Here is a 72,089-nt window from a genome sequence, read left to right on the forward strand (position 1 = left end):
GTGTATACACACACACACATGCACACACACATTATCTGTATATTTATCTACTATTTAATTTGTTTGGCCATCAACAGGACTACCTTGAACAGCTAGGACAGATATATGTAAAACTTGTACTTAAAAGACTATTTTTTTCTTTCTATTTCTAAAATTATTCTGTCTTTTTTTTAAAAAAAGCTTATTCTCTGTAACTCATTTAATTCATTTTATATAATATGAAAGATTTTTTTCCTTTCCTCCAAACTCCTAAAAGAATATGATTGGCCTGTACAGTGGGATCAACACTAATCTTACAGTTTTCTGCAAGCATAAAAAAGTGCCAATACAGAAAATCTGTCTCAACCTGTATTATTATCCTTGCTTTACAGTTGGGGAAATAGAGTCAGAGAGGTTATATGTAAAGAATTATTATTCTGTAGTTAAAGGAGAGAATAAGAAGATAATATCTGAACTACTTCTGGTTTTTCCTTTTGGATGGGGGACATGAAAAAGGAAATAAAATAACATAAAAGTCTAAAACTGCAATCCTATACTCACTTACCTGGGAGCAAATCCCACTGAACTCAATGGGGCTCACTTCTGGTAGGAATATATAGGATTGCACATCACACCTCTCTGTCCTTGATTCCCCCATCTATAAAAGGAGAATAATAATGCTTACCTATCTCACAGAGGATCTGCAGTTCTTTAATCACTATTCTTTTATAATCCACTTTGTGATCCACAAATGGCAAGGCCTAGAGAGGTGGAAAGCATTACGGTCAGTATAAGAATTCATGTAAGAATCAGGAATTCTAAGGTCTCTTATGAAGAGCTTTATAATCTTTTCATTATGGGAACAAAATCAAATTAATAGATTTATGTTGATCTTCAGGCCGATGGCTTATTATTTTTTTTAATTGTAATAATTAAAAAAATTAAATAAAATTGACATGTTTATATAACATAAATATCTTATATATGATTTGGTAATAATGTCTAGAGGTGAGAAAGAAAAACAATTAGCACACGGAAAGGGAAAAAAAATCTACCTAATATAGGCTTAAAAACAAAGAAAAACCTGCATTTCTTTCAAGGATAACACAGACAGCTTTTTAAACGAACGAAAAATTCTACAGTAATCTGTCCCAAAATGCTGTTATATTCAAGATAGTTTTTAAGAACATCATATAATGCAACCCTACATTTTTGTTTGAATGCCAATACATGGTACAATATCTAATAAAAGCTTTATTCCCATTAAGATTTAAATGTATTTAGTAAATATGCTTAATACCTACACAAAATGGTAGGAAGAGGTCATCCATCAGTGTGGGGGTGAGATATCAATATGCTGATGATACCAATTAGACATTTCCACCCCACAACACCAAATGAGCGATATGGTCAAAATCCTGACCCACTTCCTAGAGACTATCTTGGCCTCCATAGGGAGAAACATGGCTCGTACTCAACCCAAGAAAGATAGAGTGGCTGTTGATTCAAAAGCTGTCAGCCCTTTGAAGTAGACTAGACTTGAACACCAAAGTTATGAATACTAAAACTACTTTTATTATACGGTTATTGTAAGAGAATCTTGCAACTCTGAATGTGCCTCCCCCGTCCCTGCCTGCATCTTAAAGAGAAATGGGAGATCAAGTCTGAGATGTTTTCTCAAATTACATTCCTGCTTTGGACCCAGATTTCTATTATCTGACCATTGCCTTGGCTGTGGATCTTTCCCCTGTTCCTTAAGGTTATTCTCACAGCCCATTACAAAAATGATCTGCGGTGAGGTGATACCAACTTTGGCTTTTAATGGGGATCTGCTCTATTTGAAAGTGCAGACTCACAGTATGGATCTCTGGACTTATACCCCCTGCTGGACACCATGGCCAGGAAGGTTGTATGAAAACTGTAAACTTTTCTAGAAGAGGAGATGCTGATGACAGTCACTTATGCCCTTATTGCCTTACCTTTGGATGACTGCAATTTGCTGTATGTGGGGCTGCCTTTGAAGTCCATCAGTAAACTTCAGCTGATACAAAAAGGCCACATGTACTTACTATTATACTGTCATATAGGAGTCTGAAGACCTGGTTCTGCCGCCTCGCTTGGGGTGGAGAGGGGAATAGATCTACATGGGGATGGTTGCTATAGACCACTCCTCCCACACTTGGACTGTTTTAGATACTTTACCACCTGGATTCTTCATTTTTACCTTTATTTATATTATTTATTATTGTATTGTTATACTGTGTATTTTATGGTTGTTGTTTTTAATCGATTGTTGTAAACCACCCAGAGTCCCCTGATGTGAGGAGATGGATGGGGACAAATTAGATAGATTAATATAATATAATATAATATAATATAATATAATATAATATAATATAATATAATATAATATAATATAATATAATATAATATAATATAATATAATATAATATAATATAATATAATATAATATAATATAATATAATAATATAATATCACTGCTATGGAGCTTCACTGATTACTCTTTGTTTATGAGTACAGTTCAGGATGCTGGTATTACCTATAAAGTCCCATACAGTTCAAACCTTGGGTATGTTAGAGATATTTATCTCACATAAATTGTTCCCAGAAAACTGGATAAATAGACAGTGCCTGCTGAATGTCTTTTCCTACTCACAAGTATGAGGCCCGTGGAAACAGGCATTCTCTGTGGTGGATCTCTTTTGGAACAGCTTACACCCCACTCAAAGTCAAGAATGACTGTTAGCTGTTAGAGAACTAGTTAAGACCTGTTTTTTCCAGAGGATTTTTGAAGATTAAATAGCTGAAGTTAAATTTGAGCCAAACATGGAAATATTGCTATTGCTGTTGTGTTGTGGTTTATTATATTCCACTGTATTATGACATTATTGTACTGTTAAATACTATTTTAACAGTACAAAACTCTTTGAGTGGGGTGTAAGCTGTTCCAAAGGAGATCCACCACAGAGAATGCCTGTCTCCACGGGCATCATACATTGTCTAGAACCCTTATATTAAAGCAATTTATGAATATAGTAAATAAAAAACACTTTAAAAATGCTGAACTTATACAGTATAAAGAAAAAAGACAGCTTTTTCATTTGTTTCCAATCAAAATATCAGTGTCAATATCATGGCAAATCAGTATCAATGGCTTTTGACATTGTTTCTCTGAAAAGAAAGCACTGAGGATTTTAAAAATCAGTAGCAAGAAACTCCAGAGTCAAATACCACTAGACTTGTACTATCTTTCAGACAACTGTACAACTATGTGCTAAGGATGGGAGTTTTGTCAATGTGAAGTCAAGGAACCTTTTTAGACTCATCTAAGAATATGAAGGAAAAAATAATGGGATAAGCTGATTTCATTAGAAAGAAAATGAAACCTGGTTGAGAGTCTTATAATGAGTTTAGACCATGTAGACAGCTTGTTGACCCCAAATAGCCCAAAGCTGTACTCTGAAACATTTTTGTTACTACACCACTGAAACAAGGCAGCACAACTGTCAAAATCAGTAGCATGGTTTATTTTTATTCTGATGCAGGAAAACTTTTTAAAAAAGTGTAGTGTAAGGCCTAGAAAATATTTAAAAAAAAAAAAAAATCAATTACTTGTATCATCACCACCCCAAATGAAAATCCAAACAAAACTGAGAAATAATGGAAACCAATTCTTGTCATCACCCCTTAATACTTAATAATTAAGTATAGCTTTCAGTTACTATCAAGCATAGCCTTCCCTGAAAATTAGAACTGTATCTTCAGGCCATACTTACAAAATAATGAATAAAATCCTCATTTCATCTATAAGTGTCACCAAATACAGTATATCCCTCTATTTCTAGAGCAAATTGAGAATGTTCAGTATTTTATCTCTGTGAATCTATGCCACACCAAGTGTTCCTCAGGACAATTTACTCCTAAATCACAGTGTGTTTTTACAAACTACTGCTACCCTTCAACATTAAAACAGGTCTTACTGTATCCTTCAGACATTAGTTCCTATCTTGAGTGATCTTTGCAGACTGCTAAATATTACTGCCATTCTGTGGTTCGTTAATTGGCTGTCCCAGTGAAACTTTCTTAGTTTTCTTAAGAGAGGAACAGTAAGAGGGAATGTTAAGTAAACAAATGTAAATATGATTGTTCATAATGTGTATATGTCACTAAGATGAAACTGTTAAGTTTCCATCCAAGTAAAAACCGTAATAGCATTCTTTATCTGATTTGATAACTGCTATATCCATTATAGTTTCTTTTCTTTTCTAGACCCCCCCCCCTAGCTACCAACAAGTCCATTAGGAGGAAAAAAAGAAAGAGCCTAAGGAGGTTTTCAAAACAACTATCTCCAACATCTTGGGAGACTGAGAGAGAGATTCCTGTATGTCTTACAAAGTGACAAAGGAAAAAAAGGTATAATTTTTATCTGTAAGGTATGCCATAAGAAAAAAGGTTGTATATATAGAAGACACATACGCTAGGTGAAAATTGCAATTTTCTGACAAAGTTCAAGGATCTGCTCTTATCTTGAGCAGCACGTTTCCAAGATTTTATTTTATTTTTTAATGTCTGCATGGCAAATAAGTTATCAGGTATGGCATACAGCAGTTTGAATAAGCATTTCTCTCTCTCTCTCTCTCTCCCTCCCCCCACCCCTCCCTCCCTCTCTCATACACATTCACCTCCCATCCCCAAATTATTGTGTGTTGAATCAAAATTGCATCTTTCCTTTTGTGGTACTACTTGTCTTTGGGAACATATATTGTATGTTGCATGCATGACTGTAAGTAAAATCTTTCTTCTTCTAAGGGATGAATAAGGTGGGAAAATTCTTTTTTGAGGGGAGGATATTGGATATTACTTCAGTTCAGTTTACATGTATGACAATGTTTCCTTAGAACAGTAGCATTTTTTTTTAAATTTTGATACACAACGAGCATTATTCCCACAGCATTATTGCAGGAAGGAAGCAGAAGGGAAGGAGAAAAAAATTCCAAAACTAAAGAATTTATCTCCAGCCTATTCCAAAGTAAAGACTTTACCTACTTCTTCATCCCCTGTTATAAACAGTATTTTCTGTTTCACTCTTTCTTTACAAAATTGTCCTTTAAAAAAAAAAAAAAAGATTGGGCTGAAAGTTTTGGCACATTTTAAAAATGAACAGAAAATGAACAATGTACTGAATGATGCAGAAACCAAGGAAGAACCTTGTAAAGCTGAGGGGGATTGCCCGATGGCATGCATTATAGATGGTTAGTCATCAAAACCACATGGTAATTAGAGTGCCATATTAGAGCTGGAGAATCTCAAATTGAAATATGCACTAGGTGACCTGGGATCAACTGTTCATTCTCAGCCCAACTCCCTGTTTTAGAAGCTGTTGTGAACATTAACTCCACCCCCTCCACTTTCTGCAAAGTGTTTCTAATGTATAGAAATCTCCCTCTTCAGAAAGTGATCCTCTATTTCACAAGCAATTTAGAAAGGGAATAGATTGGGCAGAGCTAATATACCCCTGCTCACTGTTCCTTTAAGTGTCTACATAGCTGAATATACCTTAGCTGGTTTTTAAAGCAATGCTGTACAGTCCTGTGCTTCTGTTTCCAGCCACTTTTCATTTCACTTGAATATACCTTATCAGTGCCAGTGGAATTAATAACTGAACAGAATATCTGGGTTAAAAGTAACATTTCTAAACTATCACATGCTTCTCTCCCAACAAAACATCCTTCTCTTCTGCACTGGGCCACCTATCCCAATAAATTACATCACCAGGTATATAGAATTATCTCTGCATCTGCCACAAAACTTTTTATGTTATCAATCAATTGTGTCCCCCACAATATACTGCTTTACTTTTAAATCCATGCAATATATACTGCAGCAAAAAAAAAAAAAAAAAATATTCAGCAGGTAAATCATTATGTAATGAGATAAAATGGGAAAGGGCTCAAGAACATCTCTATTGACAACTTTAGGGATGAGGACAGGTTGTAGACAGAAAAGTAGAAAAATGGCCTCATGGAATGGTTCAGAGTGAACTTGCATTTTAAGGAGTATAAGAATGCTAATGCCTTTATCCTGTACTATATTAGTAACATGGTATTTCATGGCTCTGTATATTTCCAAGACAGTAAAATATTTTCATATTTCAATCATTCATAGACTGATAAACCTCTATACAGTAGATAAATAGTTCATTACTTAGACAAATGGCTACAGATTAGCAATCAAGCACATGCATTGTATATGGAAGATCCCAGCAGATTCACATTTCTAAACAGGGTTGAGAAAGAATCCGGTCTGAAATATTGGACAACCATGCTAATGGAAAGTAGTTCCTAAGCCTGAACCTTAAGAAAATTGGGAATGACAGAAGGTATGATTGTTTTTGTATATAGGATAATGATTTGACTGTTTTTGTGCTAGGCAATGATCTGTAATGAAAATATTTTCGTTTCTGTAACTATGATGCTTCATAAGTTTAACTGCAACACAAAATGAACACGGTGATATTCAAAAAGGACACTTTAATTCCTAGAAAAAAACCACATCAACTCTCTTAAAAAATACAACTATTACATCCTTAATTTTGTTCACTGTCAAGATCTTTTACTTAAAGGCACATTTGAAGGGAAGTATACACTGTTACAAAGACCATATTTTAAAACATACTCCATAATTTCAATTAAAAAATATCTGAGTTTCAATTTTGCTTTTAAACTTAATTTGTTTTCCTAAACAGGCTATTATTCTTTGTTTTATATGTTCTTATGTAATTGCTATATTGTTTCTAAAATTATTGCTTATATTGCTTATATAATTTTATTATATACACACTGGTATATAACACAGACATTTTATGTCTATGTGGTATGGATTTTTATTGTAAATTACACTGTTTGCTTTTGGGGATATTTTAGATCTAAGGTGGGGGAAATGAAAGAAACGATATGCAATGAAGTTAACTGAATATAAATGTGAATATAAAAATTGCTTTTATCATACATTTTTAGTATGCTTTATCACTTTTATGTTGTTATCCAGCTTTTAGTTATTTCCTTCTTAGATTAATCCCATGTGTTCTACAAAGCTTAAAGTACTAAACATATTACTTCTCTTCCAAATTTTCTCTACAATCACAATCCTGTGAGGTATGTTGGGCTGAGAGTGTGCTGGACCAAAGTGAACTGCTGAGTTTCTAGAGTTGAGAGTGAACTTGATCCTGGGTATCTCCATCCCTAGTACAAACCTGAACCACAGCACAACATCCCAAACAAGTTATTTTTGTTCAATTACTTACAGCTACTGAAAAACATCTGAAATGTTCATAATACTGTATGTAAAAGTAACATGATACTAATATGTTCACTACACTCCATAATTTAGGAAAACAAAACATTTCTGAATTATTTGGATCCAGACATTTACGATCATGATCATATGCACACAAACACACACACACACAAACCCCTAGAATTTGGAAATATCCAATTAAACTGAATTTGTTTGTATGTACTCACATCCATGAAGGCTTGAAATATTGCAGCTGACTTCAGCTTGGAATACAGAAACAATCAGATGTTCTTCCTAATTACCATACACAACTGAGTTTTATTATTTGGAGACATTGTAACTGCTAATGCCATGTTAATAACTGTCAGTAATATTATGCTTAGTGTTAGCTTTGGCCCATTATATCTAAATTCATTTCCATGTAAGCTGCTTTGAACCAAATCATTTACTTTTGTTTGTGTAAAGAAAATGCATTGCTTCCTCTTCCTATAGCTTATTTATTCATACACACATACACAGACCACCCATTATGGCTCAGGTGAGAACATGCTATCCTGGAAAAATGTCCAAAATGTTATCCCTGGTACCATCACAGGGGAGTGGTAGTGGGGGAATACACTCCCCTCCTCCACCATCTGAGGATCAGAGCTGGTCTTGGAGTGGCATGCTAGGGGATGCATGTCAAAGAGCAGGCTGAAACCAGGATTTTTTTTTTAAAAAAAAAGGTGTTAGCTGATTTTATTTAAATATAATAAAATGAATAAAATAAATATGTACTGTTTGGATAAGAATACAATTTGGCAATAACTTTTGTAAATATCTTGAAGAGGGACTTAATTACATATGGTCATCACACTTCAAATTGCACACTTCTAATGTATTGCCAGGAAATACTCCTGGTTGAGACCTCAGGCAGCCATTACAGGAAAACACTGACAATATAGTGCTTCACAGACCAATGGGTAATACTTCATGTTACAAATATAAGGACCTGAAGGTTTTAAATAACTATTGCTTAGTCTCCAAACTTCCCTTTTTCAGAAAGGTTGTTAACATGGTGGTGGTGGATCAACCATGGACCACCTTAGATAACATGGATTATCTGGACCCTTTTCAGGCTCAGCATCAATTGCTCTCATTGAAGACCTCAGTCTGTATCCCGATAAGTGGTCCTCTCAGATCTTTCAGTAGCTTTTGATACCAACAACCATGGTATCTTACTGGATTGCCTTACATTATTGAAGGTTGAATGCACTACCTTGTAGTAGTTATGCTCCTTCCTCACTGGGAAGGTTTAGTCAACTGGAATGGGGGAGGAGAAATCAGCTCAGTGGCCCCTACTTTGTAGAGTTTCACAGGGATCAGTCTTCTTTCTCCTCATCTTTAACATCTGTATGAAGCTGCTGGATGAGATCATCTGATAATTTGGGGTGTAATATCATCAGTATGCTGATGACACTCAACTTTATATCACTGTCCTGAGCTGTAGGGGAAAAGCTGTTGATGTCCATTCTTGGAGCTTAGAGGCTCTCAGAATCTGGATGGGACAGAACAGGATGAAGTTTAACCTGAATAAGATAGAAATAGCTTGTTCATTGAAGTTTTCCATCAGTACCAGTGTTATATTTGGACAGGTAGGCACTACCCTGAAACAGCAGGTTTGTGATTTTGGGATTCTTTTAACATGTGGCTCTTTCTAGTGTAACAGGTGAAATCTGTCACTAGAAAGGCCTTTTCTTCAGTTCTGCACCCACTGTGGCCTTACCCGGCACAGAAGGATCTCACCACAGTAACTCAGACCCTTATGACTCAGACTCCTGCAACGCTTTATGCAGAGCTACCTTTAAAAACCATTTGTAAGCTACAGTTATTCCAGAATGCAATTGTCCATGCGCTCATTGACACCTACCATTAGAAGCATATTATATTTTGCTAAGGCCCTGCACCGGCTACCAGTTAGCTTCCAGGTACAATTTAAAGTGTTGTATTTTACTTACAAAACTGTTTATGGCTTAGCACTTGGTCATCTTAAAAGGTCAGACCAATACTGGTTGGAGCAACTGATGAAGAAATCAGATTGCATTTAGAAATATGCTGAAAACGTTCTGGAGGGCATTATAATTACACTGGGGTGTCTCTGCTTTAATTTTTTTAGTTGTTTTATTCTTGTTATATTGGTATGATATTATGCTGATTTTATTCCTACTATGGATGTTCTAAACTTTTTTTCTATATTACGTTAAGTGCCAAGAGTTGATTGTAGTGGGATATAAATGTAATAAACAAACAAACAAATAAGATAGGAATACAGGTAGTCCTCACTTAGTGACCACAATTGAAACTGGCAACTCCAAGGAAGCACTGTGGTTACTAGGCATAAAATCACATGACGGGAATGGGCTTATGACCTCACTAAGCAAAGCATCGTGTAACCACACCTTAGGAATTTACTTCCACCTATTCTCTAACTCTGCTTGTCACAAGCCAGTTGCAAAGCACACAAATGGCAATCACATGACTGCAGGACGCTGCAACCATCCCTGTGACCATCGTAAATGTGTGCTGGTGAAGAACTTGAATGGTGATCATGTGACTGTGGGACACTGTGACAGTTGTAAATGCGAGGCTTGGTTGCAAAGCTTTTTTTGCACCATCATAACTTCAAATGGTAGCTAAATGATGCAGTCAGTAAGCAAGGAGTACCTGTATAGGAATCTCATTATTCCCTATTATCACCTAGGGTCAGTGTACAAAACAAATCCTTGTTCTTACACCATTGTGACAGCACAACTTCCAGCATAGCTAAGAATAAGGCATCTACTTACTTGTCAAAGCAATTCTTAAATTTTGTGAAACGAGGTTCCAATTATGGAGAAGCAGAAGGCTTCCTCCTACAAGACAAGTCTAAATTTGATCCAGTTTCTGAATACAAAGGAGCTGATGCTTGTTCATTCTAGATTTTGCAATATAAGAAACTCACACCTCTAAATTAAGAAGACAATGTTCACCCAAGCATGTACATTTATTTAAACATTTTCAAAATTAAATGAGGGCTGTGAGGCCATATACCTAGGCAATAAATAAAATAATGGCTATAATAATTGCTCTGTTTTCACCTTTTGTGACAAACAAAATAATTAAATCTCATTTTACTCTATTGATGATTTTGTTCCTACTTTGAGGCTGTGTAAAAAATAAGCATATCTAAAGGTTGTCTTGCCCACAGCAGGAATAAAAAAGCAACAAGCAATCAGCCTTTCATGGCGTTGCATGTAAGTGAATGTTGTTATATAACTATCTAAATAAATTCAAATGTTTTTGGTGACACTGACTCCAAGGCAACTACAGACAAAAGTGCACTTACGGATATAGCAGTAAGCATTCTCTGTTTTCTATCCATTCAGCATGACTCTGACACTGAAACTGTCACCATTACCATTAAAAGGGAACAGATGGCTCATCTAAATGCAAACAGGTCACTTTCTCTATCAAAGCATATTTGTGGATAGTGGACCAACAATCAAGGAAATTTGCTTCAGAGGTTTATGAACCAAATATCATAGACACACATACATGCTGCTTCATTAGTTTTAGCACCAAACAGAAATTATGTGTCAGACAACCCTAACTTGTCATTTTCAAAAGATCAATGTAAAATACACAGGCAATGGTTTTCTTTGTGTCAATATTTTCAAATTCTTGAGCTGCAATTCTATGTATTCTAGTTTAAGAGTACATCTAAAGACACACACTGAACAACTAATCAGTAAACTTGCATAGGATTGAAATGTCCATACAGTTTGTGTTTAACAAGTAAGACAAAACTACCTTTGGCTGTTCTAAGCTATATCTAATTTTTGAATATTAGTGTCTTCATATTCTAAAAGCAAGTAAAGCCTAGGTGTATTTAGAACCTAGAAAAAGACAAAATTGATTTATTATGTATTGTATTACATAATACAAGGCAGTGTATTGGAAAGAGCTATTTAATTTTTATTCTGCCTTTATTATTTTTATAAATAACTCAAGGGGGCGAACATACTTAATGCTCCTTCCTCCTCCTATTTTCCCCACAACAACAACTCTGTGAGGTGAGTTGGCCTGAGAAAGAGTGACTGGCCCAAAGTCACCTAGCCATCTTTCATGCCTAAGGCAGGACTAGAACTCACAGACTCCTGGTTTCTAGCCCAGCACCTTAACCACTAGACCAGACTGGCTCTGGTTTTATTTAGGACACTGAATCAACCGACTGCTCAATGCATGAATCCAAATTAAAATTAAAAGTTCTCTGGCCAGTCATTCCTTGAATGTATCTAATAAAAGGGAGCTCATCACCTCCTTTGGGAATTGGTTCCAATATTTCACTGTTTTTACTTGTTGTTATATTAGAAAGTCAACAGTTCTAATATGCAACATTTCCTAATCTTCCTTCTTGTCATTAATTATCATTATTCCATGTAATGGACATCTATAGGGAGAAGAGGGGTGGGATCAGACAGATGAAAGCAGCACTGCAGCATTCCTATGTCTGTCACAACATTGCACACATGTTCAAAAGGGACAGAACTTGTAGAACAATCCCACATCACTGTTTTTAGCATTTTGATGAGATTATGTAGATGGCACTGCCCATGTCCTTGCACTCTCACAGAAGATCATGCCATTCTTCCATGACATCCCTTCAAGTACCTGAAAATGACTATCACAACCCTTCCGCTATCATATTTTTCATGGCTAAAAATATTTATTCCCTCAGTCTGTTCTCCAAATAGTTTTCTATCCCCTGTTCATTCTTGCTGCCCTTATTTGTACCTGTCACAGATTCTCTGAATCTTCCTTAGATTGGTGCCAGGAATAAGCATTCAATGTGTCAACACATCATTGCATAATACAGTGGAAAAATTTATTCAATTCACTTAGCAACTGTACTTCTACTGATGCAATATAAAACTGTATTTGCCTTTTTAGCAGCCTTATCACACTGCTAGCTAATATTCAGTTTGTGAACATCTAAAGTTCCAAGACTCTTTTTCACACATAAATTTGTCAGACTTGTCTCTTATCCTCTACTTGTTGACTTTTTTTTTTTCTTAAACAAATAACAGGGATACAAAGTATGTTGGCTTCAAAAACAAAGAAGTGCTTTGGAGCACATAGGGGTGCTAACATAGCACCAGTATGCAAGTCTTCAAATAAGCTGCATCTTTTTGTGAGATCACAGCACATCTCTCTGCAGCTGCATATGCAATCCTGGAAAAGATGCAACTGCTATACAGAGTTTCAGAAAGGTGCTATGTGAAAAGCATGCCTGCCTGCTTCAGAGTATTATTTTGTATTTGAATCTGAGGCAATCACAGCCTTAGTGAGTCTCCTATTTATCTCTATTAATATATATGTATTCTTTCAGATTATTTTGAATTCTTATTCTATCTTCTGGGGTATCCAGCTCTTTTTTTAATATCCACAAACTTAATAAGCATCTCCTCCAGCTGTTTATTCAAGTAATTCATTAAAATGTTTACCAGCAAAGAATTGAAACCTGTGGAACTACACTTGACAATTCACTTGAACTTTAGAGACAGGAAATGTTAAAGATATATTTCATCAGTTCAATATGCACAGTCTCAACTGCTTATTAATACTTATCCAGATTAGAAGCTACTCCTTTCTTTCAGAGTGCTAAGCCATTACTAGGCTTCTTCTCCAACTGTTGATATTCATATGTGAACTGCTTTTTAAGCATACTGTATCCTGATACTTATTCAGGAGTTCACTATCTAAAAGCAGAACTGTAATTTTAAAACAACAATAACTATTCATTCATAAGAGATCTTTCTAAAAGAGCAGTGTGACTTAAATTAACTAACACAAGCACTTTGTTTTCTTAGTCATCCAGTATCAGACCACTCGGAAATACCTAACACTTTGTCAATTACAGCACACATCACTCTATGTAAGTAGTAGGAAGGAAATTAGATTACCCAAGTTGGTGCTCTCAATTTTCATTATAATCAGCATATGTTGGGAGATTGGAAGGGCCTTTCAGACCCTTTCCCATGTTCTACCTTGGATGTCTTCTTTAAGAATTTTCTGAGGTCAAGATTTTGAACTGACAGAGAGAGAACCAAGTAAGGCTATGATTCTGAGATGCTGTCCCACCACTGAATTCTACACTGCCTCCACTACAGCCTCCCAACCTGTCCATCTTTTCCAAACCTACCTCATATTGTCTCAGTTGCTGGTCTAATTTCTAAATCCATATTTATTTATAACTTTTATCATTTTTGGATTTTCTGTTACTACTGAATCACTGGATCAGAAAACTGCATCCCAAATTAGTCAAGGACACATAACTGTTTTCCACTGTTTTAGCAGCAATATAGTAGGAAGGGTGGTTAGATCCACTTAAACCTTGGGAAAAATAGCCTTCACAATTATTACAGTTCTTACATTTATTGCCAATAAGATCACTTAAATTATTTACTTTCCTTCTGTATGTACCCCATCACCTGTTAGACTGAAAAGCATGATGGTAAGGCAGGCTATAGGTAAGACAGGCTGAAAATGGAGAAAAAAATGAACACCAATGAAGCAGTTTGGGAAAAAAAATGAAGAGAAGGATTTAAATCATAAACTTGCATTGAAAGGCCAATGTATTTGTGTGTGTGTGTGTGTGTGTGTGTGTGTATAAGCATCCATTGATAGACAGATGTGTATTTTTTATATATGAGTGATTTGCTTGATAGCCCATTCCTCTCCCAAGTCATGGGTATTAATTTTCTTTTAACTGAGAACTACCATTGATGCCAAAAAGAGGTCAGATTTGAGCTGATTACTCCCTATAGCTGCATTATTGTTCCATGGGATCCTCTAATACTCAAGATCAGTACACAACTATTTCCAAGTCATTTGATGGCATATTCACAGCTTTATCCACTAAACACTGTTTCTGTAATAATCAACATTCTTGTAAATAAGTTTGTTTGTTTAAAAAAGATCACATCTACATTTTAAGACAACCTGACTGTAATTGTAGAACAGCAATTCTTAGAAATTTAAGTAATAGAGGGCTTTACAGATTTAATGCAGTTATAACTATTCTTGCTTATTAAAAGCTAGCACCTCCATGAAAGAACACCTTAGTTTTCTACATGAATCCTATTGTAAAGAGGATTTTTTTTTTCCTTTTTAATGTGAGGGAAACATTAAACCCTGCAATATTCTATGCATTTTTAAAGTGCTACCGATGCAGGAGATTATACAGTACCATGCTTCTCTCAGTGTGAACAATGTGTGATCCTTTTAAGGTGTGAACATACAAAATAAAAGAAAAAACTGCATTCTAGCCACGTGACTACTCTGTTAATTGAAGCTTCATTTAAAGTCTATTTTGCGATCACGTATTGTAGCAGATTATTAGATACTATGCTTTTTTCAATGCGATTTATTCCTCCTCATTGTCCACAATTCCCCATATTTATTGGCTTTAGTCTTTTGTTTAGCATTCAAGAGCAAAGCAATTATGTCTTGATTTGAAGTGCTATCTTACCACATTTCAGTCCATCCTTCCAATTTATCAAGATTATAGAGTACTTAATTGCATTTGGCAAAAAGATCTGCAATCCTTTCCAAGCTTGTATTGTTTAAATACTGTATGTGATTAGCATACTGTTCACAGCAAAGTCTAAGTCACTGATGAGTCATGTTATATCATAAATAGGCCACTTGTTATCCTCTTCATCACTAACACCAGGATCTCAACAACAATTAACTTGTTTTGTTATCAAAATGTTTCATTTTGGGCTTTTGATATATGTATCTATAAAAAGAGACTGACATAATAGCTTATATTTTGAACTGGAGACACCTACAATTCTACAGAACTGTAGAAAATATGTCCTTAGCTTAAAAACAAGGAATAACCCAAACAGAACAAATACTTGTTCACTTAAAAAACTTGCCAGGCTAAAAAAAAGTGTTTAAAAGATTTTGCACTCTGTTCCCCTATGTTCATTCACAATTTCTGTGAAGATATATAGGCCTCACTGCTATATAACTTATTGCAGTAAGATGCAATAACATGTTCTTAGTATGAATACGTTTTGAATAAACCTAACATAAAACTTACTTTATCTCTTTTTAAAAAAAAAATGCTCCTGGAAAGGGTCTTCCCTCCCAGTTAGCTACAAAATATATTAATCACTTGTAAGATTTATCCATATATTGTTTATTCTCAAACATAAAATCTCAGTGGCTACTTAGATTAACATGTCACACATTTCTATATGTGTGCCACCAAATGCAGAATTTTTTAAAGTCACATGTTATTGTTTGTTTGTTTGTTTATTTTTCAAATTTCTATCACTGCCCATCTCTCCCAAAAAGGGGATTCTGGACAGTTTACAATAAAATCAAAATTAAAAACATATAAATTACAATATAATAGACCAATAAATAAAGATAAAATGTCCTAACAGTCAGGAACCACGCTGAGACGAGGAATAGGTCTCTAGTGTTTTATTACTGCTACATTAGAAAGAAAATCCTAACAAACTGAAGAAGTGTGGGAAAACCCAGACAGATAAACCCCAAAAGTCAAGACGGGTCTGTTCTGTCTCTCTTTGAATGGCTGCTCAACTCCTCACTACTATGCATGCGTTTTCCCCCCTGGATAGGGCCCCCCTCCTGCTCACCATCAGTGCTCATGACATAAAATAGGTATAAAATCCAAGCAGTGAAGATCTTATTCATTGGGGAGAGATCTATGGTACTAGCCACCCCCAAGAAGAACTGGTGCCCCTTTCACCCCAAGCAAGGTGGCAGAACCAAGTTTTCAAGTTCTTCCGGAAGGCCGGGAACGAAGGAGCCTGTCTCACCTCCAGAGCCAGAATGTTCCAGAAGGCGGGTGCCACCGCAGAGAAGGCCCGCCTCCTGGACCCCACCAGGTGGAATTCTCTTACTGGCAGGGTTGGTAGCATGCCCTCCCTGCATGACTGGGTGGGGTCAATGTTAAGGGGTCCCATGCCATGTAGGGCTTTAAAGGTCATAACCAACACCTTGAATTGGACCCGGAAGCAAACTGGTACCCAGTGCAGCTCATGCAGCAGTGGCGTCACATGTGCTGATCTTGGGGCACCAATAACTGCTCACACAGCCACATTCTGGACCAGTTGAAGCTTCCAGATACTCTTCAGGGGTAGCCCCATGTAGAGTGCATTGTCCCCTTTTAAGTGAAAATTTTAATAGTACCTGTTGTTGTTAAGAGTTTTACTGGAACTAAATTTATTCTGTTATATTTCATTGCTACTGTGTTAGTGTTTTACTGCAACTTGGTTTTGTTATATTCAATGCAATTTTAAAAATAAAAATATATTTGATTTTACTTTATTTCCAACAAAGTTGTGTTATATTTACCTGTAAAAAGATAATGACATAACTTCCAGTATGCTGTTTATGAAATAAACATCTTTAGGAAGGCTATAGATATGAAAGTTGGCAAAAAAATGGATTAATTTGATAAACAGATCCACACTCTGCTAGACTTTGCAATGTAACCCACAAGTTATATGTATGCAGAAAGGTTAATGTTTTAATGTTCATAACCTTATATCAAGAAAAAATGATGAGAAAATGTGTTAATGAAAGTGTGTAGAAAATGTGCATATTGGAAGAAATAAATACGAAAAGTATAGTTCAGTTTGTGTGTACACACACACTGCAAACAGATGTGGATACAGGTCAAACTGAAGTTAAGGTAAAAACTGTTAACAAGTGAAATTTGCATGTCTGTCCTTTCTCACCAGTATCTTCTGTGCGGTTGAAAGGTAATTGGAAGTAAAATAGGTCCAGGATGTGGCATCTGTTGGAAACCATGCAAAAGGGGACTGCAGAAATTATTGAACTAGCACATAGCCTGTTTCTGGTCACAATGTGAGAAGATGGTTGTTACATAAAGTCCTAAAAATCATAGAAACAAGAGTGCCTTAATTTGCCATATACTGTAAGTCTATTGGAGAAAATCTTCTCTGTATACTGGGATTAGTGAAAGCAAAATTTCAGGGAAAATTGGGAACACTTCACATTCTCAGCAGTTTTTCCTAGGCTCTAGAACTCCCTAACTGAACAGTTTTACGCTGCATGTGAACTCTGTCTCTCTCTCTCTCTGTATGTGTATATGTGTTTATGACTGCCATTTGCAAATTACGAAGTTGGAAAGGGATTAAAAAATTCCAGTCCAACGTCCATCTTCATTTTATCCCTAACAATGAAGATATCATCACTCTCTTTGGCTGCTTGATACCATTGTTTTGCTGCTCTTATGGTTCAGAGATTTTTGCTAAGATACAACCATATTCTACTAGGATTATGTAGCACTTCAGATTCTAATGGTAATCCAGACCATGCAGGGTGTTCACACAGCCCCTATCAACAGTTCTTTAAAGCAGTTGCATCTTTCACCTGGATTCTGTGGCTGCCCTCCACAGCTGCAGTGTGATCCCAGGAAAATCTGGATTTAGTTTGGTTGCCAGCAGGTGTTGTTCGCATACCTACACATGCCCTGAAACATTTTTTTTTTTCCATTTGAATCTGAAGTACTGCCTTACATTACACCTTCCTGTGAGTAAGGAACTAAGTGGTTTCTGAAGTGGAAATATGGATGGGCATTAGATCTAGATATGCACACTGCAATAACAGAAAATATTTTTTGCTCCTCTGTACAAAATCATCCAGGTATCTGAAAAATGCTATAATGTCCATTTTACCACTCCTTTTTATACCTCTCTTTTTCTGACAAAATCATATCCATCCAGTTCCCTAAAAGTCCTCAAATAAACATCTAAATATTGAAAGGATGGACGGATTGATGGTAAGATACATAATAATAGTGGAGCTAAGATGCACTTTTTTTTTTTTTATTGCAAGTCATAGGAAGGACTTGCATTTCCCAAAGCACATGCTACTGAAAACAATATATTTGGATTGGAGAAATTGTTTAGGAATAACCAAAATTTATAATTTATTTGGAAAATACGGAGCATATGATCAAGCCATACACATTTGTTACACAGATGGAGGTATGGTAACAATGTTAGTAACCTTTAAGTCAAAACGAAACTAAAAGATAACAAATACATGATAAATGAATGCTAAATATAATGAAATCTAACACCTTTGGTTTATTCATGCTTTTATTACATAATGCAAGTTTAATTGTCATTAAAAGTGCTTTAGTTGCTAATGATTTACTTCTTTCTACTTCAGTATAGCTTATTTTGCTTACTTCTACATATCTTCAACAGGTGGCAGTGCTTGCCAAGCATAACTGATTAGAAATGCTAACCAGAGTTAGTGCTTGGATGGAAAATCACCAGGAAATCCATGGCTAAACTAGGAAGTTAAAAAGAAAACATCCTGGGAAGAAAGCAATAGCAAATCACTTTCCCGCTGTTGCCAAGAAGACTACATGGATGAGTTTTTGAATTCATCATAATATTTATTCACTTCTTTTTCAAATTAAGCTCCTACGTCTATTCATATTTAGTGGGTGCTGGGCAGGAATAAATGAGCTTCTCAGAGACCTAGTTAAATTTTCTCCTCTTCATACAATTACTTCTTCTGAAGACTGAAGGTACTTGAAAGGAAGTCTTCTTAAGTCAAGAAAGATGGTTTGGATCCATGGACCTTGGGATAGTAGTGTCAAAGTAGAAGCAAAAGTGTAAGCAAACTGAAATATAATACCAAGGCAGATATTGCTATGCAACAGATTAACAAGGAACTAGAGATAGAAGGACAATAGAAAGTGATACTACATCTTCTATTTTCAACAAGGGTGAAAGACCAGAGACAGATGATATTCAGAGGAATTGGTGAAATCAAGCAACAGTGCTAACAATTAAATACAGTATTTATGTCACCTATCCTATTAAATGACATGAAAGTCTCACAGATTTACAAATATTCCATTTTTTTAAATTTATTTAAGATTTCTGCTACTCCATGAAATTGATAAATTGAGAAAATACACTATCTACATTTATTGGTGACTGGAAGCTTCTTATGGACTTTCTGTGTAAAAAAATGAAAAAAATGAACTTGTGATTTATAGTTTTGATGATTAGACAGGACAGATTATAGTAAAGAAGGGTAATATAATGTATTGTTAGATCGTGACTTTAAAATATATTGTACTTATAACTGCTGTGAAGAATACTGGAAGCTACCTCCTTATATATTTCTTTTCTTTTCTATTCTTTAACTTTTTTTCTTTTCTTGCACTTTCTGCTTTTTCTTTGATTTCCTTTTCCCCTTTCTTTCTGACTTTCTATTAGTTTGTGTTAATTTTTAATCTTGTTTAAAAACTTTAATAAAAATTATTTTTAAAAAGATTTCTGCTACTTCAGAATTTAGGAGTTGGTACTCTCATAAGACAAGAGCAATGGCAGAACCTACACGACGTTGGCTGATGTTGAAAAATCTAAGCAGCATTCAGTATTTGGATGGAAGGTTACCAGGAATCATCAGGAGACTGGAATATGGGGGGGGGGGAATATCCCAGAGGAAGAAAATAGCAAACCATGTCCATATTGTGAAGAAAACTATATGAACGTGTGCTCATAGTCATTAGAACTACATATTTATTTGAAGAAGACTACCCTTGTACTTCTGATACGGGTCTGATCATTCCAATATTATTATTTGTAAAAATGAAATAATATATTTCAATAACATAAACCTAAGAGTCTGACAAGCTGAGACAGAAAATTCCCTCATGCATTAAAATCATTCTTGTAAACTTATCTGGATAAAGCCAGACTGTTAATTTTCAGTTCCCTGTGCAACCCAAACATTGCCCTAAGCTATTTGCATGTCTGTGCAAGATTTTTCTGACTCCCTTTGGTTGATGAGTTAATATTGCCTATTCTTGATTTTGTCAGGTTTTATGGTGATTCAGACTAAAAGATACTACTGGGATGTGCATCAGTCACACTGAGTTATCTGTGTTCTTTTTTGTTTATTGCTGAAACATTCTGCCAAGTTCTCTTCAATGTCTTTACAATACAAAGAATCACAATTACCATATGCAATTATCTATCATTTTATAAATTACCTATCATGGGTAATTTTTTAAAATGGTTTTTCATGATTAATTACTTATTAATAAGGAAGACTTCTGAATGTTGTCAAGCTACATATGATTGATTGTAATTAAGTAGTCTCTTTCAGAATTTTATCATGTATAATTCTTCCATTTTTCCAATAGTTAAGAGGAGTTTCCTCCTTGAAACTAATGATGGTCTTGCAGATTAGATTCAGTAACTTCATTCTAAAAACAAAATTTGATTTTCAGTACAAATGTTAGTATTCACTAAAAATTTCATATTGATTAAACTTTAGTATTGATTTAAAACTTACATTTTTATTTGGTGAATAAAGTATTATGAAGTATTATTCTTTCATAAGAGTGGACTAGTGCCATAGATCCATAAAAGTACTAGTAAGAAGCAAAAATGAGGTAAATATGAAATGAATAACATAACTTCTGCAAGATCATATTACCTTCCATAAAAATCATGGAAGATTTTTAATATTATATCCTTGTACTATATCCAACTGTTATTTCATTTTATTGAAAAGGGTTCCTTTTTGAAGGATATGATTTTAATAATATTAGAGTATAATCCCCTACATGTCTGCTAAAATGTCAGTGTTGCTTCTTTCCAGGCAACAGACTGTCAGTACAATTCTGTAAGTTTAATCAATCCTAATGAATCTAATGATATTTATTTACAAATAGTCTTAGACTACAACTCCATGCAGAGTTCCTTGAGTACAACCTTCATTGATCTTTGTTTCAGGATAATCTAAATAATATATTGACAATGTCTCCAAATATACAAGTGGATTTATTGTGGGTAATTCTGCAAATTGTTTCTTTAGCAGAGGTACCAAGGCTACAAATGTATACCACAGTTAGGTCAGCTGCTAATGTGACAGGTCTCAAGAGTTTCCGTATACAGGTAGTCCACATTTAGCAACTGCCTGGGACAGTGACCATTCGCAGTTACGATCATGATGAAAAAGTAACTTTGCAATCAATCCTTGCATTTACAAACGTCACAGGTCTGTAAAGCAAAGGAAAGCTGAAGTAAGATCATAAACACAGTTGTGGTTTCACCTAGTGACTGCTTTGCTTAACGACTGAGTTACTGGCCCCAACTGTGGTTGCTAAATGAGGACTATCTGTATGTCCTATTTTTCTGCAAGCAATTTTTTATTACCAAATCACAAAACTTGGTTATAAGATTTGAGTGATTCATTTGGTTTGTGCAGCATCATTGTTTACTGAGATCGGCAAGGGTGTAGATGTTTATACTATTAAAGCAGATGTTGGGAGACCCCCTCCCCATTTTCACTTTTAAATGTTGCTTCCTCCATTGCACTAGATGTTACTTTGGAAGGTTACATGCCTTTACTATTTTAATTGTACTTAGTCTGTCTTACTAAAATATGGTAAGGTGCTGAGGGAGGCATGGCTTAAAGAGTTCTAGTATATGAACTCATTATGTGAGGGGCAAAAGAAAAAAAATGAACAGTTCAGAGACAGCCTCATATTATCAACTTGTCTTCAGACTAAGTGGACATGGATGGAGTGTTTTGGTTTGTTTGTTTTTACAGGAATATCAAGGTTTTTTGTCATTGCTTTCTTCTAAGTTCTCCCCCCACCCAAATTCTCAGTCTTATCTATAGATCTGGTTTTCTTAGTGGTCTCACTTCCAAATACTTGTCAGATTTGACCCTGTTTAGCTTTTCAAACATGTTGCCACCTTAGGCTCAGTTGTCATATAATTTTTATATTTATTTTTTATATTTATTCCTGACCAGAAATGCATTGGCAAATTGTCTCAATGGTTAGCCTACATAATAATATGTTGTGGGTTTCTTTTGTTTTTGTTTTAGTCTTAGTTACTATGGTTTCAGAATTTGGTAATGATTTATAACTGGACTAGTTTAATAATGTAAAAAAAAAATCCCTACTTACTTCTACTGTATGTAGATATCTTAGAACTGAGCTATTGTTTTCACTGTCCAAAATCAGCAGAATTCAACTACTTAGCTTCTACAAAGTCTTTTAATAACTTTAACAAAGCAAATGGTCATACTTATTCAAAAATCATATCAGACTGCTTTTAATATTGCAGTGTGTATTTACTATTTATAACTTTTCCTTGAGAGAGAAAATGATAGTTAATATTCTGCAATAAAATCCTTTCTGTGGACTACTGTCTTGCCATTTATTGCATCCACTATCATCCGCTGACATCCCTTTGACATCATCAATTATTAGGAAGACAACTAACCCTTTCTTCCTGCTTTCCATTCAGATATGATTTAAAGCTACTGCATACCTGATTCTGTGCAACAGATTTTCATTTGGGCAAGAGACTTCCCTTCCTGCTACTCCCTCTTCACTTCCACTCCCTCTTCACTTCCACCATCTCTCACAAAAAAGTAGCAGGGTTTATGAGAAGGAAAGGGGAATCTGTTGCAGTGACACATGCTATTCAGCCAGCAAAGTGATAACTTCTGATACAAATCCAAAATCATGGCATAGAAGTTGTATTCTGATACTGCAATATGCCTCCATGCATATTTGTTTTAACATGCCCAGAAGGAGAAAAATATACTCTGTTCTTACTGATTTAAAAACTCTCAATACTTGTAACTTCTCCAATGCTCTAAGGAAATCTTTCTAAATAGATTACACCTGCTATGGATTTTAAACGATTTTGAACTGCAGTATTTTCTAAGTTTAATTTAATTTAAAACATGAACATTGCCTAGTGATTTTTTTTATTTTTCAAGTTGCAAATTGAGTCAGCTTTTTCCTGAAATTTATTTGCAACTGTTGGATGAATACCATCTGGACTATGGTATTATTTTTATTTACTGCATCAGTTTATTCCAACACTCTGTCACTTGACTTCTTATTCTCAGATATGTCTTTTTAATTATTACCTATCACAAACTTATAAAATGTACGCATATTAGCTACTTTTATTATTCAATAAAATTATTTTAATTTAATTTAATTATACACTTGTTAACACACCATTTTTTCAGCATTAAAAAAATCCCAAAGCAAATGTTTAATGTATAGCTTACTGCTAACCCAAATAGTTTTCCTCTATTTCCCCAATTCTTTAAATACTCCTAAAAAGGTACCTCAAACATTATTTTTATATAATGACTAGCTCTACTTCTTTCACCTAGACATCACTTTAATGTCCATTTTATTTCATTCGTTTACACCACCTTACAAAGCTGTATGTGTTTTGGCATCCAGGAATATTGCAACACACACACACACACACACACACAAAGTATTCTGCCCATAATCCATAGTTTAGTATACATTCTCCAGTTACCATGATGGGATTAAAGCCATAGCCAAGTACTTTCCATAACAGACCACTGAGAAGAGGAGAAAGAAAGTTATTTGTTGTTTGCTTCCAACACTGAAGCCAGATAAAACAATCACTTTTAAACCTATCCAAACTTGTAGAGGGCTCTCTGGGTTTTTAACTGGAAGCTCTGAGACTGATTGCTCAGTATAGCACAAAAGGGATTCCCTAATCAGATCTAAGCCTTAACCATATACAGATCATGTACATCAAAATTATTATCATCAGCACCATTTTAATGAAATAAATTCAGTAATTCCAGATCTTGTGGACAATTAAATATTTATTAAGACAAATTAAATGTATTTTATTTCCCTCCTTATATCCTTCTCCTTAAATAAAGAAATAACACATTAAGTAATTGATGCTTCTTCAGCTTTATCAATTCAGCTAGTATGGCTAGTGTGCTGCTTAGCCAGCAGATTCTATTCTTTTGGGCTTTTCTTATTTAGCCTTTTTATTTAATTCAAAATGTAAATTTTAATGTTTTCTTAATCCTTTTTTGTGTAAACTGACCCAAGAGAATGATAAACTTAATTACGCTATGGACGTTATTAGCCACTCTGCTATAGTTATCTCTTGCATAAAATCTCGCTATTACCCCTATAAGTGAATTGATGATAGTTTCTTCCCTTATTTTTCATACATATCTATACATATCCTCAACCCTTTCTCCACACTGCACCCATAAAGCATGATTTCTTCTCTAAATAAATAAACAGAATGCTGTATAAAATTATATTAAATAAAGTATGAATTACATGGAAGAAAGATCCAGCTATGTAATTATGCATGTGCAGGTTTAGTACTGAGTATAGCACAGAGTTCAAGAATTAAAGCCATTCTCCATCCTGCAAATATGTATAGGATGCTACTAACTTGCAACATAGGGTTTACTTCAGTTCATAAGAAAAATAAATGATGAATTCTAATGAAACTCAAGGGTTTGTAAATTCAGATGCTAGCTTGTCATCTTGAAGAAGCACTTTGTAAACTAAACAAACCAAAGAAAGAAACAGTGATATGTATGAGTTCAGGTTGTGAATATTAGCAACATGAATCTAAAATAGTAGCTGTTGAGTAGAATACACTTGGGATGGATCTTGAGGTGAACAATAAGCTGTCAAACTCCATCTAAATCAGAAATTTCAAGTGTTTGCCAGATGGTTGTTCCTTCATGGGAATTTATGTTTTTTAGTATCAACTTCTAGTAACTAGATATCTAAATTATAACAGTGATATAAAAAATGTCCATTCTCTTTAGATTATTCAATCTAAAAGCAAAACTATAAGACTGAATCCCTATTTTACAATGGGCTACCTCCAAGACAGAAATAAGGATGACTAAAAGAGATAAAATGAAGTACTCCAGCAGCAAAAGTGTTGTTTGGAATGTTGATATCACCTTTGCTGTCTTTTAGGCTTTAATTTTCTTTCAAAAATCTCCCTGAAATAGTTGCAGTGGTTGTACTATTAAATCAAGTCAATGGTTTTGCTGGTGCAATGGTATTTTCTTCTGTTCCAATGACATAGATTTTAACAATCAATTAATACATTTCTAATGAAAGAAAAATCTCCAGTCTTGCAATATAAAATGGGCTCATAAGGATAGCAATGTAGCATCTTCATTCAATACATTTAGTTAGCCCATAATGTGAAGTATATAAAGAAATAACTCTAAAGCTACACAGCATCTTCTGTGTTGCCTATACAAACATTGCCACATTGATGAATGCCATAAGAATTCAAAAAACATCAAAACAGGATATTCTAGTTCATTCCTCGAAGGTCAAGGGACCAAAAAAGTAGTGAGGCAGCAGGAAAGTATAACTCCTGTAAGATGTCCTCTAAGCACTACTCCATGGTACAAACAGCATGATGCAGAAAGAATTATCAATGAAGAGGCACCACAGACTGCTACATAACACGCAGAAATAATGATGTTGCTAATTGCTTACTTAAGACCCTGTATAGTAGAGCAGAAGTTCTAAAAATCAGCAAGGCATTTTTTTTAAATAAATCCATCTTCAACAGTGTCCTAGAAGTGGAAAGCTTAAAATGCCACAGATGTGTTAAAAGATCAGTGCTATATGGAGAATAATTGAAGAGAGCAAAGAAATTCAGAGGAATGTTTTTCTTCCTCCAATTGGCTTTATCTATTCCTAGCAAGCACATTTGGAAATGGAGTTTACTCCTACAAAAGGAACAGTTTCTAGTATCCTTTTGAACAGTACTTACTCAAATATGGTGGTTTGTAAGGCGCTCGTGTATTAGACAGCAGTCCATCCAGTTCCTTCCTCTCCAGGGTGCTGTGAAGGGCCTTCTCTTTGCCAAAGGTGGAAAAAGATCTCTCTGCCCCTGGCTGGGCTTCTGGTGTTTCAAACACTTCGGTGTCTGGAACAGAGTCCATTCCAGGTACATGAAGATTGCTGCGGTAATCCGCAGCCTGCCGTCCATCAGAAGGGACAAAAGAGGGCATCCAACACCGATCCGAGTGGCCCAATGCTTTACATTCCTCTGTGCAATTAGAGAAGAGATCCATGCCTATAAGCAGGAAAGAGAAAAACTGCAGATATAACCTTCAGTGTCATCACCTGCTGAAGGCATGGTGATCAAAAAGATTTTTTTCTATTATCATCTTACCAGTAAAGAATTTGATTATTAAGTCTTTCAAAGACAGCTTTATTGTTCAAAAGAAAAAAAGAAAGAAAAAAGATAGGAAGTGCAAGAATGCTGCACAACTGGCCAAATAATCATGAGATGACAACTGGAATCACTGTTATTAAAAAGTTCTTGTGACCTGCTCTGTCAAGCCATCTAGGGACAAGTCCTTTCCTAGACTTTCTGAAGGTGAAGGTTTCAGCTTAATGAACATCAATAGACAAAATAGGCCTAATATATATGTAAAGGTGTGACATTATGTGAAAAATACTGATTGCGGTGGGGAAAATGCTGATAATGTCACTGAAAAATTCAACAGATAAATCTGCTGTATTTTTGAAGAAGGAACATGCTCCTCAGACTTTCTTCCACTTAATGCCACTACAGACACATTAGAGGCCTAAGAAGAAACTACTGTAATTAGTGGCAAGTCTAATATGACATAGATCCAGCTTGTACCGACAAATGTGTGAATGCTTACTGTATACCAATATTCAATGTTCCTGCCAACAGAAAAGAGTATGCTTATAAATCCTTTTAAATCTATTCACTTCTCAAATGATAAGCAAGCTTTTCACTCTGTACTTACGATGGATATTTCAGCAGTTTAGTTTTCTTGTGAAACTGAGCCACATTTCTTAAAGAAATAGCATTGTAGTTAAATGGAACAGCCAATGCTTAATTGGGATAACATTAAGATGCATGGAATAAAAGTTAAAGAAGTGAAAAGTTATTTCTTAGAGTGTTGCTCAGAAAAGGAGTGAAATGTTTTACAGCTGGTTATGCCTGTACAACAAATAAGGAAAAATTCTTGCTGATTTGGTTCAACAATTATCACATTAGAATACTTTCATATACATACACGCCACTCATTCCCTACACACTATAACTCATTAACATGACACATAATGTTGAATGTTGAACATTCTTTGGTCAAGCCACCATCAGTGTAAATGACAGATCACCAATTTCTAGAATTATTGGATTCACTGGAAATATATCATGGCAGGATTGCAGATAAATTGACAAGCTGCAGACCATAGAGATTAGGAATTATTTACTATAAAACAAGCATGTACCTCTTCTCTTTCATTCCCTGAGAATGGCAAATGGTGTCTTAAGATTATATTTTCCAGATGAATAATGCCTGCTTTTAGATAATGATCCATCTATATGGATACACAATCCATACCATAAAGAGTATCATTAACTAATCCCTCCAAACAAAGATAGGTTAGTATTCTCTTCCACTAATCTTCAGTTTTAATTGTACCCTTATTGGAAAAAGTCTTTTACAGAATGAATGAATGAATGAATGAATGAATGAATGAATGAATGAATGAATAACTTTATTGATCAGTTAAATGACCATATCAGAAAGTTGGGCATCAGACACTATAAGATATAAAATATGATACCATAAAACAGCTAAAATACAGTATAATTAACTAAAATATACTATCTATTTTTTACAGGAAACCCCACAAGTACCAATAAGGACTTACGAGCTCAGAAACAAACAAAAAGAAGGGAATTTGCCTTAATACTTTATAATGGAATTTTATTTAGCTTCGTCTGAAATCTTTCTACCGATAATTGCAATTGTGTAAGTCTGGAAATAAATTACTAATCAGTGAACTGTTGAAGAATGTACATGTGAACAGCAGCTGGAAATAATATTTCAAAGGAGCAATAGAAGATATATTATACACACACACACACAGTATATTCACACACACATACATATACTGTATCTTATAATGTAATATAAATACCTTGTGAAGTAAATGGCTAGTTTGCTGCTGGTAACAGAAAGGATATAATATGAAAAAAACATATTTTAAGTATTTTTTTTCCCAAGAAATGCCTATTTATATTGAATATGATTTATTAGTCCAGCTTTGTTCTACCTTGTGTCGTCTAGATGTGATGAGATCCCAGTTCATCTGGAGGACAGATGAAGGCTGTATTGCTCAGTTTTCCAGGAGATATGATCATAATAAAATCAGATTTGGAAATCAGTATGAAATTAATTATATCTTTAAAATGAGACAAAAGTAAATACTAATAGTAAATACTATTATCTAGCAGATTCTCAAATTTCATTTTGGTCACAATAACTAGATTTGTCAAAATATTCTCAGAAAAATGAAATTCACTGTAAAAAAATCAAATAAAGAAAAAAAGTTCTTTATTAATTTTCCTTTGACAATTTAGATTTCTACTAGAAATTATTTGCCATTTCAAAATTTCTAAGCAACAAATCCCTGTCATTGCTCATGCCAACTAAAGTGATTCAAACTTATTAAATTATGTATTTAAGGATATGATACAGTATATTAGTTTCCACAACCCAGGCCTTCTAGATCAGTTGAATTATGAGCCACTTCCGTAATTACTACTTGCTAGAAAATACCAACACATCTAGAAGCTGGGGAAGGAGGTAATCTGAAAATGTACCCTTACTGTCCTAATGTATGAGCATTCTCCAGTTTAACACTGCAGTCAGTGAATGTTTGAATGTTAAATATTGTCTGGATCATCTTCTAAACATTTAAAGTAATAAAATATATTATTTTTTTTATTTTATATACTCAATGATTTGCATTGAAATAAGAGACATGAAATAGCCAGAACACAAAGCAAAATGCAAATATTGAACAGAAATCCATAGATATTGCAAGAAAAAAAAAAAAGCTGGAAAATTATGGTAAACATTTCTAGAACCTGAGAAGATATTTGCAAAATGGCTTCAGCAACTGCTTCTAACCTTATTTAGAGATTAGTAACTGTAAAGGTTTTCAGAAGGGACAGCTCAAATTATAAAAGTTTTGCTGCCCACCATATCAGGGAAAGCAGACATTCTGAATAATCCTTAAAAATATTTTGATTTAACAGAAGCTCATGTCCAGTGCTTGTAGACTGAAACTATCAAACCATTTTACAGCCAAAACATTTAAGCCAAAACTCTGGTTTGAAATTATACTTATGTAAGCAGAGACATGTTTGTAAATAAATATGCAGACACCAATTCCTGTGTCTGAGCAGTGTTATTCCCTTTCATAAGATCAGTTATAAAGAAAGAAACAGGATCTTTTATTTTCTGTTGTTTACCACTTCAAATTGAGTAGTTTCATTCAAACAAGTGTTTTCAATCACTAAGCAGAAAATCTATTTATTTAAGTTTGCACAATAGGACAAAAAGATGTATATATGGTTTGATGTGATAAGTATGTTTTTTTTTGGTGGGGGGACAACACTGGTGTGCTAGGCTTGATTTTAAATACTGTTTCTTTGAATTTATGGTCTGCACCTTTCCAATGCTGATGCTAGGGAGAGTGGAAGGCAAAAGGAAGAGGGGCCGACCAAGGGCAAGATGGATGGATTATATTCTAGAGGTGACGGACTCGTCCCTGGGGGAGCTGGGGGTGTTGACGACCGACAGGAAGTTCTGGCGTGGGCTGGTCCATGAAGTCACGAAGAGTCGGAAGCGACTAAACGAATAAACAACAACAACCTTTCCAAAGGGTAAAAGTGAGTTTAAATAACAGTAAAAATATATCCATCCAGCCAAACTATTTGTTACACTTGATGAAATATTGTTAAATATGTTGTAGAGAGAAACAGATACTCATTAACTGATGTTCACTAACAGTTGTACCACTGACTTCTAACAAAAAATAGAGCTTGTTCCTGGCTAGAACAGATTCCTGGCACTGAGAAATGTGGCAACAACTATTCATTCCATAGTCTTGTATAAACCAAAACTCCCATTATATTTAAAAGAAATGTTCAGTCCATTCAAGCACTTCCATTCTCTCATGTCATTGTTTCAACACTCAAACAGCCTCTCAATGAATGCATTTATTACTGCAACCAATCTACAGAAGAGGAGTGGAGCGGAGTGTACAAACTGAATCTGGAAAGTATAGACATTTCTATTTCTTAAATTAGCATGTTATAAGTAAATTGTGAGTTATGGATTTTCAACACCTATACCAAGAGTTCTAATAACACAGCTTATGCTCTATATTCATTACTCTTCTTGAGTCAATGCCTGAAATAAAAGCAATCCCAGTAACTTGCAAACCATACTTTTCTCCAGAAGTCAGACATGAGAATTGGTTAAAATCATGTGAAAACACAGGATGCAGAGATCCTGCTGAGTTCACTGAGACCCACCCAACCAAGCACAAGACCAAAACCATTACAAAATATTAATGTTTACACAAATTAATTATTATTTAATTTCCTTATTTTGTTCTAAAAAGCTGATATTCTTTGCAATTTGTTTCTTCTCAACTACATTAAGGAGGAGGGGATGAGAGAAGTGATACACAAAAAGCCTCCAGAGATATTAAATAATCTTCAACATACCATACTCTAATGATCCAACTAGAAGTAATAGGTCTGCCAGGTTACATCCACTTTCTACATGTTACATTTTTCAATAGCAATAGTGTTTTCCCTTTCTTCAGTAAAAACGATGGTAATTGAAACCTTCCTTTTAACAATCTACATCTGTGAGTCTTCTGTTCTCCCTTGACCCACCATGCATTTGCCAAACATTAATCTCATAGCAGAATCCAGAGCATAGTTTAGCAACTAAAATGGGGGGAAATGATGTTAAGTATGCCCATTGTCAAAGAACTATCAAAAGCCATTTTAGCATATCCCTATACAGTATAATTTCATACACAGCAACTGAAATACCAGAATTATCTTTAAATAGGAACTGAAATAAAACTCTGCATGGATTGGAAAAAAAGGCAGCGATTTCTGTCCTTTTTGTCTTGTATTATCTTTTCCATCCAGAATTTGCAAAGTAATGTTTCCTAGATTTTGTGACTAAAACCCTCTGATTCATTTAGCAGGTAGCAAGAAATGTTTCTCAACCCTCTTAACAAAATGCATCCTCTAAAATTGCATACCTGCAACCTATTTAGTGGAGAGCTTTTTGATAAACACCAGAAACAAACAAACCAAGCCCCAACAAAGCACTCTATCACATGCTGGACAATGTTGGATTTTTCAGCAATGTTCCACTATACCTGTGCCAGTAAGCAGTCATTGGTACTACCTACAATCTAAGCCAGTAAACATTTGATTTTGTACTCTAAGTGAAGACTAAGAAGATGCAACCTCTTTCTCCCCACTCTATTAGAAATCAATCAAATCAGCATCATGTTTTAGTATGAACACCTGGAAGAATGAGTTGGTACCTTTGTTTCAAGCCTAGAAAGATGGGTGTTCACAATATGTAACATAAAACAGACATGGAGAAACAGGTACATAGAATCTATGTTAGAACTCCCAGAATATAATACAAGGTAACCTATTGCCCATACATAATATACACACATACATTTATATAAATCATCTTCAGTACCTTACTGCACATGCAGAAAGAGTTTCTTCAACAGAAACTCTTTTTTTAAAAGAAAAAAAAAGAAAAGAAAAAAAAAGCTAAAGTGCTTTCCATCAACATTTATCATCTACTATCCTCCTTGGATGTTAGGTTCATTTTTACTCTGAAATCCTGGTCTTTTCTACAAGACTTTGTTTTGATATGTTCTAGATAATCCCCTTCCTTGACCCCAAATATTGCTTGTATTATTCTGTTATGAATTTGTTTATTTTATTTAAATGTACATACAGTATATTGTTCAAAAAGCATTGTTTTTAGAAAAATGAATATTATTAATCTGTTTTAACTGAGCTATTATTCATGAGAAGGAAGGAAAGGACTCTCCACAATGCTTTATTGAATTATAGCAGAGAATGTGACATACAGTTCAGATCATACAGATTTCCAGCTTTAGAGAAATAAATCAACCACTGTTAGAAGTACTAGTTCTAGTCCATTTCTGAGCTTATTTCTAAATACGTGAGTCAGGTTATCTTATCTATTTAGCCTTCCTAAATACAGTACATTGGATTTAAAATGAAGTGACACAATGTAGTTGCCTGACTACTACAGAAAGGGGCTTTTCAGTGGGGACATTGATTATGGAATGCAGTTCTCAGACATGCCTGTCTTGGCATTTACATTGTGGTCATTTCTATTCCAGCTGAAAATGTTTATTATCCCAGGTTTTTTAGTTACAGTTTTAAAACCACATTTAGCAGTTTCACAATACTCCACTGCTGTTGGCTTATTCCACTGCTATTGGCCAGTCACTTTCTCTCAGCCCAACACACCTCAGGGGGTTGATGTGAGGAAAATAAGAGGCTAGAGCATTATGTACACTGCCTTGAGTTGTACTAAATAGAAAGTGGGACATAAAGCTAATAATAAATAACCATTCTATGGCTGTTTTAACATGATTTAACCTCTTCTCCTTTGCATTGGGCTAAGATGGTAAATGAGGCTGTTCTGTGATGGGTGCATTTGTTTTTTATTGCCAGACTCTATTATGTGTTAATTATGAGGGGGGGGGTTGTAAGATTATGTTGGTTTTGCACTGTGTTTATTCTTTTAATGTTTTTCTCTTTTGATGCCACACAAAATCACAGACTGTGAGAAGGTAGATTTTTAAATGTTTTAAATGCATATACAGATGTTAGTTTAACATTATTTTAATGCATTTATTTATTTTAGGTTTTAATTTTTTATTTCAACCACACAAAAAGCCTCACAATGAAGTGATATAGAAATTTAATGTATGAATGGTTAGGAGATGTATTTTATATGTCGCCCTTAACACAGAGTGCAAGTCCATGCCAAATGAATCAAGTATAGGTAATCTGGCATTGCATGACCAGATAGGAAGCAAAGGAGAGGCCAAGACATTTTTTTTTTTTTTAAAAGGAGGAGCATTACATTAAAATCCATTCAAGCTTCATTACAGTATGGCATGAGACCTAATGGGTAGTGACAACCCCTTCATAAAAAAAAAAAAACTTAGCTTTTGAATATGTGCTAAATAATTAGTTGTGGATTTTGCTTTTGCTTTTTTAAATTATTTTATTTTACAAATGAACATCAGTGTAATGCTGTTATGAAGTAATAGGAATGAGTGGAAAATAGACTTAAACTGGAATCATGAAAACAAACTAAACATAAGAATAAGAGAAACATTAATGGGTAGGAAGAAACATGTAACATTCAGTTATAAGGGCCAACTAAATACATAGGAAATTCATGGTAAGTTTTGGGGATTTCCAATAGTTAAATCAAAATCTAAAGATTTTGAAAGCTTGCCTTCAGTACTTAGTATTATATTGAGCTGATACCAGTGAAGAAAACTGGATTTTAGAATATGCATATGAACTATTGACAAAATGGAGATAGGCTTAAAACTGTTTAGTGTATTTAGCTTCTTTATCTCTCACATAATTAGACTACTGATGTAGTTGGCAGCTGAAATGCTTAACTAAATTAGCTTCTTTACTTGTTACTTTCTGCTTCCATCATATAACCCGGAATCTAGCATTGTTTAGTTACTGTTCATATTATATTTATACATATACTGTAGGCCTATATATTACTATATATAAAGACTAAATAGAATGTTCTTCCACATCTTCTAGAGTAGGTGGGGGGGGAGTATATTTATCAGGTAATTGAATCCCGAAGCCATATCATGAATACATACCTATGCAATGGGGAAAACAAAAACAAAACAAACCCTTATGCAAAATGATTATCTACAGTAATTTATCAAAATGGATATTGCAATCATTAATATAAAATTTAAAAATCAGTTCAAACTGTCAATTCTGATTAAACTCAAGCACAATTATTAAATACAATTTATTCCCCTCTTATATTTGCAGAAACTTGCATCTAAAGGTCACAGATCAAACTACAAACCAAATATGCAGAAAGTCATGAATCTGAAGTCAGTCCATTAAAATTAGGTTAAGTGAAAGCATTTCAACTTACTTCAGTTTAGTTTCAGGACAGCCTTTCAAGGAATCTAATTCCAGATAAACCATAATAAACAACAACAGGAAAGTTAAGCATAGCAACATCGGTGGATGCTTTTAAAACAAAATGCTTTTGTTTCATCTGCATCACAAATGATTATATCCACACATTCTGCTTTCCATTCTAGGCCCTTGCACAGATGTTTATTCTCTTATCTCGTATTTTGTTACTATGGTTCATTTTGTCGAGGGAATAAACTGACTGAAATATTCATGAAGATGAGTGCTGCAATAAAATTTATTTATTTATTTATTTGAATTTATTAGCTGTCCAACTCCAATTTGTTATTTCGTCCTTTTTTTAAAGACAAGTTAAAAGACAACAAGAGAACAATGGGGGGTAGAAAAAATAAAGCTTTTATTTTTTAAAAAAATCTTCAAACACTAATTGTTGCCTTAGAAGTGATGCAAGAAACCTGGGAGCAGATTGGGAAAGAACAAACATTTGGGAAACAATAGACTGCAAAAAGCATCAAGACACTATGTTCCAATGTACACTTTTGGCAAGAGTTGGTTTGTTATAAGGTTCCCAGACACCAAATAGATGCTGTGTTCACTAAGCATGAAGCCCTGCAAAACGCAGGGAGCTCAGAAGGCTCTTGGCATTTCTCAAGTCTCATTAGGTCTGCATATTAATGACCTGCAGCAATATAAAGCAGTCCTTGAATGGAATTCCAGACTCCCCCTCCCCCAGGTGCCTAAACTTCTCATAGCCAAAGGAACAACATAGCAGTTGAAAAAGAAAGACTGGAATTCCCCCCTTCCCCCAAGTACACACATGCCAGTGTTTCAGTATTTCTGGGCAGTTGGGGTCTGCTCAGTCCAATGCCTTAGAAGATGCTTTAAGGAAGAGAGAGAGAGAGGGAGGGAGGGAGGGAAGGGGCATCAACCTGGAAGGCATTTTTGTAGCAGTAACTCCCTGGCGTTTTTACCAAACTAGAAAAGGCATAGATTTATTACTACTGAGGATAGATTCCAGGAACTCTGTTGATTACAATCTAGTGACAAGTGCCTCTAACACCTGCTAAACTGCAGGGATGCTTTGTGGTGAAGCCAATGCTAAAAGAATCAGCATTCCTCCTAAGTATACAGATGCAAAGTGAGAATGCTGTCAGATTTTCCAGTGTCCCAAGAGTCACATTCTCTTCAAGCCAAACATTACAATACTTATTACTTTAAAAATACCAAATTTCCAAGAACTTTTGAATTTCCAAAACCTACTGCACTCCACCACTATATATTACAATCTAGCTGTCATTCAATCACAATTCCCTGTGGTCTCTTCACCTGTGCATAACTCAACTGAGCTGATCTGAGAACTACTACTGAGAACTGCTTTGAAAACATCCCAACAGCTTTTCAGGATTTTAGAATCCCACCAAAATGTATCAGCATTTTTGTATCTTAACATGCAAAACGCACAATTAAGATTCTAAAATTTTCTATCTTGCAAAACCAGCATTTTAAAAAATAGTAATAATCATCTTCCTATCTGTGTATTACAAACTGAAATATGTATTTGTTCCATCCAGATGTATGGTAGTATAAAATTGTAAACACTCTGCATCAAATTACTTATGGCCCATTATTAATTTACCTATCTATAATTGCCCGATCGTCTTATTAAAAGATCAAATATTTAGGTCCCCCCATCAGACTTACCAGTGGATTGACCTCGATTAGTGGCGTCATGATCGCTGTCTCCTTGTTCACTGTCTCCATGACCACTGTCCTTAGAGCTTACTATGTCTGCTTCCTGGAATGCAGAACTAGAAATATACAAAAGGGGGAACTTAATATTTGAATCACCAGGAAAAGGAAACTCATAAAACATTCTTCTGCCATCATATGGTGACATGCGGTGCTGCACTCAGCTAAATGGTCTTAGCTGCACTGCTTCAACTAAGCAGCTCTTTCCATCAAAAGTAAAATTTATACTTTCAGGCATTAGTAACCAAACCAGAACAGACAGTGCTTTTATTACCACCATGTATATTTGGATAATTGTGCTAAACCATTTTGTTGGATAGTCAAGCAGCTAAATTTGGACAGATACTGTCCTACAATACTGTCTCTTAACTTTTTGAAACATCTTTCAAACTAGTATAACATTCCTCTCTTTTCAAGAAATTTCAGTGAGATTTACCAAATGCCATGTCAGAGATGTTCATTCATTGCACATAAATGGTGCCACCTGAATATATTTGTTTTTATATTCTTCAACTATTATTTAACATCTTCAGTAAATACATTTCTGTATCTTCCTTTATATTTGAGAAATATATCTCAGGATGTGCAAAGTTGTGACCCTAATTTAGGAAATCAGAAATGAAGAGGTCCTACCTGTTTACACGCCGAGGTCTGTCAACTAGATAACTGAGCTCTGTACGCTGATGTTTTGTCTAAAAAATAATCAAGAAAAAAATGAACTAATGTGTGGGAATTTTTTTTAGTGAATCTGTGCATATTTAGTTTTAATAACAGACATATATACTTGCTATTAGTCAACTAAATAACGATACTGCTAGTATATCTCATCTGCTTTTTGCCCCCCTCTTAACTTGCATAAGGAAGGATGACATGCTTATCTCTAAAGACAATTAACAAAGACTATTCATCTAATATAAAATCCACAATCATTATTCAAACTAACCAACGACATGTACTGGGGTTGGGAAAAAAAAAAAAAAGTCAAGTGACATTTAACAAAACAGCACTGTGTAGTTCAAGGCAAACTATGATGGAAAAAAAATTACATGTTTCAAAAAAAGATGTATAGCCACCGAATTGATGGATGCCTTTATTTCAAGGGGGAAAAAAATAAAGCTGTTTATTTAAAAAATATTAATTAAAAATTCTCCTCTGGTTGCAATCCTGTGGACATTTACCTGAAATTAAATCCTAATAAAGTTAGTAGGCTTAACTTATGAGTAAATATATCTAGAACTGCACTGGAAATAGGTTTTACAATACTCAACACAGTGCCATTTTCCCAGCAACATACACAGAGAAGGTGTAGCAAAGCTATTTTCTATCGCATCACAGGTTAAAAGGTTAAATCCAGATGATAGGATACACAAACATTATTTACACACTAGCTTAATACAAAACTTGAATATGTGCTAAGAGATGCTTTCAGTTGCATGATTTCAAGGTAACTCTTTTGAGGGGGATGTGTTTGTGTGTATCAAATCTTATATAGTGATGATTAATAGGTCTTTAATTTGGAAATTAATTTAAATTTCTGGTTGCCAGATGTTCATATTTCACAAGCAAATGTCATCATATCCTCAATCACAAATGGAGGCATTTCTAAAGGTTTATTTGTTTGTTTCCCCTGTAAAATGTTACTGCACTGAATAAAAAGATCAGAGGAATATCTTCAGACTTGCTATCTACTCCTGGAAGAAGCAATAAAAATAACCAGACAATTAACCACGACCTGTCCTACACAAAATAATGCTAAATACTGCTAAAGCTACACTACTTTGATTCTGAAAATGGAACAGGCAAACTGAAATGCTCATAGTATGGACATTATTAAACTGCAACAATATTTAAGTTGTGCTTTGACACTTCGCATCCGAAAAGAAAGAGGCTGGACAGTGGCAAAGATGGTGCAGAAGAAAGCTGCACTGCAGATTAATTTATGTATGATTGTATGACAATGTTTTCTAGACAAGAGCATGTGTTATTGGCGAGCTGGCATAAATGAGGCACCTATTCATCTGCAACTACTTGTTGCAATTGTAACGGTAGTCCAAAATCTATCGAAGAAGGCTGAATAATAAGCTCATAATAACAATTTGTAGTGGGAAACATCAAAGTAGACAATTGTAAACATTTGTGGAAAGAAAACCATCAGGAAAACGTACTACGTATATACTAATTCTAGAATTTTCACAATGCTAACGGTACTAATGCTACTACTTACGGCTACCATCTTTGCACTGGAAAAATCTGGACAACCATAAAGTGGCAACAAAGAATTTTTGTTTTTCTTCCCTCTATCTTTCTTCGTTGCCCTTTACTGATTCTGCAAATTTCTGTTACGAATAATAAAAATGTAGGGATGTTTGTCAATTGTAATAATGAGAGATTAGTGACCAATTACATAGGCTGTGTGAAAGTAAGAGTTCCACAAAGCAACAGGCAACCAGAGCAAAAAGGTGTAGACTAGTCCAGTTAGTATGCAATCTGATGTAGACAGTGGGGATTCCTTCTCAATAAACAAAGGTTAGATTAGGACACTGATTAACTGTAGTTGGTGGCATTTAGATGGAAATTCAAGAAAACACAGAGACATTTACTTGGCAATTAGTGGATGTCCCTGAGATGTGGAGAGGCTAGCTTCTTACCTCACTGGACAATATACTGCCGTTAGAGATGATGTCGGGCTGCTGGTCGGCATATCCTGTGACTATGGCCCCGCAAGGGTTGTGCTCCGCCTCGGTACTGCGGGAAGGGCTGCAAGGCTTGAGGAACATCAGGTCGGTCTTGGCCGACTCCGGCGTGAGGCAAACCTGATAGCAATAGTTCTGGTTGTGGTGGTGGGAACTAAAGCTTGCGGACTCTTCGACGGGCACCTGGACTGGGTTGCTGGGTACGTTAGAGCTCTGGACAAGCATGATATCCGACTTGCTGAGCTTCTTCTTACGGGCTCGCGCCTGGCGGCTGCAGCAGGAACAGCAGCAACAACAGCTCAGGCAGCAGTCGCTGGCCAAGCACGTGTAGATGTTGAGCTTCTTCTCCTTCTGGCAGCGGACGGCCAGCACGATCATGGCTAGTAGAAAGATGAAAGAGACTGACCCCAAGGCGATAATGAGGATCAGAGTCAGGTCCAGCGAGGTCTCGGCGCTGCTGGCTCCGCCCGAGCGGCTGGGCCGATGCTCTCCACCCGGGCCCCCCGCGCCACCAGGGCCTAGCCCCCCAGCACCCCCTACTCCCCCGCCGCCGCCTGCGCCCGCCCCCTGGCGCTCCACTGCGCTGTCCACCAAGACCACGTGGAGGGCGGCGGTGGAAGAAAGCGGGGGCTGGCCGTGATCGCGGACCTCGATGACCAGCTCGTAGGGCCGCTGTGGGTCTCGCTTGGCGGGCACCTTGCGCGCCGTGCGCAACTCGCCGGTGCGCCAGTCCATGCGGAAGAGGCTAGCCTCGTTGCCCCGAGCAATGCTGTAGGTGAGGCGCGCGTTCTCGCCGTCGTCCGCATCCACGGCCGCCACGCGGGAGACCAAGTAGCCCGGCTCGGCGCCGCGGGGCAGCACTTCTCGCGCCGGCGTGCCGTTGCGGCCGGGCAGCGGGCTGACGATGGCCGGCGCGTTGTCGTTCTGGTCCACTACCACAATGTTGACGGTGGCGTTGCCGGCTAGCGCTTCCTCGCCGTTGGGTTCCTCACCTCCTCCGGCCGCGTCGCGGGCTTCTACTTGGAAGCTGAATTCCTTGAGCTGCTCGTAATCGAAAGAGCGCAACGCATAGAGGAAGCCGTTCTCGGAGTTGATGGAGACGTAGGTGAAGACTGACATGCCCTGAATCTGGCTCTCCAAGATGGAGTAGGCTAGCTGTGCGTTGGCGCCCTGGTCACGGTCCGCGGCGCTGACGGCGTAAATGTAGGCTCCGGGCACGTTATTTTCGCTCACGTACACCTGGTAAACGGGTTGCGAGAAGCGGGGCGCGTTGTCGTTCACATCGCTGACCCGCACCTGGATGGACTTACTGGTGGTCAGCGCCGGCTCGCCCATGTCCCGCGCCACCACCGTTAAAGTGTAGGCGTCGCCGCCGGGCTGCTCCCGGTCTAGGGGCCCCTCGGTGACAATGGTATAGTAGTTCTTGAAGGAGCTTTTCAGGCGGAAAGGCGCGTCGCCTTGGAGCAGCTCGCACTGCACTTGCCCGTTCTCCTCGGAGTCTCGATCCGAGACGCTGAAGAGAGCCACTACTGTGCCCGGAGCCGCCGCCTCGCTCACGGCGTCCTTGACAGTGGAGAAACTGATCTCTGGAGCATTATCGTTCGCGTCCAGCACCCGCACCAACACCTTACAGTGAGCGGGCACGGCGTTGGGTCCCAGATCCTTGGCTTGGACATACACCTGGTAGACGCTACTCTCCTCGTAGTCCAGCTCGCCGTTGACTTCCAGCCGGCCGGTCCGTGGGGAGATGCCGAAGAGCTCCCGGGCTCGGGCAGAGATGTGACTGCTGAACGAGTAGATGATCTCTCCATTCTGGCCTTCGTCTGGGTCGCTGGCATTCAGCTGCAGCACCAGAGTGCCGGGCGGCGAGTTCTCCGGCAGGGAGACAGTGTAGACGGGCTGTTCAAAGGCGGGCACATTATCGTTGGAATCCAGCACGCGAATAGTGAGCAGGGCCGTGCCGGTACGCTGCTGGGGCTGCCCCCCATCCACGGCCGTGAGCACGTAGCGGTGCACCGCCTGCTGCTCGCGGTCCAGGGGCTTAGACAGCACTAGTTCGGCGAAGCGATTGCCATCAGGCTGCGTCTGGACGTCCAGGGAGAAGTAGCTGTTGGGGGTGATCTCGTAGGTGCGCAGAGAGTTAGTCCCCACGTCTGGATCGAAGGCGCTTTCTAAGGGGAAACGGGTGCCCGGCGTGGCACTCTCCGAGATCTCTACGGTCAAGTCGGGCTCTGGGAAAGCAGGCGGGTTGTCGTTAATGTCCAGCACTTCGATTTCTACGCGGAAGAGCTCCAGTGGATTTTCCAAGAAAACCTCCAGGTGCAACTGGCAGGACGGACTTTGCTTGCAGATTTGCTCACGGTCGATCTTTTCACTCACATAGAGCACCCCGGTTTCCAGATTGAGATCCAGATAAGGGCTCCGCGAATTAGGCGCTGTCTGGAAGCGGCGAGCGGAAAGTTTTGTAATGTCCAAGCCCAGGTCTTCGGCAATATTTCCCACGAAAGTGCCATGTTCCTGCTCCTCCTGCACCGTGTAGTGAAGCTGCGAAAGGGCTCCCTCCACCATCCAGTTTAAGGCAAAGAGGAATAGCACCACCATCTCCAAAAGGGGAAAGAGATCCCCCTCCCCGACGCCAACACTTCCTCCTTCTCCAAAATCCCCCTCCTCCTCCGAGAAAAACCGTGTCTAGGGGGTCGGAGAGGGAAAGCAAAGACTGAGGCGAGCTTCAGCAAAGATTTATGCTCATTCCTTTCCCTTCATTTTCTCTTTTCTTCCCCATCATCGACTCCCTTCACACGAAACTGGAGAGAAAAAAGGAAAGGGGGGTACGGAGGGCTGAGAAATCATGCAAGATAGGCACGGGAGGCTGTCAGGCAGAGCGCCGACTTCATCGGTGATCTTCGCAAGAAATGGCTAACCATAGGCAATAGGTCGGCGGCTATATAGACCGAGGCGCCAGTGTTAATTTATTCCCAGTGTCCTGGCATTGCACCGCAGCAGCAGGAGAGGCGGTGGAGGCAGCAACAGCAAATCCCGGGGAACTGGTGTATTTCAAGATTATCCTCGGGTTGGCTTCCTGGTGGGAGCAGGAGGGGGAAAAGCTGCCAGAAGAACCGATGGACATGCCCCCTTTGGTTGAAGAAAAATAAATTTGACACAACAAATGCTTCTCTCTCTTTCTCCCTCCCTCCTCCCGGGGGGTGGGGGCGTGAAACTAAAAACAACCAGAAAATATTACAGCCATCGAACGGATGCGGTGGAGTGGGAGGAAGGCAGTGAGCAGCTCGGCGACCCTAAACTTTAAATCCCTGAATTTCTCGAGGACTCAGCGGAGATTCTCTTAAATCTCTCTCGCCATTTCTTCCTTGAATGCCTTTTCCCTGCGCGCCCTCATTTTTTTCCTCGCTAACGAGGGTCCGCATCAGCTTTCTTCCACCCTCCTTTTGCTATCTCTGGTTTCCCGGACACATTCACTGACTCGGTTGCTCTTTCTCTCCTGTCCCAGCTCGAGTTTCTGTGATCTCTGCTGGCAGTTTCTGAGCTCCGAGCGCTCGGCTTGCCTGTTTTTGCGCAGCGATATGCTCCTGCCAACCAATCGCCTTGCAGTTACAGCCCTAGGTCGGCAGCGCATTGGTTTTCCCGCACGTCGAGTAAGCTCCGTCAGAGAAGGGGGAGGAGGGAATTCGGGAGAACCCGTCGCTCTTACTCGGTGTGTGTGGTGTGTGGCAGAGAGAATAACCCTGACACTCCCGAAGTGCTTACTGGGGATTCTCTGCCTCGGAAAGTTACTATTCCCTTGTTGCAGTTACTGAGCAAGGAGATTACTTCTCGTCATCAGTGCAAAACCATGACGCTAATAAACAAGCTGGTCCTTGGAGATGGAATTTCCACCTGCTGAGGACTTTCCCTTTCGTCTTTGGATGTTTCCACACCCTCCTTGCTTTAAAAAAGGAAACCCCTTGAAATAACAGAATAAACAAGGAACATTTGAGGTAGATTTTCCTTACATATTTTCCTCTTGGTCTGCTGTGTATTTGCCTTATAAATATTTTATAGTAACAAACACATTAGAGAATTTGACTTTCCACCAAGTGTCTGAAGTTGAGTCCTTTCTGGACGGAGGGCAGTATTGCTTATATAGGAAACACTTGGCCGCACTTTCTTTCTGCGCTTTAATCGATTTCACTGTACAAGCTGCTCGGCAGAAGAAATTAAGCAAGAAAAGGAAGGAGGGGCAGATGGTGAGACTCCTCCAGATCACGAGAGGCTACTGAAAACTACCAGGAATAGAGTGGCAAAAAGCTAGTAAATGTTTTAGATAGGCTTTCCTGAACAAGAACTCGCTTTATCAAGTTGACATGTCACATATACATAACCTAAACAATCTCTCCCGAAATTGGCGTACTCCAGAAATGTTGAATTTCAGTTCTACATGATCTGGCCAGCATTGCCAAATTATGCGAGCTGAAATCCAATACATATGGAGGACACACGGTTGGGGAAAGCAGCCGAATTTATGGTCCTAATTGTAAACATATTGGCTTAAATGGCAGCAGTCAATGTATCCTTCACAAGGTGGGGGCAGGAAGAAAGGGCTTTTATGATAGCCCTTGGCTGTGCTTTGTGATGGCGAGAAATTAAGATCAATAAACACGCTTGTTCACTGCTTAAGCCTACAGTTACACCCCTACAGATTCGGGTGTTTACTACTGCGCTTGGGTCTTCTGATTTAATATGGTGGCGCAAAGGAATTGTACTATGGCAACGGATCCCAGCGCTCTCTTGGTGAAACGCTGCTTCGCGATTTCGTAAACTTCCTGGAGCTGCAAAACCCCTGAGGCTAAGTTCGCCCCCGCCGGAGCGGCTTAGCACTATTAGCACTTGCAGGGAAGGGACGGGCGTCACCGGATTTTTGCGTCTGCCTTCCTCGAATGGTGTATCACTGTAGTAGAACTGAAGCATCGCTGAATGGTGAATTGGAGCAGAATGGCGGAATGTGTCTCATAAATCGAATACCTCGTTTTACGTCTTGCCTGAAAGAACTCCGTAGGGCTTACTGCTTACCAGGAAAGCATAAACTTGCATTGCTAGGGTTCAAGTAATTTCCGCGAAGCTAATCTGAAACAAGAGTCGGCAGGTCGCAGCATAGTCAATAGGGTGGCCTCCCAAATCACGGATAGATTCTCTTGGAAATGACTGTTTACAATGGAGTTCTATATATGTTTATTCCAAAGTAGTTCACATGTGTATAGGACAGCAGCCTAAAAGAGCTCTCCAAATCACAGTGCTGAAAACAGAGCTACTATGGGATTGCTTCTAAGGAAATAATTTATAAATGGCAGTTTGTGGTTATAATTTTATTTTTATTGTGTTGCCAAGGTCTCCTGCACAGATATGGAGGACACAGGAGAGACGCCGTGTTCAGTCACATTCAGACAGTTAGACATCTAGTTGACGAAGATAATATATCTTATCAGTAAGCTCTAAATTATATTTTGGCTGTTCTTTTTTTTTAATAGAATTAATACAAACGCAATTTCTTCACTGAAGCTTAGCACAAATCGTCTAAAACCCGATTTTCCTTTGAACATATATGTTAATCTCCATCTCCTAATGCTTTTGGATCTAAGCCTATCCTATAATCGAGCAGTAGGTCCATTTGGCTATTACGGTGTGAAACGTCATGTAGATTTCCGGGAAAGATACGGAATTATAAGATCAAAGCAGCCTAGGAGGATATCCCCAGAGCCGTCAAAACACAACTCCCTTTAATCTAATAGCATATGTCCGTTTCCTCCATCCGCCGTAAAAAAAAAAACGATTTGTAGCTTTCTGAGAAGCAGATCTGTCGTCCTCCCCTCACCCACCGCTGCTAGGCACACTTCTCTAGCATCCTTCCCCCGGCAGCAGCCGGCTCTCCGCCTCCGCTTCTTTTCACGTGAATAGGTCCTGCCTTTGAGCAGAGGAGAGCCTAGGCTGCCAGGGAGAGGAAAAGGGGGAGCGCGGAGAGCGGGCTAGTTCTTAGCTGCAGTAAATTTACGGGCCGGCAGAGCAAAACTGCGTGAAAGCCGCGCAGCAGCGTCACACGCTGGTGGAAAGGAAGGGAGAGGCGGGTGGTGGCATCAACGAGACCTGTGGCTTACCGGAGTGAAGGGGGAACCGCTAGGTGAATATTCTTTATATGCTCCTAGAAGCTCCATTTCAGGGATTCATTTGGTGAGGATGAAAAAGATTTTCAACATCTGGATATGTTGACAGCTGTGTGCAGTGGTTAAAACTCGTCCGATTTAATCTATTGCTCTAAAACGCCATATGGATGGCTGAACTGATTGTTTTGTTGAAAATATGAGACAGGATTTTTCCTCAGAGGGGTGGATAGGTGGAGAAAACTACATCCAATCGCGACCGAATTCTCCTTGAAAACCTCCCTGTAGGTTTAAAAGGAGAGAGGGAGAACGAAATGGACGGCTGCGGATACTAAATAATCTCCAGTATCCACTGCACAAGTTTTTTTTTTCCCCAGAAGATAGAAAGAAACGATCTTCGCTTCGCAAATGTAAGCAGCAGGCTCCTCCTAGCGATCAGAGTGAGTCTCTGCTGGAGTTGTGATGTCCGCTCACTACGCCGTGTGTAGTAGTAGACGCTAAACGCGCGTCTGCGCGCGTGCACGGCACTGGCCTTTCTCCACCCTTTCGCCGCCCTCTCGCTCTCTTGCACATGATAGCTAGCCATGCCGGCGCGCGCACCCTCGTTCTGAAGAAGACAAGTGGCTGCAGATCGGTGGTTCGAACGAAACCTAGAACCGCCCCCCTTCGTAAACACGTGGAAGCCTCCGATTCGCTGCCTGGCTTTTTCTGCTTTGGCGGTGGCTGGCGTGTGATGCCAGCGGTTTCCCTGCAGCTGGGCGGACTGCGAGTTTTTCATATTGTTCATAAAATGACCTCATTGCTTTTCAGATGAAATCCCTGTGCCTCTTATTTCGTCTCCAAATTTTTTCTCTGTTTCTCCCGGAAGCCCGATTCCTTCTTCGTTCCTCAAGCCTCTTTGACATTAATCTTATGCAATGCTCCCTGCCCCCCGCCCCCAACCAGGCAGGATCCCACGTTTTGCAAAAAAAATGGAATTACAGAAACAAATGGCTAAAAAGTTAAAGATCATGTTGCTCACTTGCTAACTCTCCAATACATCAAGGAAAGTCCAGTTAATTGCTCAGCGGTGGTATCACTTACAGTAGCTGACCTTGGCTAAGTGAGTCAGACCTGATGATATTTTGGTGGGGGACCACCTGAAAGTCTCAGGGCTGAAGAAGCCAGTAGGCAACCACTTTGGTACTGTTGCCAAGAAAACTAACTGGATGAGCCATAAAGCCACCAGGACTCTGCATGAAGAATTTATCTTCCCAATTTACTCACTGAGGAAGGGGAAGTGCACACAGTCAGGGGCAGTCTACATTGGACCGCTTAGGTGATTTAAGTCCTTTCCTTGCTGGTGATTTATATGGTCATGCAGTTCTCCAATCACTGCTGTGCTGAAGTATCAGTAATGAAGACAGCCATCATCATGGAGATATAAAGCCTAAGTGATGTTATAAACTGCTGTAAATCACTAGTGCAGAAACAATCAAAAGCTGCTTGTTCAGTTTTGGATCAGGGTGAAATTGACTGATTTTATTATTGACATCTTTTCAGTATTTTAGGGTTTCTTCTTGTCCCCTTATTTTTTATATTTTGCTCTGTTTAAAAACGCCTGTTTTCCTTTTAAGAATTTTCATAGAGAAGATGGTGGGGAGCAGGAGGAAAATGGACTTTCCATGTTAGGCATTTTCCTTTGGGAAAAGGAAAGTGGGCCAGTTTGTTAACATCTGGATAAATGACTGCTTGTGGTGATTTAACATGACTTGAAAGCAATCTGTTTCTAAATCCTCTTATTATTGTGCTATGCTTGGAGCTTGGTGTGAGGCATTTTTTCCAAGTAATTGAAGGAAAACAGGAAATCCTGATGGGGTAATAAAAAGGCATTCTCTGAAGGAGAGAAAAAAGATGGTCCAAATAGGATAATTAACCAATAAACAATGTGGAACAAGGGGCAAACAGAAGCATATTTCTTCATGTGGGTGAAAAAAAAATTACGAGGCCACCAAATAAAACAACCTTCCTGCCTATGGATATGTGGAATGGATGCCACACTTGCTGGATATGATGGAAATGTTGAAGCCTAATGTTTGGAGGAGCTGGGTTTAGAAAATTTGGAATAAAACCTCACAAAACATGTTGTCTATTGACCAAACATAGCATCATTCAACAGCATAGAAACACCAAGCAACTTTCTCCTTTTAATTTTTGAACACCATTTCCTTTTTCTCTACTCTTTTGATATGTGATCCCAAGGGCCAGGACATACAGCTGAGAGTGACATTGACATCACTGCTGGGATTATGGACTGAATAAAATTTAGAAAGTGAAGAATGTGTTTTTAAGTGGGGAAATAAATAAGAAAGTGAGAGTAGGGGTGTGAACCTTGAAACTACGCAACTGCTTTAATGAAATGCAGACAAGTGCTATGAAAAGACCTTTTTGAAACTGACTCCAAAGCAGTGCACAGCCTGTTTAAGGAAGTTTCTGTTTAATCTACCTCTCATTTATCTCTAAGCACTGAAACAGAAACACCAGAAACTCCTATAGACAAAAAATGTTTTTCAAAGCAATCTATAGTTCATTGCAGCCTTCTCCAACCTGGGTTGCCATCCAGATGTAAAGAACAGCTTCCAGAATTCTCAGTAATGTCCCTGCTGCCTCGAGAATTCTGTTGGAGGTTTTCCAGGTTTAGAAGGCCATCTTAGTTCATACATGTATACATGTATGTTGGCTGCATCATTAACAGATCAATCCCTATGCATTCTTAGTCAAGTCTAGTTATACTATATTTCTGGAAATTAAGTGTGTGTAGGCTTCATCCTGAGAGATGTATTGCATATGTGAATGAGCCATTGGAATTCAGTTCTACAGTCTTAGTCCCTCTCCCTATTGCAGTTTACTATGGCATGATCACCAGTCTTCCCCCTTGGTCCCAAGACCAAGCCCCTGTGTGAAGAGCCTTAAGCCATGATGGGGTCCATAAATAACACAACTAATGTGTGTGTTTTTTTTTTCCCCTTAAGCAACATCATCCTGTCAGAACTTAAAAGTCTATAAAACCGTAATATCAGCTGACCTGATGTAAGCATAATCAGAGTTCTGGTTTTGGATTGTTAGGAGGTGTGGGAATGCCTGTCCCCCCAATCTGGTCATTAGGCAACAGCCACTACAGCCATTTCTCTTCCAGAGTCGCCTTTTTATAAGCATTTTGTTACTTCAGTACTTTACATACCAGTCTCCTTCCTGTTCCCTATTTTTGACTTCTTTCCGGGATTTCAGCTAGGCACTGGATAGGGGAGCAGAGTTATTTTATTTTGGGAAGAAGGAGGGTCTTATAAACACTATTTTAAAAAGTATTTTGACATGACCAAGCCGCCACTGTTCTATTAGGGGGGGGGGACATTTGTATGCTTTTCCATTTTAAAAGTACTTTGAAAAGTATCTTTACCTTTAACTGAATCAGCTTTGCTTCATTGCAGTGTCCAGACAATAATGAGAAATGTTGAACTGGGCTTTTGGTTTTATTAGTTATTTCCCCTACACCCAACAATACCAGTTCTACTTCTCACTTGTCCCTGAAGTAAGAATGGTGGCTATCCAGCAGCTATGCTCTATCGGCCCCAACTAGCTACACCATAATGGCAGAGTACCATCAAGCTTTCTGGAGCTATTTCTTTCCTAACATCTTACCATTTGTTTAACTTCATTTTAACTTGCAAGATGGGAGGAAGTGCAGACAAGCCAGCCTAGAGAAATTCTGACCATCACAAAGTCAGACTTCCTTTTTCCTATGGCAGTTGCTTGCCTAGTGGATGCTTTTCTCATTAGCTAATGATACGTTGAACGGGGACAAGGTGGCAGCAAATTCAGAGGTGAAAACCAGTCACCTTGCCTATAATTGGTATACTCACCAGTCAGGAGAATAACATTTGGCAGTGACTTGGAACAGTTAGAATAGAAGCATGATAGGAATTGGCAATAGGAAAAGGAATGGCTGTATCGTTCATGCTGACTTAAGAGTGGGTGGCTAGCATTTTAACTCAGTAATGGAAAAAGGACCTTAGCATGTAATTAGTAATAGTAATCCAGTTCAAGAAGACAGCACAGGTTCACTAGCATTTTGTTATTACAGACTCTTTCTTTTTTAATTAATTAATGTTATAGCTGTGTGCCAAATTGAGAAGAAATGTTTATCAGGGTTTTAAACACCTTTACATCAACAGAGTCCATTGGAGTTGAGCGGCTATAATCAATTTAAATAAATAAATAAATAAAGACTAATTATAAATGTATACTTTTAGTGTTAAAATAATCAAAATGGCCACCAGTTATATGTCTATATTATGTTCAAATCTTATGAAGAAAACACATCAGTGGATTTTGAAAACATTTATTTGATGGTATCACTTTATGTGAAAGGCAGAATGGCAAATCTACCTATTGATATTGCACATCTGCAGTTGTTAAAAGGGTTGGGGGAGAAACAATGAGAATTTCCTCCAGTTTCCTTTGAGCACACAAGCAGATCTAGGCTGGCTTATAAAAAGGTTGTGGGACATTAATTCACATTGCAGTGAATTGCACAAATAGCTGTCTTTTCAACATATATGGACTGTATGTTCCACTTTCCTGGATATTTCCTGGGGGAAAAGAATCAGTATGAATTGTATGTGTGTTTTGTTCAATATGTCAACAGGTAAGCTTCCATGTTGAGGAATATAATAGGCAGAGATAGAAAAATATTAAGTTTGTCATCTTTTCTTAGATGTGTCAAGACAGCAGCATCATTCTTGCAATATTTCCTATCTCAGAATCCTTTCCCATTAATGTTAGTAACCTAGATAGATAAACAGATAGATAAATGTTAGTCATAAATACTGTTACTTGAAAAGAAATGTATTATATTTTCTTACACAAAATATTGTTAAGCAAAGTTACAGGCCATATATTCCTTCTAGAATAATTTACAGATTAAAATTGTATAAACACCTATCAAAGTTAATACAAGTCACTACAGGTAGTCCTCAGGTTACAACAACAATTGGGAGTGGAATTGTTGTCGTTAAGCAATGCGGTCATAAAGTGCAATGTTAAACGACTGTGTCACTTAGTGATAGTATCACTTTATGTGAAAGGCAGAATGGCAGTTCTGATTGCCATCGTTAAATAAGGACCACATGGGTCATTAAGCAAGGACCTCACATGACTGCAACTTTTGACTTCCTGTCTGGCTTCCCAATTGACTTTGCTTGTGGGAAGACAGCAAGGAATGTTGGAAATTGTGATCATGTGGCCATTGCTCACTGAGATGTCATAATCACAAGCTATGTGCCAAGTGCCCGGATCATGTTACATGACTGGGGATGTTGCAACAACTAGAACTTCAAGGACCCATTGTAAGTGCCATTTGTTCAGCACTGTATTAACTTTGAATGGTCACTGAATCAATGGTCATAACCTGAGGAAAACCTGTAATAATAGCTTCTGTGCTTTCCCACAGTTGAGGAAGGGATACTTCTGATTATAACTTATTTATTTAATCTTCTTTTTGCAAACAATAACAAATAATAGAACAAATCAAGCTAGAGTTCTCACTTGAGACACAACTTATCAGCTCAAACAGTACACAAAGACCCGGCTCCTTTGAATATTCCATAATGCTGAGAAAAGTGAAAGGAAATTTAAGAAGAGGATAACCATCAGCACGTAGGATTGATTATACTGTAGCAGCAATGAAAACACCTCTGAGAGTCCTACAAGGCCAGGTTGAGAACAGATGATCTTGGAGAAACTTTATCTTTGAGATTGCTAAGACTTAACTGCTGCCTTGAGAGCACTCACTCACTCCTTTCATAATGAAAAGGTGGTAAGTTTAAAATATTTTTAAAAAAATATCCCCCCTCCCCAAAGTGTTGGGTATTAATGACAGAGAACATGCTTTCTATTCAGAAGATTACTGTTCAATCTGTGACACCTCCAGGTAGAAATAAAAAAACTAAAGAACTGGGCAAATGCTGCCAATCAGTGTTCTGCATACTGGGCTAGAGGAGCCAATGTCGTGGAATAGCATAAGGTAGCTTTTTCTATTATTGCATTTCTCCTATACCTGCATTTTGTGTGCACATGTATCTGTATCTGTATCGATCTTGATTGTGCAGGCCAGAACAATTCTATACAATTCCATTTAGCATCCATAGAACAGTGTTGTGCGATTCCCTGTGATTTTCATGTGTAGCACAGGAAGACAAGTTACCACTGACTGCATCTAATATGCATAAGCAAGGCATTAGGCTAACAGCATACTATTAACTGCTGCCAGCATCTTTATCTCTTTTCTGGGTTTGTCCAAACTACATGCGAGGGCACTCCATTTTCATATAGTCTCACTTGTCAGGCAGGGCTGGACAGCATTTTGTTAAACTCTAAATAGTGAATTAAAAGCACTGATGATCTGAAGCAGCCCCCTAATGCAAAATGATAAATTGCACTTAGGTAATACATGAACAAGAAAATGATTTATGGATTTTCACAATGGTCTGAGCAAATGAAGGCAATATGAATTATATGTCCTAATGCTCACTATATCATTTTCTAATAATACTGTTGCCACTGCAATGCCATACAAGACTTTCTTCAATAGAAGCTATTGATTAATAAGAAGTTCAAGTCTAGTTTTATAGCAGACATGCTTTTTCTCTTCTTATTAATTGCTTTAATGCCAACAAAAATGTTTTATGTATATATGTATTTATTTCTTGATTTTGGAAGCAAATGACAAGAATCAACCCAGCACCACAGTTCTTATCTGCTCCTCCATATGTCATCATTTTAGGCTGCTATTACTTCTACAAATGAAGACTAATCTTTTGTAAAAACCACATTTTCCTTCATGCTGCCATTTAGAAATGCAAATAAATGGTTTTAGGCTGGTAAATCTATCTTTCATATTGAAATGGAAAATGAGCAACATATTTCTCTCTCCCCAGTGAAATGTTTGACATTTGATCATCATCTATATACTTTGCCTATAGAAACATTTCCATACAATTATCCAAGGATTTAGGTTCAGGAAAAGGTGACTTTCTGGCCTGGTGTTACAGAAATATAGCGTAGTTTGTTTTGTTTTTACTACAGGAACAGTTTGTGTTTTGACATAACTCTTTTGTTTGATTGCTTGTTTTCTTCTATGCTTCTTGCTTATATCTCTGGCAGTATATTCCAACCTAATGCTTTTTTGATCTATTGGCCCATCACTTTCATTTCTCCATTCTGACTTATTTGGATCTAAGCATGTCTAACAATGTGGTTATATTCAATGATTAGAAGATCAGCAAATAATAATAAAAAATCACATCAAGCTTTTTTTGTTTCTTAAAACAATAAAGGTTGTTGATTGGAAACATTTTTTTTCTATCAGTAATGAAAATGAAGCAGTGTCTCTGGTCTTTTAGAGAGGGCCTGTTGTGACTTCTCCTCTTTGTGAGGTTCATGGGACATGGATCAGGTGATAGGTGTACTCTTGGTGATGCCCATTTTATGGAACATTCCACAAAGGTATGGATGGTCCCAACTTTCTAAGTATTTTGAAAAACGTACCAAAGCTGCATTGTCTGGCAGGCATTTGGGCCTTAGGTTATATGAATAGTGCTTCTACATACTTTTATTTTATTTTATTTTATTTTATTTTCCCTAGTTGATTGTTATTGTTTATATCTGTTTTTAATTTTTTGCTATTGTTTTCATCTTTATCGAACTCATCAGTATTGGGGCAGGCTTTAAATACTGTAAAATAAAAATGAAAATTCCTGACATAGATCTAATTACATGTTGTTGTTATTGCTACAGTGCAACAGATCCACTGCTACAGTATCCTTGCAAGGTGACATCCAATCCCTCTGTGTGTGTATTGTGTGTGTGTGTGTGTATAGAGAGAGAACACTATTTTCTAACAAGTAAGTTCAGTTGTTAATGCCAAGCTTTTCATAGTTGGCTCAACTGACAGCAAGATCTCACAGTCTTCTTTAAGCAAATTTATTGGAAGGGAATGGGTAAGTTACAGAAATTTCCCCAGGCCAAGCATTTTTTGTCTAGAACCCAGTTCAGAGGTTCTAGATGATTGGGGAGTTTTTGAGATCTTATTTATGGCTTTTTTGTGATCTGGTGAGCTAGCTGCTCTCTTTACAGATAACTGAGGAATGTACAGGTGGCTGTTACTTCCCCAACTGTCTCCTGAATATCAGGCTGTGAACAGACCATTACAATTAAGCAACTATTTTCAGGAAACTCTTCCTACAGTTTAGTTAAAATCATCTTTCCATTTGGATCATAGGTATCTGCTCCTAACCACAATTATTTCAAAGTGGCAAAATATGCATCATGCTGTCACAGTGCAAGCTCTGTTCTTTCATTGTGGTACTACATACAAGTACAGAAGGGGTAGAATTTGTGTCACATTGTACAATGCATGTTTCATCATTCTCTCTACAAACAGACTTTAACAGCTTGGATCATATATTCTAGAATGAGGCCACAACTTTTGGCAAAGGGTTACACTTGGTCATTAAATGTCATGTCAGAGCTAAAAATTCAATGATTAATTGAATTTACTTGAATTTAATTAATTCAGTTAATACAAATTCTCCCCATAGCCAGCCAGCCAGCCTGCCTGCCTGCCTGCTGGCCTTCCTTCCTTCCATCACTTTCAGAATATTAATTTAATACCAAGCCTTGAAGAGGCTTTGTTGACCATAATCCTACTTTGGAGCAAAAGAAAACAAACATGCTTTATTATCTATATGACAATTCTTTAAATATTTGAAAATGACTTTCATAACTCTTAATGGTCTCTTCTTTGGACTAAACATACTCAAAACATTCAATCTTTCCTCACATAATTTGGTCTCCATGCCTATGACTGTGTTTATCACTCACCTTAAACAAATAGCAGACAAATTCCAGATTATCTTGGTGGACATTAATGCCAAACATTAACCCTATTCATTGAAAACAATCGATTGATGCCTCTTCATAGTGAGAAAATGGTTAGATGAACTAGCTGAAAAATAGAGGATATAAAGCTGTATTGAATTAACTTTTGTTGCCAATCCATAAAAAATACTTACTTGTGTTACATAATCTATATTGTAATTTGAGTTAAGACAATTCTATTAAGAATGGTAACTGAATAGTATTAATCAATATCAGTGTTCCTAAGAGACAATCAGATTCATGTTTAACCCATGATCTCTTTGAATAGTCTTTTTGTTTGTGTGTGTATACACATAAATAAACATACACGCATACACATACACATACATACATATCACAAATGTTTCAATGAAGTGTTTCAATGAAGATTTAGAGTAAAAGGGGGGAGGAAGAGGTCAAGATAAATTGTATTCAGATAGTTTATAGCTACCTGATGTGTTCTATTTTTATTTTTAATCAGATAGCATATTTGTTCTTTTCCTATTTCTCCCAGATAGGATCTTTTCATTTTACTGTTTTAAACTTATACTGTCATCCATTGAATACTGACAACAGTTCACCCCACAAAAGCATTGCAAAGGGAATATCACTATTAAATTAACTCCAGATTAAGTACAATTTCTCTACTTTATTGATTGGAGGATGATGATGAGGATGATGAGGATGATGATGATGATGAGCCTAATCAGAGGCATCTGTTCAAGTTTAATAGTAAAAGGGCTAAAATGGTTTCAGGTTATCCTCAATGTGTTTTAATTGTGGAATCAGGGATATACATCAAAGAGAAGAGGAAGTTACAGTAATTAAAACAAATACGTATTAAACAAATATAAAAAGGAAAAAAAAAACTTAAAAAGGAGCCATATAAGGTCCATTTAATAGCAATATAAAATTAACTCAGTCCTTAAGCTTATCGTTAAATCTAGACCATATAGATATTGCTTCATCTTCTTATTTTTAAAACAACTTTTCAAAAATAGTTAACAGGCTCATATTCTGAACCCATCCCTTAATGGCAGAAAATTTTATTTCTACTTACGTAAACTGATCCACTTAGATTTGGTAAATTATACCCCAGACTTGGTAAAGTCAAAGCTCTTCATGAGTGAAGAATATAGTTCTGCATCACATTTACATATTTAGCTATTACAATTATTTTCAAAATTATATGAACATATGTTATGATTTGAAATCAACCCAAAGCTATAGCTGGATGAGACCAATCATATGAGTTAAAGAGCCCTCAAATTTCTTATAATGCCAGCACAAAAATTCTAATGCCCAACCTTCTTAAACATTTTTGAAGGGTCCAGTTGATATGAAATTATATTTTCTAATGAATATTTTTATTCTTAAATCATAAGAAATGTGTTTAGATCCTGGATCTATTGATTTTCCAAGATTGGATATTCCAATTCTTCATTCCACAGTTTAAATATAAAACTAATACTAACTTTCATTTTGCTTTTTCTAAAATTGGATTGTTGGTTTTAGTTTAAGTGCTGCATCTCTTAAGGATCATAAAACTGCAGGTACCTCTAAGGCTGCTAAAGCATCCAGGCCATCCTGTTTAGTCAGTACATTTTCAGTTGCATGTATTGCCAAGTAGATGTGATAAGTGAATCATATTCATAGCATAATCTCTCAAAATCTTTAAAACAATCAATACAGATCAACTGGTTCAAGATATTAATCCCTTGTTTCATTTTCAAACTAAGTAGTCAATTGCAAACCTGGGTAACAACCAGTTTTCTGGGAGAAAAAAGGAACAAAAATGTATTGAATGTGATCTTTGTCTATGTGCAGATAACACTGACTGGAATTCTATAAAAAGCTTATTGCATCAATTACCTTGAATAAGGATTCTGATTCTGAGCAAAGATTCTCTTTTCTACTAACTTTATTTTAAACAAACAATTTATTAACTTCTGGAAAACCAACAAAACACTACAACTCTTAAATGACTATATAAATAAAGGAAGCCAATTTCAAAGCTCCTTTTCAGTTTTTCAGTGGTACCATTCTTAATTGGCATTCCAATTACAGACCAATGTGTGTGAAGCTCGCACATTACTATATTTTTAGTCTGAGTTTCTGTAAACTTTAATAATAAATCCGTATGGTTGGGCTTACACAGTATCACGGACTACAAGGGGGAAAAAAGATGGGTGGGGGAGATCTTCACCTACACAAGCAGAATTTCAGTTACATTGGGCAATTCTCAATGTATTGCTAGCTGGGCTAGCTTCAGTTTGCACATTAACAATGGATGTGGTCTTTCTAGTAATTGTAAAAGAAATCTCTAGAGTGTCATTAGTGTAATTTTAATTATCTAGGTTACAGAACAAATAAATACATGCTCTGGTTCTTTTTTGAGAGAATTAATAACTGTTCTTAGAGCAGAAAATATTACCAAAATCAATGATGTGATTAGGAATGTAAATAAGAACAACAAGCCGTTGCCATATTTTTAAAAGTTGCCTTAATGTTTAATGCTTAGTTTTGTATCAATAAAATCAGTAAAATGGGGCTCAAGGATAAAACCCATAAGCCAAGGGGGAAAAAAAATATATCCAAAACTAAACATTTTAAAACCAGATTGCAAACTATTATAGAAATATACATTTGAATGGGTTTGAGAAATCTACTAATTTTTGCCAAGCAAACTATGACTGTGACAGGTTTTATGGAAAGGAATGAAACAGTTTGCCATCATCCATCTCATTCCAAATGGCTAGATTTCTTTCAGGAATCTCAGGTTATGCTACTGTTATCACTTCTCAGCATAAGATTCTCACCAAATAGTATATCAACTGAAAGAGGTACAGTGTTATGCAACAGATTTGTCACTCCTGAAGGTTTCCATTATCATTAGCGTAAATGAATCACAGCTTTCTTCAGTTATGAAATGATAACTTGTCTTAAATGTGATTGTCTATTTTATCCTCCTGACTCTGAGAGAAAAGATTGTGGATGTTCTCTATTCACAAGGCCTGTTGTGAATATATAGAATCTAATTCTACCCATACAAAACAAGCAAGCAAACACAAAATCCTAACCCTGTATCAAATAAAGGAAGGGAAACCAGATATAACTTGCCTTTGAAGGTTGCATTCCTTTATTCCCTATTGCATGGCCAATCAGAAAGCATATAAGGCACAAAGGCTTGTGATGGTTTATGGCAGAAATAACTAACACAGTAGAGCCAGTTTGGTGTAATGGTTAAGGCATCAGGCTAGAAACCAGGAGACCATGAGTTCAAGTCTGGCCGTGGGCACAAAGCCAGCTAGGTAACCTTGGGCCTGTCACTTTCTCTCAGCCCTAGGAAGAAGGCAATGGAAAACCACTTCTGAAAAACCTTGCCAATAAAACTATGGGAACTAGTCCAGGCAGTCTCCAAGAATCGGACACGAATGAACAGATTAAAAAAGAAAAAAGAAAACTAACTCAATGCCCCAAGATGAAGCTTTGGTATGGCACCAAACTGTAACTTTTAATGTCAATGGGAAGGATGTATTAAATACACTACATGATTATCATATAATAACTATATTTAAAGTGCATGCAAATGTAATTGAAATATACTAAAGTTTTTGTTCTGACCTGGCCAACTACTTCTGGAATTTGATCAAAAGCATGGCCCTTGGCTTCATTTTTTTTTAAAAAGCCTACTTATGGCTTAAGCTCTCTTCTATCTTAGATGGGTTAAGGATTCTATCCATAGAGGCCATCAGAATGAGAAATTTTAATTTCAAGCTACAGAGGTAGTATTAATGAACACAGTGGGATTTAATGATGTATGTCCTTTTCTAACCAGTAAAGCAAGTATGTGTATGTCTGCATGCTAATGTGTATTATGAGATGTATGCATCATTGGGAATAGGAGTGACAGAATTGAGTTATATTTTTGGTATTTCAGTTTATACTTTGTGATGCCTGAGGACAGGTGACAAAGGTTTTTCACAGTGACTAATAATTGTAGGTTGGTCTGGTTTTTACCATACTTTGAGTGTCTGTATTAATTCCTTACTTTGTTTAAATATTTACCCCCTTTTTTAATACAGGTATTCAGATTCACAAGATATCTCATTAAATAGAATAAACATATTAAGAACTATAGTTTACTATAAAATATCTATGCATAGTAAGTATGAATTAATAATGATGAATTCAAATAATAGCCTTGTAATACCACCCCAATATAGTCTGCCAAGAAAATGTCTTGAAAGCGGCGTCTCTCCAAAGGATCAGACATGACTCGGTGCTTGCACAGGGGGCCTTTCACCTTTCACAATATCAAACGGTACTACTCATAACACCTTATATTATCATTTGGGTATCCCTTGCTCTTAATTTGCATTTTTAATTTGATTGATAATTAAAATGGAATGTCTACCCTTTATGTCTAAGTGATTGATATGCTGGCAAGGGGAAGTGTACATTATTAGTACAGGTAGTCCTTGCTTAACAACCATTCGTTTAGTGACAGTTTGGACTTATGATGGTGCTGAAAAAAACCGCTTACGACTGGCCCTCATATTTATGACCATTGCAGTGTCCCACAGTCACGTGATCATGATTTGGGTGCTTGGCAACCGGTTCACATTTATGACCATCACAGTATCCCATGGTCACATGATTGCCATTCCCAGCTGGCTTCTGGCAAGCAAAATCATTAGGGAAATGTGTGATTCCTTTAACAACCACATGGCTCACTTAATACCCACAGCAATTTACTTAATGACCACCACGAAAAAGGTTGTAATTTGGATTTGCTTAATGACCACTTTGCTTAGCAGCCAAAATTCTGGCCCCTATTGTGGTCATGAAGCATTCACATTTTAATACTTTATCTCCACATGATATTAGCAAGAACTACCTTATCTCCAGGTAGCTTTTAGTATACTTGTATTATCTCTATTGCTAGAGTGGATGTGGGAATACTAGGTTCCTTATCCTATCACCTGTTCCCATGATTGTCACTTTTTTGCAATTCATGCAATCACTTATTAATTTAAGGTTACCTGGGTAGGGGAGGATAAATGTTGCTCAAACACTGGCTCTTCTGGTAAAACAAGTTATAACAGCTACAGCCTCTGGAGCTGCTGACATTTTTCTTTTCTTTTTAATTAGGATACAGAACAGGTGAAGGACATTTAATAAGACTTTAATGAAGTTCCTGTCAAACCTCTACAGTTTCCAAGCAGCATTGAAGGAATGTGTATGCAATTTCCAGATAAATAAGTACAGATAAGAAAAATAAATACATAAATACATACATATAGTCCATACATACATGTTGGGAACCCAGAAAGTGATGCCAATGTTTGGCCCTCAGCATTCACTTTCTATAACAGGAAACCTGATCCATGGTGACCTTGGGCTCTGGCTGCTTCTTTTGAATGCCAAGTTGGTTTGCAATAAATTTGCCTTCATCCATGATCTTATTGTGGATGAGGGTGCTGACCTGACATGTACAGCCAAGATCTGATTGGACCCAAGTTTTGGATATGCATCAGCTGAGAGTCCAGGGAGGGCAGTGATGACTATCATTATCTGGGAGTTGTTGAGGGTTCTCAGAGGGGCATCTACAAAGATAACTGATGAGAGACTGTCTGGTTAAAGTTGGGCTTTATGGAACATTTAGGATTCCTGCTTGGCATCATCCCTTCCCAAAATGCTGGATTCTGTTGTTGGGTTGGTTTTAGAAATCCAAGCCTGTTAGTTCTTGGGAATTTTAATTTGCTTTCAGGCTCAGGAATTCATGGCCTCCATGTCAAACATGGAACTGTTCCAAGTCATAGAAGCCCTGATGCATACTGTTGGTCAAATATTAGATGTGGTTTCATCCCGGGGCTATTGCAATGTGATCTGTTATTGGAAGATATTACCATCAATCTGTTGCCATGAGCAGATCACTTTCTGATTGCCAGTTGGTTTGCTGGTGTCACCCCACTATGCTGGGAAATAGGATTTATTAGATCAGCCCACCCCAGGTTATGGAGCTTACCTTCTCCTTTTCCTCTTTTCTTATGAACGATTCTTTTATCTTTTCTATTTTAAAATGTTAATTTATTTCTAATCATGAAATTATAGTTACAAACAGCTTCATGTGTTCTTATGCTTGTATACAGTATGCTCAGCATATAGCTTAGCTTTTATCCTAATTTGGTGTATCTAAAGATGTGAGAAGGCCAAGAAGTGAACAGATGCTATTGTAAGGATGGAGATCCAGGGGGAATGGTTAATTGCAGCTGGGTGCTCTAACCTTACCGATCAAAGGGAAGGAAGGATAGAGGAGAGACTACAAGCAATGAAGGGGCAAGGGATAAGAAGAGAGCAGATGGCAGCAGCCCCATTCACAACTGAGAGACTGAGAGGCCACCATCACACAAGCTGTCAACGCAGAGGAAGGGGTGGACAAAGAAAAGGTGGGAAGACAAAGGAAGGAGGCAGGAGGAAGTGGAGCCAATTGTGGCTTTGACAGTCTGAGGTAGAGACCTAATAAAGAACTTTGCATATCCATCATGGCTTGTGCTGTGAGTTTCTGAAATTAGGCCTTAAATCAAAAACCTCACAGCTACGTACATGGATATTTCATGCTCAAACTATTTTAGAAGGGCAGGGTGAATCACCCGGTTTGTTTTTATTTATCAGTACTAGGATCCTTCCTTAGCTGGAATGATTTAATACATGCAATTAAAAAGGTAAATTTTGCAAATTCCACTTTGAATCAATCTTATCTGCAAATCTTGGACCATAGCCATCGTGGAAGGAAAGAGGGATGGAAAGTGATGAAATGTGCATTGTGATATCCTGATCTAAACTCCATTCCTTATGGACTTGCAGTGTAGACTTGCAAGCAATTAAAGAGTGGAACATGTATCATGATGTCATGATGCACATCTCATTATTTTGGCTAGCTGCAGATGTTTGTCTCCTGGACTGTAGCTATCTGGCAGATTTTGCACTCCTGCTTGAGTTGTGGTATAGTATTTGACTCAAAGTTATCTAGAATACAAGTTAAGTATGAATTTGATATTTACAAAGATGAGAATGTTTATTGCCTTTGTTTTGAGTAAACATTGGGAGAGTCCTTGGTACATCCTACAAACCCTTTCCCATCTGCAGTCTAAAATACATAGCATAGTACAGACAAAATTATATTTTTTACCATCTTGCCTGATGAATCCTGAAAATTATTTAGTAAAGCTAATAAAAATATTGCTAATATGGATTTTTTCTTATATCAAAAAATAACTTGAGCTTTTTTCCTTCTTATTTTTCCACATTTACAGGTCAATTATTTGCATGTCTTCTAGGATGATATGCAAGTAAGTTTTACTGTCTCTCCCTCTATGGTGGGCAACTTTCCTTTGCCCTTTCTTTACTTCTATCTCTATTTTGGCAAAGTGATAACATCACTGGAGTTGTTGACACCTTTTTCTTTTTCTTTTGGCCTCTTAGAGTTGGTTAGAAGAATGTAAAGATCAGAAAAATCCCATTAAAATTTGACAGTTATTTTGTCCCTTAAAATTAATCAAAATGGGAAAAAAAATGGTTCAATTTTGTGGGAGAAGTCAGGGTTTTTAAGGACTAAAATGGGCACTTTAAACCACTGCAAACCTTAAGGTATCCATTTCACCCCTTTAAATCACAAATGGGAACAATCAACCCAATTTTGAATAGATTTTAAAGGGGATAAAAAAGAAAATGCTTAAGGCATTCATTTTGTTCGTAATCTTCTGAAGTTCCCTAAAAGACAAACATGTTACCTCCACCCACTCCAGGAGTGTTTTGGGTACACTAATAGCTGCTCCCCAGTTGCAAAAGGGATGTTGGGAGCTACCCACCATAAACAAAGGGATTGCATTATTTTGAGTGCAATCCTACACAATCCTATATCCACTAGAATAACAATTGGTTTCATTGGGACTCACTCCCAATTAAGAGGCAAAGATAAACAACCTTGGATATGCATATTTTGAGAGAAATGTTACTTTCATCCCCCAGTAATGAAGCAATATCAAAGAGCAAGTGTGTGCTTGTGTGTGTGTGTGAGACAGAGAAAGAGAAAGAGAGAGAGAGAGAGAGAGAGGTTTTCCCAATGGATGGAACAAGAATTGTATTCATATTTTTTAAAGAAATTGCTTTTTTTCATTCACTATTAGTGGTGGTTGAACAAATGTGACAACTATGGATTAAACCCAAATCAGTAAAAGATTTTCTTCCAATTCAATGAGATTCTGATTATCTTTTATTCTTCTGAAAACTGTTTAGTGCAGCAGAAGCATGTATTATTCTTAGTTCTGACTATGCAGGGTTCTTGTTTTGTGGTTAGATGGCTAGAAAATAGAGATTTATTCATTGAATGTCTCTGGAAATTTTGTTTTATTTAATTGTTATTCCCTTTATCTCACAGTTGTTTTTATAAAGAAAATATAAAATCAGTTCAGACAAATTCTCTAAAAATAAAATGTGTGCTATATTAAGGTACTGGAAACCTAAGGGAAGGGTGTGTGTGTGTGTGTGTGTGTGTGTTTTAATACATATTACCTTAATGAAAGATAATGTGTTGGGGTTTTATGCTTCTGTGAACAACTATTTATCCTCTGTGAATGGGGAATTCGTGTAAAATGGGTAGAGGATCATAAACTAATGATAAATGAAAGTTTTTCTTCTTTTTCACCTACAAATCTCATATGTTAAATAAAATGTTATTTCCCAGGCAGATCAACTGTCTTTGACTGATATTAGATGCTGACTCTAGCACTAATAGCAAGCCAGAATCATGTACTATTGTTTTTGTTCTTGGAGGACAGGAACCACAACCTGAACAAGAGTCTTAATTATAAGTGATAGAATACAGTTGTCTATGACTATGTTATACTGGAAAAATATAACCTCCATGATATTTCTAAATCCCTTGTTTATTCATCTGTATTTTATGTCTTCTTGTCTTCTATCTATGTTTGTTTATATATATATATTTAATGTTTAGTATAAAATATATATTTATAAAAGAATCAACATCCTAGTTAAGAGGAAAAAAAATGGAGGAGGAAGAGGAGGAAAGGCAGGCAGGCAGGCAGGCAGGCAGGGTGGGTGAGTCTAAATTATGTATTCAGTAAGAATGGCACTTTGTGGAAAGGCAGGGACTAGAGAAGTAGAGGAGAACTCAGTTGAGTAGGAGGCATCATAGGCAGGATGGGTCATCCTTGGGGGAAATGGCAGACATGAGTTGTTTTCAATGCCCTGCCTCTTTCTATGTGCATTGGACACACAATTAAAAGGGGGTGGGGCTTTAATTACATGATTGCACGTGCCATTTTGTCTTTATTTTCCTCCCCCTCCCCAGAATCACTTACTTAACTCAGGGATAGGCTGTTCCTCCAGATTAGATTATTATTATTAGATTGTTAGATGTTTCATCCTGCCTTTATTATTTTTGTAAATAACTCAAGGCAGGTGTCATGAGTGAGGATGGCGAGCAGGGGGCTCCCATCCAGGCTGTAAAGCACATGCGTAGTACTGAGGAATTAGGTGGCCATTCAAAGAGACACAGATCGGGCCCACCTTAGTCTTTGGGGTTTATATGTCTGGGTTTTCCCACGCTTCTTCAGTTTGTTAGGATTCTCTGTTATGTAGCAGTAATAAAACACTAGAGACCTACTCCTTGTCTCAGCATGTTTCCTGGCTGTTAGGACATCAGGGAACATACCTAATACTCCTTCCTCCTCCTATTTTCCCCACAACAACAACCCTGTGAGGTGAGTTGGGTTGAGAGAGAGAGTCTGGCCCAAGGTCACCCAGCCGGCTTTCATGCCTAAGGCAGGACTAGAACTCTCAGTCTCCTGGTTTCTAGCCCAGAACCTTAACCACTACACCAGACTGGCTCTCAGATTACCTCAGCTCATGTAGCCTGACCAGCAGCAGTTGTACTTGGGTGGGAGCTGGGAGTTTTTTGCATTTAAGTTTTTACCTGACTCTGCTGCTGCAAGCACTTCCAGCACAGGCCTACCTTTAATACACTTTTCTTTATACCCAAATATTGTTGTTGCAGGAAACTACTTGGACTGGGCAATAATATCTGCTTTGCCCCAAACCTCAACAGCCAGTAAGAAACATGCTTCATCTGAACTTACCTGTGACTGGGGACATGTCTTTCCTTAAAGGCTTTCATCTGAACCATCCTCATTTAGTTCTAGCCTTGAGGGCCAGGGCTTGAAACTAGAATATTAATATCCAATGTTTTCTCTTATTGAACTAATTAATTACTTCTTTGTTCATCTTTTTCTTTTTTGTTCATTTGTAACATTTATTGTTGTGGTCTTAATATAGACATTATAAGGCAAACTTGACAGTGGGAACTACCCAGTTCAAATGAAGATAAATTTTCTCCTTAAACAAATACAACGTAATTTCAAGACAACAAATAAACAAACCTGGAAGGATTAAAAATTAGAAATGTTGACTAAAAAGAGGGTCAGCAACAAATAATTTCATTCCCCAAACATCAGGTTTTGATTTTCCTTTCTGGGGACAAATTTCCATTCATACCATACCACCAAGAAAGGTGGTGTTTAGAAGGCGAGGCACCCAAAGAAATGTATCTGAATATAATCATAGTACTAGGCAGAATGGTGTGAGAATAAGCTATTCTATTGGTTTTAAGTCAAGACCAGCATTTTGAATTGTGCCCACACATATATAATCAGTGAAGCTGTTTAAAGATTATTGTGATAAGTGCTATCTGATGATTCCAATCAACTGACTAACAGCAGAGCTCTGGACTAACAGAAACATTTGAGCAGATTTCAAAGGAAGCATCATAGGAAGCACAATACAGTATTAAAAAAGACACCAGTAGAGTATAAATAATGTTTGCCATGATATCTATCCTAGAAGATGGAGGAATAACTGGTGCTCTACTTATAGGCACTAGAAAGTGCTGTGTGTCACAGGTATTACTCAAAAAATCAGCATAATGATAGATCTACTGTATTAACACCCACAAGTTATCAACATTATGCTATAGGATGAATACAGCCTGATCCAGAATCAGAAGAACAGCTGTTACCTAGTCCTCTGAAGCTACCATTAACGGTGCTACTATTTTGTCTGGATTAAAATTAAATGTAAGCCCTATTCAGGCATTACTAAAACTTTATATTTTGAATATATATTTCAAAGTTGTAAGTCAGCATGCAAGGCATAGGACTATGTCAGGTAGGTCTTCTCTGACATCATGTATACAATAGAGCCCTCAAGATCTTTAGATAGAAAGTCTTCATATATACAGTTCTATTCACAGAGGCTTCTGTGAAAATGGAAATCATAGACTCATAGACTAAAACTGGAACAGTTGTTTAGGCAACTGAGCTCCACTTCTTGTTCAGGAGAGGAATCTGAATTAAAGCCTGCCCAAATGAGAGCTTGTAATCATTGCTTGTACATATCTAGTAATGCCTGAAGAAGGTTTTATAGGTTTGGGGCCTTATCTTCACAAATTTTGAACACCAATTCATATGAATTAATAGAAAAGAAGAAATAGGGATGATATCATTAGCATTTTAATGGTTTTCACTCTAAATCTTTGAATGGCCTCATCTAGTATTTTCATGGAGAAAATATACAGCCTATGACACACATACCCACAAACACCTACCCACACATTTTTGGTGCAAAATCATAGCACAAGGATTATAGTCAAAGCATTACTGTTCCAGAGCGATAAAAATGAATCATTTGATCATAGAGTTCCTAATTATCTTTCCTGGCATGTAATCCAAAAGAATACCATAACCAATGGTATTATAAACTGCCTAAAAGATCCAAGATCAATGCCCCCTCCCCACAATTGCCCTACTTTAGGTTATCAAGGTGACAAAGGCAAACATAGATTGAAGGTTGACTCCAGACAATGTCACCAAAGACACTAAATGACAAAATTCACTCAAGCATCTTCTCCCAATCCTTTTTTTTAATGGTTGAGTAATTAAGGACCCATGTTGTGCTATTGATTCACCATTAAAGCAAAAACTGATTAAATATTTGAAAAGCCTTTATCTGTAAACAAAGTGACCTTTTCTCAGGAGAATCTTTACTTTGATTACAGGAAGTGGGTTGTATAAATTTCACAGGTAGTCCCAATAATTAGCAAACCCCCTGTTGTAGTATGGATCATCAATGGGAGGCAGAGAACTAGCACAGTATCAATCAATATTTTCATATTAAAAAGCTTAAAATTCCAGGTCTTCCTGTTATTTCCAACATCAGTAGAACTAAGGCTAGAGAGGCAAGTATACTTATTAGAAAGTAAGTCCACTTGAATTCAGTGGATTTTCTAAATAATACTATACTGCTTTTCCAAGCTAGGAGAACATTACAGGTTGATTTTCTTGTAATCTCCACAAGAAAAAGGAATAAAGAACTGCAGCCCACTTTGTTCATGTTTATACAAAACAACTATGCAAAAAGTGTTCAATAGAATTCATGCTTAAATCATGGTTAAACTAAACATTGCTTTTTTTCTCTCTCTTCTAGAGGCAGCTGCAGAGACTTCAATTTGGATCAGGGAGAAAGGTTGGGGGAGGAGAGTGCTCACTTCCTTACCATGTTGTAGATCTGATCCAAGTTTTCCCCCTTAGATTTATTAGGCACAGGAAGGAAACATCCATATATTCTGACCAAATTCAATTCTCCATCATGTAGATAGAGAGATAACATACAGATAGTGATAGAGAAATATAAAAAAAGTATAGATTTATTATGTAGCATTTTGGGTCAGTCTTCCCCAATCTGGCACCTTCAAGTTTTATTGGGATTACACTTCCAACCTTCACAGACTGACTGAGAATGCTACCAAAAATTGCACATAGTGCCATTTCAGTGTACATAGAATTTGCTGTTTTATTTAATTATAAACTCCTGAAGGGATCTTCAATATCCTTAACGCTCTAGCCGCATAACTATGGATTTGTGTTTGTCACTGCAAAAAAGTTAAAAAAAGATCAGGTGAGATTTTTCACTCTAAAAGATATTTGAAGATGACTGTCACAGAACAAGTAGAAATACAGTTTATACTTCCCAGTTTAAAACAGTATAAAATAGCTACTATTTCTCAAAAATAAAGATAATCAAATATATTCACCATCAGTATAGTGTGTGGTTGTTCCTACCATGAAAAGATTTATTGCAAGGATTTGTCAGAGATTTATCTGGGTGAAGCGGTTGATCTTAGTGTTCTGATTTAGCTCTCTATAAAGTGTGTAATTGCAACAAATGAAAGCAGCACTTTTGATTGAACTTTTATAGAACTTGACATAATTCTGGTAAATAAAATATCTTACGAACATGATTTTTGATGTAGTCACGTATTTGAAAATGCCAATTGCTTATGTGAAGAGAGGAGACATGGGGATCCTTATACTCAATACTACTATTGTAGGCAATTGATCTTGTCGGAGATGGCAATATTTTATGTATTTGTTTGTGTATCACAGGTGCTTATAGGCTAGCTCAATGAATCTAAGCAGTTTATAATGCAAAAATATCTCATCAAAATACAATAAAACTTATACCCATATCATTTATAATGTTATTATAACAGTTAATAGTAAGCCACATCATCATTCATCCTAGATATATCCTGTATTCTTTCCTCAGCCCTCAGAAGCTCTACAAAAAAGTCAGAATTTCCCAAGCCATTTGAATATCAAAATTTGAATATCAAAATGAAGGCACAATTCTTATTTCTCATGGGATTTAACATACTGGTGGAGTTCCAGTTCAGTAATCAGGGACATTTGTGCACACTAAATTGGGGGTTTAGTATGAAACCATGCATCTCCATGTAAATAACTGCTTAATGCAAAGTCAGATCTTTGCCCATCTTTCTTACTGTATTCTATACCAACTGGTACCAATTCTCAGAGTTATAGATGTCAGTATTTCTCAGCCCTACCTGTACATGATAGGAACTGAACGTGGGATCTTCTTTTCTCAGATCATGTACTCAGCCATTGAACTATCACTCTTCTTGAATTTAGGAAAGGTACATAAATCCTGTCATTTCTCTCTGACTAATACTGTGATAATATGATTTCCTCATTAAAATTGCCAGAGCTGCAAAAGTTGCTAAGACAGTTGAAAAACTGATGATTGGCAATCTACTATGTGAAGATCTGCTGAAAAAGCACTTACTGTGGTAATAATTAGCATTAAACTTTTACATAGATGACCACAGGAGAAAGGGTACTTGTATCTGTATAAATTGGGGATGGACATACAATTTTTATTTCCAACTAAAAAGGGTAAATGATTCTGTTTTATTGGATATTTGAATATGCATGATGAATCAGATATTTGCATAGATTCAAATTATAAAATTCAAATGATTAATCTCTACAGACTAATCTGTATATATAATCAATTTATTTCAATAATTTGTTAAAATGCATAAAATTGATTTTTAAACATGGTTTAATAAATTTCTAACCAATAAAGATTTCTTAGTTTTCATAAATCACTGAGAGCTTCTACAATGACATATATAGGAAAGTTAGTTTATCATGCGCAATGAATTCAGATATTAATATTACAATCTCAGAATTGATTAAATCTTCTGGGAAGTTTTCCAGCACAAGTTCCACTGGAATGAATAGAAGAAGCAGAAGTATAATACTAGTACATTTTTACACATTGTTACAGAGTCTTTAGATGTATTGGCTCACTAGTACATATAAAGTATTGGGACCATTTGACAAAAAAAGATTTCCCAGAAAAAAATCTGGAGGAAATATATGGGAGAAGGGAAAATAGTGATGCCTTGCTTGTTCAAGCATCAACAATCAGAATTTTTGCTAGCTGTTATCTCCCTCATTATTTGATTACCCATACATTCAGATATATAAAGAAAATATATTTATATTTAATTAAAAATGAATATTTTGAGACCAAATTCTTAATCATTGAATGCATAATTTAAAAACAAAATCTTAGGAGATGTTTCATGGCCTGTTTTTCCCATTTTCCCAATTTTTACGAACAAATAAAACAAAAACACTCAGAATAAATGGAGCAAAAAAAAAAGACACCATTTCCCCCTTCCCAATTTGTTTATGTGGCATCATACCTGGTCTTTTGTGATCTGTGAAGAAAATCTACCTGTACACAGGTGCATATATTCCAATGCTCCACAAAGTGAATGGGCATTCCCACTGTTACCTCTTTGGGCATTCAAAAATTATAAGACAGAGTCAGGGATGCAAATTTCAATCACCTCTCCCTGCACTGATGGTAAAGATCTGAAACACATGCATGTATACATACAGGCATGGGATTGGAACCCAAATTATACAGCATTCTCTATTGAATGAATCACTGTAGGTATATTCTGCTGTACAGGGCTACAGCCTATATTTAAACATTTTCTGTCAACAAAGGCAATCAAGACTGAAAGCCTGGACAGTGCATTTATGTCTTCATTACTCAAACTTTTTAAACACCAGAAAAGGACTAGAATAACAAAGAAATAGTGCTTCTATTGTCTCCTTTTCAGTTTTGCCAGTCATCTATTTACACAGTAAGTTTATATATGCATTTTTGTGACAGATTGCATTCTCCTCGGATCCATAACTTATATGCATGCAATGCTACAGGATTTGTTTTTACTTGATCTATGCATATATTAAGACATGTATGTTTTCTTGTATTATATGCAATAGTTGTTATATGTTCATGAATAACTTGCAAACAACACAGTCAGTAAAATTGGTATGGTGAGCCAGCTGTTAAGATATGTGTCTGAGATTTTATTAGAAACCTGAACGTGGTCAGCAGCTGAATCCAAGCAATCTACATTTATGGAGTTTAAAAGACTCCATTTAAAAACATTCTGGTTTTCATCTGAATTTCCCATGATTGGAAAGCTGAATAGAAATTAATAAGATCTCAGAAACATTGGCTTTATTTCAGCTCAATTGTATTTTTTTTTAATTGTTGTGTACAATATTTTGAATGACTCAAGAGAAATTATTGTGCTTATGAACTGGTATATTTTTATAACAGTCTCTTCTACTTAGAAAATATTGGAAAGAATGAATCTTTTTACCTTTCCAAATGAAACTCTCAATGCTTCAGGGACCCTTTTAAAAATTGAAAAAGCTTGAGGGCGGGTTGTATGTAAGTATGTGCCTATGGTAGACATCCTTTTTGGATGAGAGAAATTCAACTGACAAGGCCAAAAACAAAGCTGAAAATGTTTATATTAAAATTAAAAGGTATACAAATGAAAAGACATACACATGGACTGCATAATGAGGATGGTTATGCCCCTTATAATAGAATCATAATTATTCTAATGTCTGAATATTGAATTGATACTAGAAGAGAATGCAATTCTTTCACTTCTCTTGGGAAAGCTCAAAGTACGAATAGTATTTCTGGAAAATAATTAGATCAGGACATACCACTTTACAACATGGTATGGAACAGAGTAAAAGAAAAGTGGCTGTTTTATCTAATAGCCTTAATCTCTTTGTGATGCTATTCTCAGTCTACTGTATAAGAAGAATTTAAAGGCCTATTGTAAAAGACTTAATGTTCTGTTTACTAATTAGGCTTGTCAGGGGATGCTTTGCATATATAAAATATATAATCTTTGTTAAAAGGTCCATCTAAGCCCTTAAGATCATTTGGTTTTCAGCTTTTACATACAGTTAACAATAATTTATCTTTATTTAGTTATTATTCTAGGCTGGAATTTTGATGTTTAGATTTTTCTTTTGCATTATGGTTTGCTTATCATTTGGTAGGGAAGAAGACATATGAAACATCATTGTAATAATATTAAGTATTTGACAAAATGGTTCCTGGTATGTATGCTCCAGAGAAACATTACATAAAAACGATTGTTCCCAGATCTGTGTTTATCTCAGATCATTATTGCAGGAGGGAGAAAACTAGCAGGTGTGAAATATTTGCTGGTTTGATCCTTTTTTCAGTTAAAAAAAAAAGCCATACTCCATTGCTCTGTGTGTTTGTGTGTGCACACACACACATGTGCACACATGTGCACGTACAATCCTAATCAGGTCCTTTTTTCTTTATTTCTGTAACTTTCCCAAAATGCTCCAAGAAGTGCAGACACAGGGGAAAGAAAGTAGAGAGGAGCTCTGGAGGATAATTGGTAGGTGGGAGAGAGATTTAAATCTCCCACTTGCCCAATTTTTCCTCTGACTGTTGTCTTAAAACAGCACACATTTTGAGAATACAAATGACAGTGAGTTATTAGGTAGTTCTGCACACTTTTCTAACAGGTACTATGCTCCTTGGTTGTACATTTTTAGTGTTTGGATATTGGCTAAATCTAGAGAACAGTACTGTAACCTGGTACCCTCCAGATGCATTAGAAGACAATTCTCAATGGCTGTGATAGTTGAGCAGCATCCACTGAAAGATACCAACTTGAGGAAAGTTGGCCTAAAGTTTCTTTATAGCAGCAATGGCACACTCTCTGGGTGAAATGATCAAGCTAGCCTTAAAGGGCTGGCACGCGTTGGTCATATTTATGTGGGTAATTTTTACATTTGTTTGTATGTACAAAATCTAACAGTTGAATTATGTTTTGGTTACTTTTTGTTCCAGAATTGTTTTTTTTAATAGTTTTTTTTTTTTTTGCTTTGCTGTTTCAATGAATCAATTTGTCATTACAGAAAAAAATGATTATAAAATCTGAAACATTTTAAAGTATAGCATACATTATAGCTAGAAAAGATGTTAGAACAAATTTTTAAAAAAATCTTGATAAATTAGAAACCATAAGAGTTCATTTGTACAGTACTCATAACAGGAAACCACTAAAACATTTGCTGGTATAAAAGTTAACAGAGTAAGGATAGAAGAGGCTCTTTTAAAATATGATGAACACATCATGTCAGCTCTATAAACAAATCTAATATCATGGATGGAAGAGGAATGATTTAACTACTGTAGCTGCTGTTAGTTATTCTGCTTAGATATTCTGCTATCTTGTAAAATATTTCCAATAGATTTTCCTGTATGTAAGGTATACAAAGCTTTCATTTCCTTTATGTCTTCCAACCTCCATCCACTCTTTTAAAAATCATGGGTCACATTCTAATGTTAGGTGGAGTTGAAGCAACTGGTATGTAGGACCATAGCCTAAAGTAGGCACGGACACCAAT

General features: G+C 36.9%; 1 protein-coding gene across 1 annotated transcript; it reads right to left on the reverse strand.

The window, feature by feature from the left end:
- Nucleotides 1–664: 664 nt before the first annotated feature.
- PCDH10 (protocadherin 10) lies at nt 665–42,120 on the reverse strand. Its single transcript, XM_063310422.1, has 5 exons — nt 38,711–42,120; nt 36,696–36,754; nt 36,015–36,121; nt 25,998–26,303; nt 665–740 (listed from the first exon to the last, which is right to left on the reverse strand). Exons 1-5 carry the CDS (start codon nt 41,354–41,356, stop codon nt 706–708), a joined length of 3,153 nt encoding a protein of 1,050 aa, XP_063166492.1. The 5' UTR covers nt 41,357–42,120; the 3' UTR covers nt 665–705.
- Nucleotides 42,121–72,089: the final 29,969 nt, after the last annotated feature.

Source organism: Candoia aspera, chromosome 8 (genome assembly GCF_035149785.1).
Source record: "Candoia aspera isolate rCanAsp1 chromosome 8, rCanAsp1.hap2, whole genome shotgun sequence".
In the NCBI taxonomy this organism is placed as follows: domain Eukaryota; kingdom Metazoa; phylum Chordata; class Lepidosauria; order Squamata; family Boidae; genus Candoia; species Candoia aspera.

Bases quoted from the DNA above. Each gene is read 5' to 3' on its own strand.
- PCDH10 (XM_063310422.1), bottom strand. From the start codon at position 41,356: ATGGTGGTGCTATTCCTCTTTGCCTTAAACTGGATGGTGGAGGGAGCC. The intron at 36,755-38,710 runs GTAAGAAGCTAG...ATTATTTTTTAG, and splicing joins GCAGTATATTGTCCAGTGAG to ACAAAACATCAGCGTACAGA. The intron at 741-25,997 runs GTAAGTACTGTT...CCACCTCTCTAG, and splicing joins TTACAAACCACCATATTTGA to GCCTTGCCATTTGTGGATCA.